We start from the raw sequence: 71,529 nt of genomic DNA on the forward strand, positions 1-71,529 counted from the left end.
CGGGATCATTCACCGATTTCGGACGTGTGGCGGGTCTCGGGTGCCGCTCCCCAGGGAGGCTGGAGGCAGACAAATTCAAAACAATGCGGTGGGCCAATCTAATAAGCATGAAGGCAGTACTTTGCAATTGTTTTAATTTACATTTTTCTAATCAATAGTGTTTGATCATTTTTTTTCAAAAAGCTATAGGTAGCTTTGATTACTTCATCTGAAAACTATTCATTATCTTATGATGATTCATCAAATTGGGGAAATGGCTCATATTTTTACAAATTTCTTATTTTATCATTTGATCTAGTCTGCTTTTTTCCTAGTGCTCTGTGTGTGTGTGTCTCCTTTACCAAGCTGCGCGGCTGTCTGCAAGCCGCCGGCGGCGGCCGGGGTGCGGCCCGGCCCCGCTCCGCCCGGCCCCGCTCCGCCCGGGCCCGCTCCGCCCGGCCCCGCTCCGCCCGGCCCCGCTCCGCCCGGCCCCGCTCCGCCCGGCCCCGCTCCTCCGGCCCCGCTCCTCCGGCCCCGCTCCGCCCGGGCCCGCTCCTCCGGGCCCGGCCCGCTCCTCCGGGCCCGGCCCGCTCCGCCGCCGCTTCCTATCGCTCGGGTCTTGCCAAGCCCGGTGCCTCCTCCTCGGCCCGGTGGGCGCAGCGGCGGCGGCGGAGGCTGCGCAGCCCCCGGGCCCGGAGGAGCGGCCCGGCCGGCGCTGGGCTCCACTGAGGAACTGGGGAAGGGGGTGCAGCGCGGGCGCCGGGGGCTTGGGGGGCGGGAGGAGAGCGGGCCTGCAGGGGGCCGCCGCCGAGGGGCAGCGAGAGGCCGAGGGCTGCGAGGGCGCCTCCGGCCGCTCCGGGCACACGCGGCCACGGGCCGGGCGAGGGCAGCGCCGGCCCCGCCTCCGGGACATTCTTGCCCGCTCCTGGACCCGGCGGGGCGGCAGCTACGGGAGGGGACGCGCCTCAGCCGCCCGCCCTCCTCCCCTCCCCCGCCGCCCCCGCCGCCTTTAGGCTCTCGTCGGCCGCCGTAGAGCCGGCCTGCGCCTGCGCCTGCGCCTGCGCCTGCGCGGGGACTCCGGGGAAGGTTAAGATGGCGGCCCCCGCGGCGCTGGCTCGCGGAGTCCGGTGGCTGGGGACGGCGGCCCGGCGTGTGGCCCCTCTGGGGGCCAGGGCAGGTGGGATGAGGTGGGGGCGGGGCGGAGGAGCGGGGAGCGGGGAGTAGGGCCGGGGGGCGCGGGGGCGGCAGCGGGGGCCCCAAGGCGGCCCCTGACGCCCGGTGTCGGCGCCGCACAGCCTCGGGCATCAGCAAGGACATGCTCCTGGGCCCGTACCCGCGCACCAGAGGAGCACGCACCGCTGCCGCCGCCAAGAAGTACAACCTGCGGCCTGAGGACTACGAGCCCTACCCGGACGAGGGCTTCGGGTAAGGAGCGGGCCGCCCCCGAGGCCGCAGCCCCCTGGTGTGGGGCGCAGCCCCTTCCGGCCTCCACGCGTCCTGTTTGTGGCTGTGCCCCCTCGCCCCCCGCTCCCTGCCCCCTCGCCCCCCGTTCCCTGCCCCCTCTCTCTCCCCTCCCTGCCCCCTCGCCCCCCGCGCCCACAGGCACAGTTCCATCTTCCCCCGGTCCCAACTCCCTCCACGGGGCCTCAGTACTTTCCCCAAAACTAAGGCCTGACGGTATCACCCCCTGTTCGGTAAACCCCAGCGGCCCCACTGACCTTCGGGTCAAACCTAAATTCCTCCGGCATCCGCCTGTTGAGGCAGCTTAAACTCCCCCCCCCCCCCCCCCCGTGTCCAGCAGCCCCGGCCTTGCCGAGTGTCCTCCCCCAATACTACTTCTCTCCGTTGCTTGCCTTTTCATGAACTCTCCCCCTGCCTCCTCCTTTCTTTCTCCCGTGTTCTGTGGCTTCCTTCAGGATTTAGCCTTAAATCCCACCTTTTATAAAAGTCTTGACTGACTTTCCTACTTCCATTGTCTCTTCTCTAAAATGACCTCCCAGTTACACGATCTTTAGCTTATTATGCACATAGCTTTTTCCCCTTTTGGTGTGTGTGTGCAAGACAATCAGGATTAAATGACTTGCTCAAGATCACACAGCTCCTAAGTGTCTGAGGTCACATTTGAACTCAGATCCTCTTGACTCCAAGGCTCTATATACTGCATCACCTAGCTGCCCCAGTATAGTTTTTTTACACCTTGTCTTCCCTATTACTTCGTGAGCTCACTGAGAGAAGCAGGGACTTTCTTTTTTTAAACTAATAAGAATCTCCAACGTTTAGCACAGGGACTGGCTCGTGGTTGATATCACGTGCTAAATTCTGTGCTGTGATAAGCACTATTTCAGCCTCACTGAGAGAAGACTTAATATAAGACCAAAACATAGAGTCGTAGAGCTAAGAGTATTATTCTTAGAAATCATCTAGGTCAACCTCCTCTTTTTACAGGGAAGAAAACTAAGGTCTAAAGACAAGATATTTTTCCAAAGTCATACAGATTAGTAGCAAATCTGGAATTTGAACTCGAGCTTTCTGATTTTAAGTTCAATACTATCTCTTAAATACCCCACTGCCTCCTACACAGAGGTGTATAGATGACTTATGCCTCATGACTTTTACTGTTCTTTGATTTTTCTGTGCTTTTTCAGACTGGGTGGTCTTTCTGTGGTCACTATGACAACTGTTAAATAAGGCAGATGCTGAAATCTTAACCCTACTTGGTTGAGTCAGTTATTCAACGAATATTCATAAAGCACCCATTATATATCAGGTACTCTAATAGTCAATGGAGATACAAAAACAAAACAATCCTTTCCTCCAGGGCATTTAAAATCTGATGGTGTGTAAATGGGGAGGAATACAATATGGGAAAAAACACGAAGCTCCATTTATTCATTTGCCTTGTTTCTCCTATTTTGTTCTGTTAGTGAAGATATTAGTTATATATACCACATCTGTCTTCTCCATTTCATCCTCATCAATTTGATGTCAATATCCAACTTTTTCCTGTTTTCTCCCAATTTTGTATTGTGGTATCAGCTATAGGATTTTGCTTCCCCTCCATTTAATTAGTATATAGATAGTAGTGGACTTGGACGCTCTTCTGTAAGGTTGACTTTATTTGTGAAGACTATGATGTGCATAAATATGTTCTAGCCTGCTGTTTGGGAAAATAGGGTTTTCTTAGGTTGAGGTAGAAAGGATCTCAGAAGCCACTTAGTGCAAACAAGAATCCCTTCAGCATCACTGAGGAGTCAGTCCTCTGGTCTCTTGAAGACATTCTCCTTTGTATAGGCTCTTAGTTAAAAAGTTTAGTTAGTGGGTGGCTAGGTGGCACAGCAGATAGAGTACCAGCCCTAGAGTCAGGAGTACCTGAATTCAATTCCAGCCTCAGACACTTAATAATTACCTAGCTGTGTGGCCTTGGGCAAGCCACTTAACCCCATTGCCTAGCAAAAACTTAAAAAAAAAAGTTTAAACTTTTAAAAGTCCAAAACAAAAATCCAAAGTCCAAAAAAATTTTTTGTAGACTTTTAATATTTGCAAAGCACTTTATATGTATTGTCCTATGGGATAGATGGTTCTATCATAACCAGAAGCCTCTGTTCAAAACTAGTGGTTATAATGAGAAAGAGGAATCTATCTCTAATGATTCCTTTTTTGTTTTCTTTTTTTTTGAATTTGACACTAACTTTGAAAGAAAACTTTGGAAAAGGCAGATAACCTGAGCCTCCATTTTCACAGTCATCAGATGTGATGATCTCTTCTAGCACATGTGCTCTGGGATTCTGTGAGTCTTCCTATGAATTGGAAGAAAGGAGAGAACATGCATTTTTCAAATTTTCATGGGAACAGAGTTAAACTGTAATTTCAGCTTACCCAGCAGTCTCATTCAGTCACTTGAATTCAAGACCTGGGTCTTTGCTCAGTCAATCAATGTTTATTTAGTAAGAGCCTGACATGTACCAGCATTGTGCCAGGCAGGAGGACACAAATACAAAAAATGAGGCCCTCCTGGCTCAGTGCACGCACATTCTCCTGAGGGAAGAAATAAGTAAAGGTGAGAATAAATGCAGCATAATGACAAAGATAGTAAATACCATACATCAAAAAAAAGAACTAGATTCACAGTAGTTTGAAAGGGGGGCACTGACAAAAGCAAATTAGGAAAGTCTTCCTGTTGAAGTGGGTGTTTGAAGGACTCTGAGATAGAGAGGAAGAGAGAATGGATGTCAGGCCTGAGGAATGGCCAGTCCAGAGTCATGGAGATGAAGATGGCATGTCATAGAGAAGAGTTGACTGCATTACAGTATGTATGGAGTAAGTAGGAGGCAAGAGAGTTAGGTTGGGGGCAGATGATAGAGGGCTCTCCGAGTTAGTCAGAGTAGTTTATTATTTGTCCCCAAAATACTGGTAAATCACTGGGGTTAATTGAGTAGCAAAAGCTCTTGACTGAATCCATATGTAAGGAGCATCATTTTATCAGGATGTCCTGAAGTGTAGGGTGTTCATTTTCTTTGTGGCTCAATTTCTCTAATTCTCAGGTGAGGTATCTCCAGCTTCCCCTGGGATTTTTAGGCCTCCACTGAGGACTTGTTATTACATTTCTCAGGTATGGTGACTATCCCAAGCTTCCAGACCGCTCTCAGCATGAACGAGACCCATGGTATGACTGGGACCATTCAGAACTTAGGTTGAACTGGGGTGAACCGGTGAGAAAATAATATTGTTATGACTCTTCCTTTTCTCTTTAAATAAGTCATTCATTCACAGGGCTCCCTATGATACTTAAGGCATCCTTACTCCTCTGCTTGATGAATCTTCCTTTGAACCCAGGTGGCAACCTAATCCTGTAATGGAGAAGCAGAGTATCTAGTTAGCAGTAGGCTTTTTTGTCTCCCCCATGTGGGTACCCCCAAGATCATATGTGGGTCAATTGTCCAGGGATGCTCAAAACATTGTGAATGTGAGCAGTTGAGCTGCCCTTCCTAAGTAGCAGACTGTCAGAGATGCTGACCCCACCTCCTTGCGTGGTCTCCCTTCCCCCTCCAATCCTTGGGTTTGCATTATCATTTGAGAGAGGTACGGTTTCTAAGAATACCAGCCTTCATGAGTGTACTCGACCCTCTGCCAGGCAGTTTACTCAGACCCTTATTCTATGCAGCCTGCCTGTGGCTAAGCTAATGACATCAATCTCTATTATTTGTCACAGATGCACTTTGATTTTGATATGTACACTCGAAATCGTGTGGATACATCCCCCACACCTGTCTCCTGGAACACCATGTGTAAGCATTTCTTTGGCTTCTTGGGCTTCATGATGTTCATGTTCTTCTTAGGAGAGGTCTACCCCAGCTATCAGCCAGTGGTGAGTATCTTGGGAAGGTTATCTTGGGGTCACAGGTAAATTTCAGGGGATCTGTGAAGTTGGATAAGAAAATAATTTTATATTTATTTCAACTAAATTTGTAATTGAAATTTAATATTTCCTTCAGTTATTTAAAAAACATTACTCTGAGAAGGGGCCTGTAGCCTTCACTAGTTTGCCAAAGGGGGTACATAAAAGGATTAGACCTCTTTTTAAAAAAAATTTTATTTAAGGCAATGGGGCTGAGTGACTTGCCCAAGGTCACACAGCTGGGTAGTTAAGTGTGTAAGACCAAATTTGAACTCAGGTCCTCCTGACTCTAGGGCTGGTACTCTATCCACCTAGCTATCCCTATGGATTAGACCTCTTGATGTAGGTGAAACACTTCTTCATTGCATGCTGCTCAAGCCTTGTTTCTTAAGGCATCTGAAACATGAGAGTCCAGTGTTGATATGAAGGGGCAACATCAATGGCTTTTTGGAGGACTCTACCAGGATGCTGAATAGCAGCAACAGGATGATCTATTTACTTCTTTCTTACCTTGACACAGCACCCATGCCTTCAGTAAATTCAGTGAGTACCTGTTAGGTATCATGCAGTGTGATGGATATTGGGAATACAAATTTAAAAACTAAACAGTCTTCGTTCAGTTATTCCCTATTGAGGGAAAATAGCACAGGTAAGTAAACTGATTTTTTCCCTCAGAGCCCCAACAACTGGGGGAATCAGGAAAGAGAGAGGGAGGAAGTATTAGATATTGAAAGGGGTGGGGAGATGGGATGGTCTAGGCAAAGGCACAGAGATGGAAGAATCATCTGCCAGTGTGTTGGCTACCCTGGAATGAAAAAAAGTGAAAAAATAGGGGGAAGCTGTATCAAGAAGAGTATGTGAAATGCCCAACAGGGGAGCACTCTAGACTCTTAGCAGAGGGAAATGCACTTTTAGTAATATACATCTATCAGCTGTTGTCCCAATCACTATAGAAGTCAAACTGATGGTGCTGCAGAGTATGAAGCTATTTTTGTGATGACCCAAGGGGTATGAAGGTGGGGCTACATGTAGTCTTTAGAGAATGAACTACAAAGGGGATCCCAGGTGCCTGGCTGCATCTCAGCAAGTTCCCCAAGGAGCTTACCTTCTCTTTAGTAGAGGATCACATGAACCAGCTGTTGTTTGATAAGCAATTAAATTCACACATCATTTGGAACTCTGGAATGCATAGAGTAGAAAAAAGCCTCTCCACATAAGTAATTTATAGCTAGATTTGGAATACTGTACCTGTAAAAGCTAGAGGAGCTCTCTTATGGTAGTTTAGCAGAGCATTGTGCATCACTCAGGCATCAGGTGTTGTCGGGAAATGATTGGAGATGAACTTTGGAGGAAATTTGAGATTTCCATTGGAGGTGTTGGAATGAGGAAAAGGAAGGCACGAAGGCAGAAAGTGCAGGGGAGGCTAGATGAAGTGGAGGGCATGCGTCGAATCTTCTGAGGTCGGGTGACAAAGGGCCTGGCAGTTCTTGTAGGCAGTGACAAACCCTGTAAGTTTTGAGGCTGGCCAGTCATATGATAGAAGTGGTATTTTTGGTAAGATTAATCTGACAGCCTGAGCAGAATGGATTGGAAGAGGTGGGAGACTGAGGTGGCTGCAGTCAGACACCCCAAGCTGTTTCTGCAGAAATAATCCAAGTCTCTGTGTTAGCTGGGTTGTCTGTGTGCATTGACACAAGTCTTGCTCTTGAGCCCCAGGAGCTCCTGGCTGGAGTGTGTGTACAGGGCCACTGTGAACACTAACTTCATTTCAGGAAACCAGGAAGCACAGAGTATTTTTTGCTTTTTTCAGTTCTGTAAGCACATCACCCTGGTATCCTCCCCTTGAGCTGGGCGCTCTGACAGCTGGCTGTTGGTAAAGCCAGCAGCCCCTAACGCACGTCCCAGCCGAGCCTCCTCTGCGCTTCCCCCACTGCTGCTTCTGCACGCCTCATTTGCTAGGCCACTTTAGTGGGGGAACCATTAGAGGCTGAGTGACTTAAAGGAGATTGAGTCTGCCTCGACCCGAGAGAGAGTGGGATGGATGGATGCTCCGTCTCATTTAGAAAGCTTTGATTCTCTTACAATCAGTGCAAGTAGCACTTCGTTTACAATCTAGGTTCTTTCTCTGCCTTGGGCTCAGCATGAAAGAGGGATGTCTCCTGCCACAGCAGCTTGGACAGGGCTGTGCTGTGTGCTGGCTATGTTGTGGAAGGTAGGGTCACTGCAGATGGGGCATTTACCTGTTTTTTCTGATGTGCTTTCTTCCTCAGGCTCCAAAACAATATCCTTATAACAATCTGTACCTGGAGCGTGGAGGTGAGCCTAATGTAGAGCCAGAGCCTGTGAAACACTATGAAATCTGAAGACCTTGCCTGCAGGACCTGTGACTTCTCCTGGGCAAGCCTATTCAGTCATTAAGATTTAACTTAATGAAATATCTAATGAAACTCAGTGGCCTGCTGTCTGTGCCTCATTTCTCTTGACACGGGGTGTCCCTGTTCCTGAGCTAAGCCTAGTCTAGTCTCCTGCCTTTTGCATGGGCCTCTGCCCTGGGGGCTTCCTGCCTGTATCTGAGATCTTTCTGGAGCTCAAGTCCTGTTCTTCCTAAACATTGTATTTGACCCTCAAGGCAAAATGATTTAGTCCACAAGTATTTAGTGAGCATTGGTCCTTTGTGCTTGGCAGGACAGTGAGAAACAACAGATGACTCAAGCCTAGGGCTCTGAGTCACTCTCTGGACATTCATTTCACTGATTTTACTGGATGTTCCTCAAAGCCTTCAATTGGTCATTAAATACAAATCAACAAACCATCTATTCCAATTCATGATGGTCATTATCTACTGCCCTGCTCCCCTCCCCAGGCCTACCTTCTTCCCCCTCCCCTTCCTCTCCTTAAGAGTTGAAAAACCTGAATTTTAGTTTTTTTAGTTTTTTCTCACCACACCATTATTCTAGGAGACTTTAGCATCTGTGTTGTTCTCACATGTATCCTAAGTTCCCAGTTCCTCATCTCCTCTGATTTATTCCTTCACCCCAAAACACTGCCATACAGAGGATGGTTATACAGTCGATCCTACTGTGGCTCACAAGTATTCCATTCCCGTGTCCATTAACTCTGAATTTCTTTATTCATAACCCATCATACCTTCTTTGCTTTAATTTTAAATCTAGGCTTTGATTTTGCTATCACTTTTGTGGAGGGGGAGGCAATTGGGGTTAAGAGATTTGCCCAAGATCACACTGCAAATAAGTGTCAAGTGTCTGACTACATTTGAATCACTCCCACTTATAATCTTTCCCTCTGATTCTCAATCCTTTACCCCGGGCTGATTTCACTCTTCTCTCCAATCTTTTTTTTTGGGGGGGGGGGGGCTTGCCCAAGGCCACACAGCTGTGTAATTATTAAGCGTCTGAGACCGGATTTGAACCCAGGTCCTCCTGACTCCAGGGCCGCCCCTCCTCTCCAGTCTTGATCCTGTAGCTAGCCAATTAAATTCCATACTGTTCAGAATCCCTTTCCACCTTGTGCTTTCACTTCAGTTGCCTCTGCGAACCCTAATCCCAGTTCCCTGTCCGACGACCGGCCCAGTGCTCGCCCTCCTTACTTCTGCCTCCTTCAGCAGTCAGTTCAGGGTCACCTGTAGGAACCCTTTCCGAAGGCAGCCGAAGCGGAGCCGCGGTTAGGGATGTTGAGCGGGCGCTGAAAGATGGTGAGGGGTCAGGAAGCGCCAGGTGCTCGGGGGCGCCGCTAGTGACCTCAGGAAGCGGGATGCGCTTTTACAAGTGCGAGGAAGTCACTCATTCGTTTTTAAACAGCTGCTACTTCTTGACCTAAAAAATCACTTTCCTTCAAAAAAAATGAATACAGACACATCTCCCCTGTATGATGTCGGTCCCTGGATGGAAGGAGCTCTGGTTTTTAGTCTTCCCCTTCACCGAGGATAAGGGTTTCATCATTGGTTTAACAGAGATACTTGATGATGGACCCCTGGAGCCCCGTGCGGCAAGATAAAGACAAACCCTCGAGGCTCGTTCAGAGCGCGCGATGTGCCCCCAATTAAATGCCGAGTGATCTCGCGGGAGAAAGTGCTAAGCGCCGGGGGCCCCTCCCTGCCGGGGCCGCGCTGCCTCGAGGCGCCTCCGGACGCGACGGAACCCCTCGGGTCGGGAGCTTCCGGTTGCCTAGAGACGTTAGTCCGGGGGCTCGAAGCGCCGCGCCTCCTCCGCCTCCGTGCCGCGGCCCGGGGCTCCGCACACGCGGAAGGGTTAAAGGCGCCGCGGCCGCCGCCTCCACGCATGCGCGGCTCGGGGCACAGGTTTGTCTCCCCGCGGCTTCCGTCGCTCGGCCCCGGGGCTCCCCGGAGGAAGCCGCGGCGGCCCGGCCCGAGTTCGCGCCTGACCTCTGACCCGCTTCCTCCGCTCCCTGACCCATGACCCGCCACCGTCGGGCACAGGTGGGTTTGGGGCCCGAGGGCCCGCCCTCAGCGCACGCCCCCAGTGAGCCCTCCCTCTCAGGACCCCCCTGCCCTGTCCAGCTCCGGCCTTGAGCACCCGACCCCCAGGACCCCCGCAGCCTCCCTGCCCGGCCTTGGCGCCACCCCCCATGGACCCCCCGAGGGTCCCGTCCAGCCCAGCCCGCCCCCTTCACCCGGAGATCCCCCTCGGTCTAGCGCCCGCCCGGCCCCGGAGCCCCCCGCTCCTCTGGCCGGCCTCCCCCGCCCTGGGTCTCCACCCCGCGTCCCTTTCTAGTACGAGGGCTCGGCTCCCTCCAGCCCCCCGGCCTAGGCCCACCCTTCCTCGGGGCCTCGGGGTCCTCGGGGCGGGGCAGCCCGGGCCCAGAGCTGCCACCGCGCAGGCAGCCCTGGCCCTCCCGTGGCCTCTCAGGAACCTGCCCCGTTATTCGTGCTTGCAGGACGGAGCATGAAGCTGAAGGAGCTTGAGAGGCCTGCCGTCCAGGTGTGGAGTCCAGCCAGCCAGTACCCCATCTACCTGGCAGCAGGTGATTCCCTCAGGAATAGGCAGATCCGTGGTTGTTCGGTTTTTGTTTTTTTTTATTTTTTGTTGTTTTTAGTTTTTGCAAGGCAACGGGGTTAAGTGTCTTGCCCAAGGCCACACCGCTAGGTCATTATTAAGCGTCTGAGACCGGATTTGAACTCAGCTACTCCTGACTCCAGGGCCGGTGCTCTATCCACTGCACCACCTAGCCACCCAGGTTGTTTGTTTTTTAAAGGATTCCCAGCATCTCTGATTTTAAGACTTTCTACTAATGATCTGCTCTTTAACTGTTTTCAGTGATAATAGGCCCCTTTCTCTTCCTTGCTTTTATATCAGTGTGTTATACTGTACAGCTTCAATTCTGTAGGAATTTGCCTTCAACTCTCTTTTTTTCCTGAATGTTATTTCATTTTATTTTTTCAATTACATACAAAGATAGTTTTCAACATTCATCTTTTATTAGCATTTGGATTCCACATTTTTCTGCTTTCCTTCCCCATTCCCATAACAGGGAATAAGCTGTCCAAAACATGTACAATCATGTTTAAAATACTTCCACATTAGTCATGTTGTAAAAAAAAGAATCAGAGCTAAAGGGGGAAAAAGCCATGAGAAAAAGAAAAAAAAATATATAAAACAAGGGGTTTTTTGTTTTTTGTTTTTGCAAGGCAGTGGGGTTAAGTGGCTTGCCCAAGGCCACATAGCTAGGTCATTATTAAGTGTCTGAGGTCACATTTGAACTCAGGTACTCTTGACTCCAGGGCCAGTGCTCCATCCATTGCACCACCTAGCCACCCTAAAACAAGTTTTTTAAAAGTGTTTAAAATAGTATGCTTTAGTCTGCATTCAGACTCCAAAGTTTTTTTTTTCCCTCTAGATGCCTCAGCTCACACTTAATCTTTCCTTCCTTTCTTCTCCTCCCTGTGCTTGGTGCCTAGGAACATCTGCCCAACAGCTGGATGCATCCTTCAGCACAAATGCTACCCTGGAAATTTTTGAGGTTGATTTCAGTGACCCTTCCCTGGACCTGAAACATAAAGGAGTACTTTCTGCTTCTAACAGGTATACTAGCCAAGTGATCACCATGGATCTATGTGGAGAGGAATTATCCTAGAAGCTTATTCACACACACACACACATGTGTATGTATGTGTGTCTTTCTATGTGTCTGTATTTGTCTATGTGTGTGATGGATCTCAGAATGGGCATGGAAGGAAAGAAGACACTCAAATGAGATTTGAAGAAGTATTATTAAAAAAAAAAACTTCCTAGAGAAGAGCAGCAGCACTGGCAGCCTGCTTAGAATGGAGACAGACTAATAAAATGTGTATCCATATATTCCTGGTCTCCACCTGGGTCTGGAATCAGCAAGCTCTCAGCCTTTCAGAAATAACATCTCTACACAAAAACCTTCCTTTAACATTTGTCTGTCTTGCCACATTCATTTCCTAGCAGATATTGTTTCAGTTAAATACTATTTGGGGTTTCCTCATTCTTAACTGGACACTGAAGTGAGGTGTGTATGTTGATTTTTTCAAGTGAAGAATTTCAAAATGGTTTTACAATTTTTAAAGATCCTCATGATGTATGAAGGTAGCTAATAACAATCATTTGCATTTATATAGTGTTTTAAGGTTGGGAAAAAACTTTCAATTAGTGATTATGATGCTTCAGGTAAACCTCATTGGCCTTGCTATTACCTCTGCACAAAGCTTAACAAAGCATTTTGTCTTAAGTCTTATAAGGGAGCTATCACAAGCCTTATTATCCATTCCATGTCTGAGAAAACTGAGGGAAAGAGAGAGCCAGCAGTGGAAGGGGACAATGTATTTGTAGTTAGAAGACCTGGGTTCATATTCCAGTCATGCTACTTACAACTTGTGTTGCCTTGGCCAATAATTTCCCTTTATTGAACCTTAGTTTCCTCATGGAAAATGAAGGGATTAAGCTAGATGATCTCTACCATCTTTTCTGGCCCTGAGTTCTGTGATCCAATGACTTTTCCAGTTATTCAGCTTTTAAGGAGGCAGAGCTGTATTCAAAATCAGATCCTTCTGACTTCACATCCATTATTCTGTCTAGCACACTCAGTAAACCTAATGGAACACAGACCAGCACTTTAACCCTGAATTGGCAGAAGGGCCATCTGAAGCTCTTCAGTGCTTCTTGTCCCCACCTCTCACTAAGGCCTTCACACATCTGTCTGTACCCATAGACTTACTCAAACAGCTGAAGAACTATTTATCTTGTGGCCAGTCAAGAGGGATTCTTTTTTAAATGTGGGTGAAGGAACTTTCTCTGCTGTCTCTGGCATCAACTGTTTTATTTTGAGGGGACCATTCTTTAGTACAGTCAGCAATACTTTCTCACCCTTTTTCTTCTACATTATATTCTTGGGTTCCTCCATCCCAAGACACCATGGTGATCTGTCAGATCTGTCAGAGGTGGTCCTCCCTCCTAGCACATGTATACACTCCACTGCTAATTTCCCCATCCTCCTTGATGGCTCCCAGGGACCTTTGAAGATAACTTACTTGATGTTTCTCAAACTCAGTGATGAATCTTCTCATACCTAGAGTGCATTCCTTTCCCTCTCCTTATTAGAATCCTTAACTTAAAGGATTAGCTCAGGTTCTGTAGAAACCTGTCCTGAGTCATCCTCCTATCCTTCCCACCCTTGGTGTTCCCTGCTTCCTCAGATTATCTATCTTTGTATTTACTTCTCTGTGGATCTGTTTTCCTGGAGTATCCTTCCAGGAGGATAGACTGAAGGGACCCCCTAGGTGGTACAATGGATAGAACATCAGCCCTAGAATCAGGAGGACCCAAGTTCAAATCCATCCACAGACACTTACTGCTGTATGACCCTGGGCAAGTAATTAACCCTGATTTGCCTTAAAAAAAGAAAACAAAAGCTGTTTTTTAACATTTGAATTCTTAGGACCTTGCACAGTACTTGGCACGGTCAATACTTAATAAATGTTGGAAATGCATCAAAATAATACCTCAAGGTCATCTAGTCATTTAGACAGTCATCACTAGGCAGTGGCTGGAGATATAAAGAAAGGAACAAGCACAAGCCTGTTTCCAGGGAGCTAACATTCTGGAGGTGGAGACAACATATAAAAATGAGGTCCATAGAAGATATAGACACAATAGATAGATTAAATCTGATTTCGGATCAGAGAGCCCCCTGGAGATGGTCAGACCTGAGCTAAGTCTTGAACAAAACTAGAAAAATCAAGAAGTGGAGATGAGGGCAGAGAATATTGAAGGCATAGGGAACAGAGTAAGGAACTGCAAGTAATCAGCATTCCTGGACCACAGATTGGGGATGATTAAAATGTTAGGAGTTTGGGAAGGTAGTAAGGAGCCAGGTTATGAAGTTTAAAATACCAAACTGAGGATTTTATCCTTGATCCTAGAAGTAATAAGGAGCCACTGGAATTCACTGAGTAGAAGGCACCATGAGGAATGAAATTGTTATGCTTTAGAAAAATCACCTTTAGGGCTCACCTGGACCAGGGAAAGATTTGAGGCAGGGAGATAAAACAGAATTCTATTATGGTAGTTTGGATTTGAGATGATGAGGGCCTGACCTGGGGTTGTAGCTGAGTGAGTGTAGAAAAAGAAATGAAAAGGAGAGACATTAGTAAAGATAAAAATGACAAGATTTGACAGTGGATTAAATATGTTGGATAAGTATGAAATAAGAGTTGAGGATGAAACATTGAGTATGGAACAGAATGAGAATGTGATGGTAGGCTTGGAAGCAGTAGGTAAGTTCAGAAGAAAGGATGTTTGGAGGTGAAGATAATGAGTTCTATTTTGGGCATACTGAGTTTGAAATGGCAGTGTGACATCTAATTAAAGTTGTTTAAAAAACAGTTAATGATATATGACTAGCTCAAGAGAGAGACCAGAGGCAGATATAAAAATCTGGGCATCATCTCCATAAAGATGATGAATCAAATTGTGGGAGCTGATCAGATCACCAAGGGAGATAGTATAGAGCAAAAAAGAGAAAAAAGAAGACATAGGAAATAACCTTGGTTAAAGGGTATGCTACAGATGAAGAGCCAGCAGGAAAGATTTTAGAGGTTAGGTAGATGGGAGGAGAAAAACCAGGAGAGGGAGGGAGGGAGGGAGAGAAACAGAGATAAGGATCAGGGAGTGACCCAGTGAGGGGTAGGGGATATGAGTCACAAAAATTTATCCATCTAGTTTCCCTTCTATAGAAGACTTTTGTAAGATTATATTAAGGGATTCTCACTGAGGATATTCATATGAATCCAGTCAATCTTTTTGCAAGTGATACCTTTATCATCATACAATTGACTGAAAAATGTAGAGAATACATTGTGCATATTGTCTATTATTTTTAAAGTATTTGAATTGGTCAAGTAAAATGCTACCTTAAAAGTTCTCTTCTAAATGTCTCCCATCCATCCATTAAAATTAATAAAGGTCCCTTGAAAGGTAGAACAATAGAGAAATAAATTTGTTCTGAAACCCTCATCACAAATACCAAATGAGACATAAAACAAGGAGACCTTGCCACCATCATAGGCATGGAAAGAAAAGAGAAAAAGCATGTATTTATATAGCTTCATATGTTATAGGCACTATGCTAAGTGCTTTACAAAGATTATCTCATTTTATCCTCACAACCACCCTGGGAAGAAAGTGCATATAGTTATCATTCTCATTTTACAGTTGGGTAAACTGAGGCAAACAGCTTAAGTGATTTGTACAGAGTCATTTAACTAGGAAGTAGATTTTTTTGTTGTTTTCTTTTTTAGGTTTTTGCAAGGCAAATGGAGTTAAGTAACTTGCCCAAGGCCACACAGCTAGGTACTTATTAAGTGTCTGAGGCCATATTTCAACTCAGGTACTCCTGACTCCAGGGCCAATGCTCTATCCATTGCACCACCTAGCTGCCCCAACTAGGAAGTGTTTGAGATAACCCTGCACACTCTTTAAGAGGGATTCATTGAGATCCTACAGATGTTGCTTTGATGATTGTCTAGTGGTGATTTCTGGTGATTTCTAATACTTTTAAGTATTAATAATGCAGTTTAAACTTAGAAGTGTATTATATGCAATTTTTTTTTCTTAGAGAGCTTGTCATTTTAACATTTGGCAGCACAGTAAATCAAAATGTGGTCCACAGGATATATGTGGTTTAAAGGCCTTGTTTCTTTTTGAGTTTAATACCACTGTTATAGAGCTTCCTGAAGAGATCTGTAACCACTCAAGCATCTGCCCTTATCATGTACATAGGAAAAACCAAGTGGATGAAGAATGTCTACTGCTGAGATTATGACATGTAGTTAGGTTTATAGCCTACAGAGCTTGTCCATCTGGAACAGACAGTGCAAATGGATGATGAATTAGACCTAGAATTAAACAGGAGGAGGAGGAGGAGGAGAATAGCTTTGATGGCCTGGCACATAATAGTCATTTAATAAGTTTTTCTTGGTTGATTGATTGATTGTAGCCAGGAAATTGCAGAGCTCCTTTAATGACTTCATGTTCCTCCTAGAAACAAAGGTTTATCTTTTTTTTTTTTTACCATATATATATTCTTCTGAATGACTTTAGAACTCTATATTGTCACTTAAGAATTCAAAATGAGTCAAAATGTCAAAATCAGACAGAGGGCTTTGGAAAGGTACATGTTGAATAGGAGCAGACTAACATATAAAAAATAAGAAATGTGAAGAATTATAATAAAGTATGTCATCAGGGACATGTATCATCAGAAAAAAAGATGTGCTGGTTCCAAAGAAAGAATGAAGAATAATAGGTAGATAGTCAAAGTGTGCTGATGTGATCTTCGTGAAGTCAGGAAAAAATAGGGAGGCCCCTCTGCATGCTGAACAGATCCCTTTGAGTTGAATTTATGAGTGGACATCTAGCAAGGAGGGTCTCTTTTTTCATCATTGTGATCCATACTGAAGGTACTGCTGTCCCTCAGATTAGCAGTCATTTAGAAGTGAGATTAGTGACTGTTTAGGGTCTTAGATAAGTCCTTTGGGGGCAGAACTCAATGTGCTTTTAAAAAAAATGTGTATTCTCAACTCCTAGCTGCCTGGTACATATTGTATACTAAATAAAGAAAAACATAATTGTTGCATTAGTAAAATCTCTCTTCCTGATAAACTGGACTTGGGCCTGTGTTTCCTTCCCTGTGATCCTTGATCAAGCAGGTTCTTTCATTATTTCCAACTTTTCATTGTAGTTAACCTCTATGTTATTTTTTTTTTGTGAGGTTGCTGGTTTCTTCTGTCATCATTGGTGTGAAATTTGGCACATTCTTGTATTAATGAAGCCTCCTTAAATGACTTCAGTGATTTAACATTAGCTTCCTGGGGCTAAGCCTTCTGGCCTCTCTCCTTGATTGGGAGAGCTATACCCTGCTGGTTCTTTAAGAAGTTTAGGTACAATTTAATTCAATTCAATAAGCAGTTATTAAATGTCTCTTAAATGTAAATTTTGCTTGATATTAGGGATACTAAACAGAAAACAAACTATTTCTGCTTCAAGGAAAATACTTCCTTGCAGAAGGGCTATGGCAAATAAACAAGTAAATCAATAAAGTACAGTAAATCAACAAATATATAGCTAAATCAGGAAAATATGCAAATAAAGCAATACAACATAATCTAAACAAATCTCAAAGAAGAGAGAATGCTAATAATTTAGGGAATCAGGGAAGGCTTTGTTATCAGGTTAGGACTTGAGTTATATTTTGAAGAATTCTGTGAAGTAGAGATGAGGAGGGAGTGCATTCCTCTTTTGGAGAGACATTTGTATAAAGATGTGAAGGTGAGAGATGGAATATAGCGTATTGAAATAACAAGGAGGCCAGTTTGCCCAAAACAACTGATGTAATATGAGATTAACAGGAAAGGTTTGTAGTGTTAACCATAATTTTCTTAGGTTAAAAATAAAATACCAAAGTTAGTTTTATAAATGAAGTTTTATCCTCTAGGATCTTACCAAAAACTCATGGGTGGATGTCATGCTTACAAACACCAAACCCAATATAAAATTTGGGGGCATTTTATTTAGAAAGGACAAAGAATCATAAAACTGAGTCGGGTAACCAATGAGATTTCACATAGTTTTACAATATGACCCTTTCATATCTTATACTACTTGCTTCAAATTCCTATTGATAAGAATCCCACTTAGACTGGAGAGGGAATGTTTGCATAGTCAAAGGATTTCCTCTCTCTTCATCCAGGATGTCTCTTATCTTGTGGTTTGTTGATGCAGGTTAAGGAAATTTAAGGTACTATCACTGAGCTTTCAAGGTGATATTGACACAAGCCTCCTATAGGAGACAGGTCTTCACATAGCAGACTAACATTTTTGCACAGACAACATTCAGGTTTACAACTATTAGTTAGAAGCCAAGAGACTAATTTTTTTTTTATCAGAAATACAGAATTAAAGAATAACAGACCTAGACAATAGCTAATCAGCAAAAAACTTTTACTCCTGTGGAAACAGCAGTAATTATTGGAGCAGAGAATCCATTTGTGCAAAGTTAAAGGACAGCTGTCTGTTCTGTGTTTTATCCTATGACAATGGGAAACTTAAATAGTTTTATTAGAATAATGTTTTAAGAATATCATCAAACTCAGCATTTTTGATTCCCTAATTTCTGCTGCCATCAACCCCTGATCCTAGTGTCTTCAGCAACCATCCAGAGTCATTCACAGTTTGTTTTCTGCTTCCTAAGAGCCATTCTAGAACATTGACTTCATCCTCTTTATCCGGAGTTTACCTGAAGCTTATATCTTCATGGAAACTTGAAAATAATAAATGGCACAATGCATCAGACATAGATACAGATTTTCAGTCTTGTGCTTTCTGGGGGGAGAATGCTATCCTTCTATGTCATACAACTTAGAAGGGATGAGACATATTTCAGACAACACCACTGTTTTTTAAGGACTTAGGAATGTCTTTTAAAAAAAATATATATATATATATATATATATTTTCTAATTACATATAAAGACAATTTTAAGAAGTATTTTTTTTTTAAATTTGAGTTTAGAACACATTTTTCCTCCCTGAATTTCCCTAAACACTATTGTGTCACCTCTTGGCATACTTGGGTGCTTTTAGATCATGAATCTCATTAATGTGAGGACTCCTTCCAGTATATAGGTAGCAGTCCATCTCTGCCTCATTTATACAGTCTTTCACCATATTTCCCTTAATTCTTTGGATTTCTACTCAGTGTGTTACAAGAGTTCCTCGGGATTTTTTTTCTGGAGTTAGTGTCTTCCTCCTCGAGATTATATTGTATCCATTTTATATTCATTTTTGTATACCATGTTGTCTCCCAAATGGATTATAATTTCTGGAAAGCAGAACTGTTTCACTTTTGTCTTTATATCTCCAGTGCCTAACATAGAGCCTCTCATACAATAGACCCTTCATAAATACTTGTTGATTCATTGATAAAAGTACTGTACCAGTGTGTCATGGGTGACTTAGAACTCTTCTTATTCAATGTTGACTCTTCTCAATGTCTGTCTAGTATCTGTCAGGGATATGTGTACTAATGACCTGCTCCATCATTTGTCCATCCTACTGCATATCATAATCTGGGCAATGCCCATTCTTCATTCTCTTGGCTTTTCCTTTGTAGATGATTGGGTGGGACCCTTCTGAGTAATTATTTATCTCATTTTGGAGACCCTGTGCTGTACCAGGGTTTGTTGTAGTCAGTACAATATCACCTGCAATTAAAAGCATCTGAAAGACTTTACTATCTGTAGGGAATTTTCCTTCATTTGGATTATGTACTGCCACCATGACAGGGGCATGCCTTTGGCAAGGTTTTGTCTCTTGTTTTAAGTTTTCCTTAATTGATACTAATAATTCCAGGATCTTTGAACAAAGTTACCTCTACCTTTACATCTTTGCAGGTGTTGAATATGATTTTGACCTGTGTGGAAGACAACCTGCCATAGGAGAGGCTTAATGTGATGTTTTGTTCTGCTAAATCAAATGTTTTATATAGTTAGCAGTGATCTTTACCATCTATCTTTTGTATCCCCATGAAGATGTGGTCTGTTGTAGAATTTCATTTGTCAAAGCCTACCTGTTCTCTTTTCAGACCTTTAGCAAGTATCCTTTGATATGTGTTTAGATTATTCTCATAAAGATTTTATAGATGTGAGAAAGTAGGATAGGGCCATAGTTATTGATATTTTCTGTCTTCTATTTTTGGTAATTATAAAGACCAAAATTTTTTCCACCCAAGTGTTTGATACCCTTCTGTCTTTCATAAATCTTGATATATCAAAATTGTTTCACCTTCTACATGAAGCTCCCCATCATTTTCCATATTTTTTATTATTGCTTGCTCCTTCCATCAATTTCTTTTTTACTCCCCATATTTTTAAAAATGCTTTTCTACTTGTAACACAGCAGGGATTGTGATGCTAACAGTCAAGATAATGTCTGCCCACTCTCCTCTTGATAAAAGAATTAGCAGAATTCTTCAAAGATATTTTCCATTTTTTAGTCCCTTTTTTTTTGCCCCCTATGGGACAGTAATCTGTCTTAAATGCCCTGATAGTACTGATAAGCTGATAGTACTTAGTGGTGTCTCTCACCAGGTTTTCTTAGAGTTTGTCTTTCCCTCTGCTCTTTCTCATTGTTTTCTGAAGTGATGCTTTTTTATTCCTCCCGCCATTCTTGTTGGTAAGATTTTACTCATGGGATAGTGTTACACTTGACTGTTAGATCCTTCTGTTGGCAAAGATCAAGGTAATTTCTAGGTTCTTATCACTTAAACTTGGAAAATGGCAAGTTTGTGTCATTGTCTTATCTTTTATGTAAATTCTGACTTATAGGCACCAACAACTTATTTAAATAGATCAGTCTGCATGGAGTTGCTTTAACTGACAAATCTTGCTGTATCTTCTCATTTTTATATTTTCCTTTATTCCAATAATATTTTATCTCTCTGTCAATTATACCACTTTTTCAAATAATGTTTAAAAATTTTGCTTTTTGCTAAGAAAAATATCACTTCCTCTTATTTGTCATTGTGAGTTTTGCTTTAAATTTAGTACATTTCCTAGGGTAAGGTGATAAACTTGATTTACCTTGAAGTATTTCAAGTTATGTTTTCTAATTATGTTTCTCTCTCTACTACTTCACCCAAGATCTGTAGAACAACCATGGATTTTTCTATTGATTCTACTTTTTGATTAAATAATTTTAAACAGCTAATATTATACAATAAGATAAGTAATCTTGTAGAGATAATATTTAAAAAAATAAAAATCCATTTGGTAATATAATAGCTAACATATCATTTACAAAAGGGTATCTGTTTATCTATCTACCTACCTTTTTATCTATTGGCAGCTAGGTAGCACAGTGAATAGAGCACTGGCCTTGGAGTCAGGAGAATCTGAGTTCAAATATGACCTCAGACACTTAATACTTACTAGCTGTGTGACTTTGGACAAGTCACTTAATCCTGATTGCCTCCGATCCAGAGCCATCTCTAGTCATCATGATTCACATATAGCCAGATGTAACTCTAGAGGAGAAAGCGAGGCTGGTGACTTAGCACTGCACCCCCTCACTCAAATCCAGCTCACTTGTATGTCATGGCATCACCACCCTGATGTCTGATCTTCTTTGAGAACAAAGGACAAACATTAGCATATATCTATATCTATATCTATCTATCTATCTATCTATCTATCTATCTATCTATGTTATCTCACTTTCCCTCACAAGTGCTCTGGGAGGTAGGTGCTATCAGTAATTTCCTTGGGCAAAAAAAAGAAACTGAAGCTGACAGAGGTTGTAACTTGGCCAGGATCACACAACTAGTAATTGTCTGAGGTAGAATTTGAACTCAGATCTTCATGACTTCTGATCCAGTGCTCTCTCTGCTACACTGTCTAGTTGCCTTGTATAGTGCTTTATTTAGTACTTAAGGCTTACAAAGATCTTTTTGTATTTAAAGTAGTTAATTTGAGCCTTACAACAACATTGTGAGGTACTCTGTTTCTTCCTGTGAAAGAAACTAACTTCAATTTAATAAACATAGTTTTCAACATTGATATTTTTGCAAGCTTTTGAATTCCACATTTTTCTACCTCCCTCCCTCCCCCCCATGATATAAGTTGTACATATACAGTCATATTTAACATATTTCCTATTAGAAATTGGATGCAATTCAGTCAACATTAAAGTCATTATGCTAGACTCTGGCATATAGAGACAAAAAGAAAACTAATCCCCACCTTTCAAGGAAGGATCTTGATGTTGCTATAATAAAAGAGGCTGAGACTGTTTGATCCATATAGGCAAGACAAGAATCAGAAGAAAGCATATCATGAAAACAAAGAGGGAAGTTATTCAGGAAGCAGTGTGGTCAATCTCATGGAAGTCAATAAGGAGGGAGACTGAGAAAAGACCATTAGTTTTTTGGGGGGGGCTTTTTTCTATTTAAAATTAATTTAAATAAATTTGATTTTAAAAACTACATTTTATTTTTATATAAAGATATGCCTTCTCTATATTCTCTCAACCCTCTTCCCCCCCACATACCTTTGAGAAAGCAAGAAAAACATAACCCCATGTTACAACATGCAAAGCCAAGCAAAACAAATTTCCACATTGGCCATGCTAAAAAAAATTATATCTCATTCTGCACTATGAATCCATCACTTTTCTTTTAGGAGGTGAGTAACATGTTGCATCTTGAGACCTCTGGAATCATATCTCTTAACTGTGTTCATCAGTTTCTAAGCCTTTCAAAGTTATTTTCTTGTTATATTGTTGTTCATGTCTTGTTCTCTTGGTTCTGCTTGCCTTACTCGGTATCAGTTCTTACATGTCTTCCCTATTCTGAAACCATCTTCTTCATCATTTCTTATAGCCCAGTAGTACTCATCATATTCATAAATCATAACTTGTTCAGTTATTCTTTGCCAGCACACAAAAAAGTTATGAATATTTTTGTCCATGTGATTCCTGAGAAAAGATCGTTGTATTTGGCAGTTAGGAAACCATTGGTAAACAAGTCAGTAAAGAGCTTGGGCAAGAAACCAGATTGAAATGTGATTTAGAAGAAGGTACACTCTCTGCCTGTAGTCAAGAAGACTTGAATTCAAATTCACTCACCCATTTATTAGCTGTGTGATCCTGGGCAAATTATTCCACCTATTTGCCTTAGTTAATTCAACTGTAAAATGAGACAGTAATAGTACCTACCTCCCAGATTGACTGTGAGGATCATTCAAAGTGCTTAGCACAGAATCTGCAAACAGGAGATGCTGTATCAATGGTAGCCATGGTGATTAAGAAGATGAAATGTAAGCAGAAGGAAGGAAATGGAGACATTGACTATAAAAGATAGAAAAGTATAGTGTTAGAGGCTGGTGAGGTTTAGGGAAGGCTTATTAAGAAAAAGAAAACTGTTTGTAAACAGCTAGGAAGGAACCAGGAGTTAAGGTGACCTGAGGGTGAATCTTATAAATTCTTAACTTCTCAATTGGTTTGTAATCTAACTGGAGTCTTACTTCCAGTTATAGAATAGAAGTGAATGGAATAGTTGGTTGACCTGAAAGGCAATCTGTCTAATCCAAACTTCTCATTTTATAGATAAGGAACCTGAGACCCTGAGATATGAAAGTTTTCTCAAGGTCATACAGTGAGTAAAGTATCAGCAGAGCTGGGAGTAGATCCCATGTCTCATTACAACATGTTGTCTGTTTTTTCCACTGATCTTTTAGAAAAAGAGAATGTGCTCTAGGGTATCTCACTAAAGAGGGCTAGGCATTTTTCCCTTGTACAGGTCCTGAGAGTCCTGATCAGAAGGGTCCTTAGAAGTCAGTATTCTTTTCAAAATGGTCATATTGTGGCTGTCTCTGAGACTCCCAGAAAAGATTATAGAAACTAGCTTTTGGGGGTAGGTACACAGCCACATGTGAGTAGAGGCTTTGGACAAATGGAGCAGCTTCTCTCCCATAGATAGGTCCTTCCTTTGAAAAGAGGAGTATTTTGAGTGGCTAGATGGTGTAGTGGATAAAGCACTGGCCCTGGAGTCAGTAGTACCTGGGTTCAAATCCGGTCTCAGACACTTAATAATTACCTAGCTGTGTGGCCTTGGGCAAGCCACTTAACCCTGTTTGCCTTGCAAAAAAAAAAAAAAACCTAAAAAAAAAAGAAAAGAGGAGTATTTTTACGTAGACTGGAATGTCCACCCGGGTCCTAGGGCACCAATTTTGGATTTAGAAGACTAGAGATTAAATAAATCTTAGCCCTGATATGTCTAGGATCATAAGATTGAGATTTGGATAAGACAAAGATCATTTACAGATGAGGAAACAGAGGTTCGTAGGGTTAAAGTGACAATGAGAATCACATGACTAGTATTTACCTGTGTGTCTCTGAGACAGGTAATCATCTCTTAGGAATCAAATTCTTTATAAAATGTGGGTAATACTTGTGCCACCTTCCCTTGAAGAGTTATTGTGGGGAAAGCACTTTACAAATCTCAGTGCTACATAAATATAGCTGATGATGATGACAGTGCCCTGGATTGGAAAGGAGAACTTGGTTGTCCTTGTATGGAACTAACCCTTTCCTTTTTTTTTTTTTTGGTTTTGCAAGGCAATGGGGTTAAGTAACTTGAGGCTAAGTGACACAGCTAGGTAATTGTCTGAGGCTGGATTTGAACTCAGGCCCTCCTGACTCCAGGGCTAGTGCTCTATCCCACTGTGCCACCTAGCTGCTCCCAAACCCTTTTCTTTCAATGAACAGAAAATGTTTAAAACTTATCATGACAATTACCTAGCTGCGTGGCCTTGGGCAAGCCACTTAACCCCACTGCCTTGCAAAAACGAAAAATAAATAAATAAAGGAGGTGGCTAGGTGGTGCAGTGGATAGAGCACTGGCCCTGGAGTCAGGAGTACCTGAGTTCAAATTTGGCCTCAGACAATAATTACCTAGCTGTGTGGCTTTGGGCAAGCCACTTAACCCCATTGCCTTGTAAAAAGAAATAAAAGTAAAACTTATCATGCCCCAGGCAATCTGGAGAAAAGCTAAAATCTTCTTCTGACCCCGAGAAGATAGGGTCTGAGGTCATGATCCTCTATGTCCTCCAATGGTAAAAAGGTGGCTAAGTATCTTTTTGATGCCAAGAAGAGGCTGATCATATTGGCAGGACTGTACACAAGTTAGAACCCTCTGACTGGCTGGAGTATGAGTCTAACAATACCTATGAATGGTGATTGATGCTTTGTTCTGGCTGCTGCTTACCAGACCCTGTGACCCTGCCCTTATACCAGTATGACCAATCCTCTCTTTTTAGGTTTCACAAGCTGATCTGGGGGAACTTTAACAGTGGATCTGAAGGTTCAGGGGTCATTGCAGGCGGAGGGGACAATGGCATCCTCACACTGTACAGTGTTTCCCAAATCCTGACTTTGGGGAAGGAACCACTCATTGCTCAGAAGGAGAAGCACACAGGTGCTGTCAGAGCTCTGGACTTCAATCCTTTCCAGGTAGGCCTATAGCCATTTGCTGTTGAAACTTCATTATATAATGTCCTCTCTAGTATGTGACTGAGGCGGGGCATTTTCTGCTGAGTGTTCCCAGGCAGACTGTGACCACCCTCAGTATGGTCAGCCCTCTGTTGAGGCCCAGATTTGTCTTCTCTGGGAATGGGGAAGCCACTGTATTTCTGTTTTTCACATAGAGCAACCTCTTGGCTTCAGGAGCAAATGATTCTGAAATCTACATTTGGGATTTGAATAACTTCAGTGTGCCGATGACTCCAGGATCCAAGTCCCAGGTGAGATTTCAATATGTCCAATGTGTAGATGGGTCCTTGGGAGAAGCTGGGAGCCAGGTTGCTCCTGGTTAAGCCACCGGAGGGCACTGAGGTTCCATAAACTAAGAAATAATGGTCAGTAAAATGATGGCAGCTGAGAGGTGAGGGGGCTTGGGGGAGAGGGCAGATCTGCTGCCAGATGGTGTTCCATAGAAGGAAGCAGGGAGCCTTCTTTCTTGGGGGCATTTATTAACCATCTTAAGGGAAAGAGTCTTTGGAAGGAGGAGGAGAGAAAGGGCTGGGGTCAGGAAGTCAGTCAAAAGCTAACTCTCTCCATCCCAGGAAAGAATTCTTTAGGATAGGGAGACTCCTAGCCTTGCCTTAGGCATGGAGGGAGCATGAATGTTCCTGGTAGGAGTTTACAGCTTATCTGGGGATAGGGCAATTCAGCTTTTCTATCCAGAAATATCTTTTTGCCCACTTGCCTGTGTCTGCCTGAGTCTGCCTGTCAGTCTGTAATGATCTTCTCTTTGCTTTCTGGCCCCTCCCTGCCTTGTGCTCACAGTATCGGGAGGTAAGTTGGGTTTGAACTCAGTAGTGTCAGCCAGCTGTTTTCTAGCTTGATTTTCTTTTTCTTTTTTTTTTTACGGCAATGGGGTTAAGAGTGAGTTGCCCAAAGTCACACAACTAGGCAATTATTAAGTGTCTAAGGTCAAATTTGAACTCGGGTCCTCCTGACTCCAAGGTGATACTCTATCCACTGTGTCATCTAGCTGCCCCTTGAGTTTCTTCTTGAATGTTTCCCATGCTTTTCTCTCTTTTCATTTCTTTGTGGGGTCAAGATTGGCCATGGGGCCCTTATCCACCCCTCCCCTTCAGGCATGATCAGAAGCCCTGAGGAAACCTTTCTGTCTTGGGCCCTGGGTTTCCCTGACTTATTGTCAGGCAGTTAATGGTCAGTGATACATTAAGATGGAGCCAGTGTGGCCACAAGGCACAAGCCTAACATACCCCTTCCCCTCAGCCCTCCCCAGTCTAGAAGGCTTCTCCTAGAAGCCCAGTCTTCTTATCCAGAATAACAGACACCCCCTAACCTGGGGGGAGGAGGCTGGACCCTGCAACTGGGTGTTTCTGCTTCAGCAGCCTCCAGAGGATGTTAGTGCCCTGTCTTGGAATCAACAAGTCCAGCACATTTTGTCCTCTGCTCATCCCAGTGGCAAGGCTGTGGTGTGGGACCTCCGAAAGAATGAGCCCATCATCAAGGTCAGCGATCACAGCAACAGGGTAAGTGATGGAGACCAGGTAGCTAGTAGGGCTTCAGGTCGCCTTCCAGCCCCCCAAATGTCCTTTCCCTGTATTCTCTGGTCTCTTCCTTAATCTTAAATGTAAAATGCATGTCCACAAAGGTTCCTTACTGGCCCCTTACTGTATCTACACCTTGTTCTTTATAATATCATTGACTCTGATTTTAGTTATCATAGGTAAAGAAACTATGTCACAGAGAATGTAGAAGATTTGCCCATAGACAAGGGACTAGGCAGATGACTTCTGAGCACTTGCTGGCACCTCAAACTCAGCATATCACTTTTTTTCTCTCTTTTTTTGGGGGGGGGCAAGGTAACGGGGTTAAGTGGTTTGCCCAAGGCCACACAGCTAGGTAATTATTAAGTATCTGAGGTCAGATTTGAACTCAGGCACTCCTGACTCTAGAGCTGGTGCTCTATCCACTGTACCACCTAACCGCCCCCAAACTCAGCATATCAAAACCAGCTCTTCAGCTCAAAAAATCCACCCTTTCCCCTTTACTTATAAATAGCAGGCTTCTTTCTGCCCTTCTCCCCTCACCGCTACATTTTAAGTTCCCTTGGAATAGTTTCTATATCTTAAACTTTGTTACTTTTCTTTTTTTTTTTTTAAGGTTTTTTGCAGGGCAAATGGGGTTAAGTGGCTTGCCCAAGGCCACACAGCTAGGTAATTATTAAGTGTCTGAGACCGGATTTGAACCCAGGTACTCCTGACTCTAGGGCCGGTGCTTTATCCACTATGCCACCTAGCTGCCCCAAATTTTTTTACTCTTTTAACACTACTAGCTTTTCTTTCTTTCTTTTTTTCTTTTTTCTTTTTTTCTTTGTTTGGCTTTTGCAGGACAGTGGGGTTAAGTGACTTGCTCAAGGTCACACAACTTTCATTTTCTTTCATTTTCTTTCATTTACTTCCCACTCTCCTCTCCTCCTCTCCTACCCCCTTAACTGCTCCTGAAACTCTTCTTCAAGGGAATCTGCCCTTGGATTCCCCTGATAGTTATTACAGGATTAATTAATGGTCAGTGGTGCATTGAGGTGGAGCCAGAATGGCAAAAGCCTAACAGACTCCCTTTCCCATTTCCAGCAGTCCTACAACCCCAGAGGACTCTTGCAGAAGGCTAACCATTCTTGTTTCCTTTGACTGTTCTAGGGACTGGTCCTCCAACTCACACTTTCTTTTGCTCATTTTAGACACTTAGTATTTGAATTGAATGTCCTGGTTCCTGCAGCCCCTTCTCTACCCTGTATTTCTGCTCTCTCCTGTCCTTTCACCATTACACCTTCCTTTTTATTCGTTGGAATTGTGGGCCTGCCAGTATCTTCAGCTTACTTAATGAGGACTCAAAGCTGAATTAAGGCTGATCAAACACCTGTGCATGGGCATCCCCCAGGTGGCCCACCTCCTTGCTTGGTACTCAGCCTGTGCCCTCCTTCAGCGTGAACCAACAAGACTTTCCTAATGGCTAGCATATGGTTCGCACCAGGTGTCTCTCTATGGAGGACACAAAAGAAGCAACGTACTCACTTTATAGAGCTCACAGTCTGTCTGGGGTTAAACAAGGTTCTCACGTGGAATATTTGGACAGAGTGTAAGGTGTGGACCTATTTGGTCCACAGATGCACTGCTCGGGTCTGGCTTGGCATCCAGAAGTGGCTACCCAGCTGGTGTTGTGCTCTGAGGATGATCGCCTCCCAGTGATCCATATGTGGGACCTACGATTTGCCTCATCCCCCCTCAAAGTGCTGGACAGCCATAGCAGGTAGTGCCAGACTTGCTATCTTGGGTGTTGGGAGGTGGATGAATTAGGGTTCTTAGCTCTCCTGTGTCTCTTAAACCATAGGACCCCAAGAGATAGATGTGGACCCCTGGGTTATAGCAAACAGCCTGAGACTACAGCCATTTACTTTCTCTCCTCATAATTTTCTGATTTTCATAGGACATGATTTTATGAAGGCATTAGCTGTTAGCCTGGCCTGGCCTCTAAATGCAGGCAGGGGGGTTGGGGGTGATTCTCTCAGACTTCATCATTGCCAGCACTCTAGACATCAAGATTATTTCACCAAGATCTTTAGCTGAAGTTTAGATCTCAGCACCCCCTCCTCCAACAGCAACTGGTACCTTCCTGACAGCTGTTCTCATATTTGGCAGTTGAGCCTTCTTACATGGGACAAGTCCTTATTGCTCTTCTGGTATTAGAAAGTAACAGACTCCCTTCTAGGACCTCATTCTAATTAGATACTGCTTGCTTAGGCAGGTTTAATTTGTACTTTTACACTGGCATTAATCCTTCAGGATGGAAACAGATACCTTCCTGGAGTGATTTCTGATTTCTGGACTTTTTAGGGGAGTGCTTTCAGTATCATGGAGCCAGGCTGACCCAGAGTTGCTTCTCAGTAGTGCCAAAGACAACCAGATCCTGTGCTGGAACCTAGGAAGTGGAGAGGTGGGCAAGGGCTAGTGGGGGCAAGAGAGGGAAGTTGGGAGGAGCAAGAAGGTGATGCCCCAGGAACTTTAGAGGTCTGTAAGACCTTGGTTTTGGGGAGGGAGTAAGGGCAATCTGGGATGCAATGGTAGAGGACAGGAGTAGTATCTCTGATTTTAAGCATGTGCTTAGAACTGTGTTGCTGGGGACCAGGCCCTGTTGACCATGTTTCCCTGTATCAGGTGGTATATAAGCTGCCCACACAGAATCGATGGTGCTTTGACGTCCAGTGGTGCCCCCGGAATCCCCCAGTGTTCTCAGCTGCCTCCTTCAATGGTTGGATTAGTTTGTACTCAGTAATGGGAGGGAATTGGGAAGCCCAGCAGAAGACCCAGGCTGACAAGGTAAAGATGAAGGGCAGGGGTGGCAGGCTCTGGGGACTCTGGGACTGGAGCTGTCAGAGAGGGTACAGGGTACAACAGTGAGTTCTCTGATGTACCCCACTTGAAGAGACAAGCACCATGTCAGTTGTCATGGTTTCTATAACTTGAGCTTGTTTCAGAAGTGCTCTGAGGGGCAGGCAGCACCATAAGAACAGCACACACCAAGAGGCAAGATCCTGGGTGATTTTGGGGGCTTTCATGGCCTCTTAGGGCCTTCATTTTCTCCTTTATAAGAGAAAGAATAATATTTCTAATACCTATCCCTGTAATAGCTATTATTATTCCTTACCTCAAAGGGCTATTTTGCACAAGTGTTTTTGCAACCCTAAAGCACCCAGTGAGTGTGAGTTGCTGCTGTTCTTATGTTTATAGAGAGCCTGGTAGATGCTAATCTTCCCTTTCTTGAAGCCTGTTAAAGCAGTGAAGACTGTAACCTCACACCTTTGCCCTCAGGAAGCATCTTATGGGTCAGATCCTGGAGTGGTCTCTGACATGCATTGGACTCCCTGTCCTGCTCCATCTTTCAGCTGCATATTATAGAAGCAAAACTCTTTAGGGCAACTCAGTTGCCATGGGTTTGCCTATATGGGACTGATCTTTGACACATGCACACTTCTGCTTTCAGATCTCATCCTCTTTCAGTAGCCTTGATCCATTTGGTACTGGTCATCCTCTTCCTCCACTGGAGGTACCAGAGCAGGTGGCTTATACCAACTTAATCCCACCACTGAAGAAGCCCCCAAAATGGATTCGAAGACCAACAGGTGCCTCCTTTGCAGTAAGTTCTGTTCCCTTCTTACTAAGAGGGAGAGAAAAAAGCCACATGAATAAATTAAGAGCTTCATAGGTGTGATCCTAGCAAATCACTTTTTTATTACCTCACTTTCCTGCTTGTTAAAATGAACAAGTTTACTTTTTCCATCAGTTGTATGTTTTCAAAGAAATCTGTGTTGGGGGCTTTGGAGGACATCAAGAAGTCTACATAATTACTCTCTCCAAAGACCTTGCATTAGAAATGATATGGTCTAGTGAATGGAGCACTATTTTGAGAGTCAGGAGATCTAGATTTGAAGAGAACCTGGCTCTCCCAAGTGCTAGTTGTGTGACCTTAGACAAGTTACTTCACCTCACTAAGCCAGTTTCCACATCTGTAAAATATAAATAGTAATTCCTATTCTACTAATTTCAGGAAGTCCTGGAATCATAGATTTTGAGCTAGAAGAGATTGTTGAGGTTTTCCAGTTCAACTTCCTTATTTTGCAGATGAGGAAATGGGACCTAAATATATTCAATGACTTGCTTCAGATATAATAGATCCAGGTTCTCTAATTTCATCTAACACTCTTTCCACTGTACTGGAGTGTCATATGAGGATAAAATGAAGGATTGTCTTTTAAAATATTTTGTAATTCATAATAAGAATAATGTAAATGTATTCCTTTTTAGCCTATGCTGGAATCCAAATTGATTCAAACTAAAGTCCCAGGGGAGTTCAGAGCAAGGGGTTCATTCTAAGCTAAACTCGACTAAGGAAGGCATATTCTGTAGGGTTATAACAGTGACCTGAACTCTGTTCAGGTCCGTTTGTCCAAGCATATTAGCCAACCCATTACTCTGGTTGACATGTGATTCCTTCCCTGATGCTCCCAATCAAGGAGGACTTCATGAAGATGATCCTTAATATGAGTCTTAAAAGATGGGTAGAGTTTGAATGGTCTAGAAGAACAGAGAGCATTCTTTGTGGGGAAAGTCAACCCATAGTAAGCACAGGAGACCTGGTAAGCCAAGTCATGGGAAACTGAAAAAGGAAAGTGACACAAGAATATGGAGGTCTTTGATTGCTGGGCAGAGTAGTTTGGCTTTCCTTCTTTAGGCAGTAAGAAAGAGTAGTAGCAGATCTAAGTATAATTTAGGCATGTTAATTTGACATTGTGAAAGACAGCTTGACTTAGGTGGAAACTGGTAGCAGAGCAACCTCTTAGGAGACTCTTGCAATATCTAGGAGTGAGGTGATGAGGACCAAAATTATTGGTGGTATTAGAGATCAAGGGTGGAAAAAGCTGCAAAAGATCTCCTAAAAGAATTACCAGAACTTCATCTATGTCAGTGTGAAAAAGGGGATAGAGAAGAAAGAAGAGTCAAGTGATATCAAGTGATATCAAAGTTTCCAGCCAGGATGGCTAGTAGAGTTTGTATTTACAGAACATAAATGTCTACAGTGAAGTCCAGACTAGGGAACTACAGTTTAGAAGTACCCACCCTTCTCAGTTCCTCTATCTGGGGAGCTCAGGTTGAGGAAAGTGTGTTCCCTAGGGATCTCTCAGCAGCCTGAAAACAGAGAAAACTATTCAGGTCAATTTGTCCAATGTCTTAGCCAGCCCATCACTCTGACTAGCATGTGATTCCTTTTCTGATGGTCTCAGGCTCCCATCAGTATCTGGTTTCTCTTTGGCCAGGGTAAGTGAGCCTGACTGATACTTCTTACTCATAAAGTCATGAGATTTCAGAGGTGGAAGCAAATCTATAAGACTGTCCAATCCTTCATTTTAAAGGTGTGGAATCTCAGGCCTAGAAAGGTAAAGTGACTGATCTAGAGTCACAAAAAGGGCAAGGTTGGAATTCAGATCTAGGATGACACCACCAGTGGTCTTTTCCCTCCCTATGATGCTGCTTTCTTTAGTGGCAACGGGAAGTGGGGGGGGGAACAAAGATCATGTTCTTTTCTGTGACACATAGATTGAATAGGTGTGATCTTTTTTCTTTTTACAGTTTGGGGGAAAACTGGTTACCTTTGGTCTTCCCAGCCCTCCAGCTCAGCAGGTGCCACAGCCTGGTTCCCACTTCATCTTCATCAGTCAAGTTACTACAGAGTCTGAGCTGTTGGCACGGTCCAAAGAACTGCAGGAAGCTTTAGGGTCAGGTAGTCTCCTGAATTACTGTCAAAACAAAATTCAACGAGCTTCATCACCATCTGAGAAGGACATCTGGCAGTTCTTAAAGGTATGAGGCTCCATGGATCCTATAGAGGCTATACCCCTAGACTAACCCCCTAATCATGTACTGGGGTAATAGTAATTCTATAGTAATTATATGGAAGCCTTAGGCTATTGAATATTAAGCCTTTGTTGAAGGCTTGAGCAGAGAGGAACAAGGAATGAAGAAAGAAAAGGAGAGGTGAGTTGTAGAGGACTTGTCTAGCTTGCAGGGTGATAAGAAAGACCTCTGGGAATGAGGACCTGCTAGATTGACTCTAAGGGAAATAGGGTGGGGTCAGGGAGAGTCTGGAAAGGTAAAAGGCAAAGCAGGGAATCTGAAAAGGACACTAGATCTTTCCTTCAGACATGGGATGTTCTTTACACAGTACTTTGATGACTGAAAAATTGAAAAGGTAGAGAGACCATAGATAAGAAATGACTGATGTTAAATTGAGGCTCAGAGGGTGGATTCTGGGGAGGAAACATGGGATAAAGAAACTCATCAGTAGACATTTGTTTACTTCCTACTATGTGTAAAGTGCTAGGGTCACAAAAAAGGTCCAAATCAGTCCCTGCCCTTTAAGAGCTCACAGTCCAGTGGGGGAGACAATGAGCTAACAACTATGTACAAAACAAGCCACACACAACACACTTGATAAATAGAGAACAATCCACAGGTGGAATACACTTGAATTAAGAGGTATTAGAGAAGACTTCCAGTAAAAGAAGGGACTTTAGCTGGAAGTTAAAGAAAACAAGAGAGATCAGTAGTCAGAGCAGAGGAAGAACATCAAAAGCATGGAGAAGAGCCAGAGCCAAGAGGTGGAGGATCTGGTTTCTGGGACAGGAGGACAGTGTAGGAAGACTGGCAAGGCAGGAGGGGGCTAGATGGTGAAGGACTTTGAAGGGCAAATGCTTCTGGAGATTGGAGAGAGCCAGTGGAATTTGTTGAGAAAGGGAATGATATGACTGGATCACATGAGAATGAAGAATGGATTGAAGTGAGGAGAGAGACATGAGGCAGACAGACCCATCAGCAAATAGTCCAGGCTTGAGGAGATGAGGGAGCAGTGTCAGGTGAGAAGGGGATCAAGAGATGCTGCAAAGGTGAAATTGACAGGCCTTGACAACACATTGATATAGGCGATAAGAGATAGTGAGGACTCTAGGATGCTTACTATGTTATGAACTTGAGAGACTGGGAGGATAGAATTGCCCTCTTTAAAATTAGGAGGAGGAGGTGGGAAAGGTTTAAGGAAGCAAAATAAGGAGTTTTGTTTCAGGCAGTCGAATTTAAAATGTATATTTGAATCTCTTTTGAGATGTCTCAAAGGCGGTTGGAAATGTGAGATTGGAAGTCAGTAGAGAGTCTGGGTCATATTAGGTAGATTTGAGAATCATTGGTGTAGAGATAGATGGAAATTAAATCCATGGAAGCTTATAAAATCACCAAGCGACATGGTATAGAGGGAGAAGAGAAGAGGACAGTACCCTGAGGGACACTTATGATTTAAGAGCATAATCTGGAAAAGGATCCAGCAAAGGAGACAGAGAAGTAGCATTCAGTGGGAGGCTAGGTGGCGTAGTGGATAAAGCACCGACCTTGGAGTCAGGAGTACCTGGGTTCAAATCCGGTCTCAGACACTTAATAATTACCTAGCTGTGTGGCCTTGGGCAAGCCACTTAACCCCATTTGCCTTGCAAAAACCAAAATAAAAAAAAAAGAAGTAGCATTCAGAGAGGCTAGGAGATGGGAAGAGGGAGAAGTAGCCTGAAAACCTCTAGGGAAGAGAGTATCAAGACAGAGAAAGTGATCAACAGTGTCAGACTACAGAGAGGTCAAGGAGAATAAGGATTGAGAAAAGGCTATTGGATTTGGCAACTAAGAAATCACTGATAACTTTGGAGAGAGCAGTTTCAGTATCCTGATTGGAGGTCCGCAACCAGATTGTAAGGGAGGAAAAGAAAATGGAAGCATCCTCACTTTTTTTTAAGATACAAAAGGCATAAGAGCTAGAGGATATTGGTTAGCAGGGATGGAAGGGTCAAGTGAAGGTTCTTTCAAGATAGGGGAAACATGGGTGTTCTTTTAGGCAGTAGGGAAGGAACCAGTAGACAAAGGAGCTTGAAAATAAGTAAAAGAATGGGAATGACACAGGGGAATCTGTTGGAGGAGAGGGGATGGAATGGGACTGTTTGAGCATGTAAAGGGGTTAAATTTGGTAAGGAGTAATGCCACTTCATCTTGTGAAACAAAAATGAAGGAGGAGAAAAATAGCAGAAGGTACAGAGTAATAGGAAACAAGAGGGAAGAAGAAGGAGCTCACAGTCAATAGCTTTACTTTTTTCAGTAAAAATTGGGACACTGCCACTTTGGGGTCACCTGAGAGAGCAGAAATTGGTCAGGGTGATGAATGATCATTTGCCATCAATCTAGATTGTAACTGAAGCTGTATTAGTATTTCTAGGGGGCATAGGAGGGGGATGGGTGGGACTCAGGTCATGGTCCTGATAAGGAAAAGCAGAACCATCAAACAAGATGCAAAGTCCCAAGTTAGGAAGATGGAGAAAGGTTGGAATGTGCCTCGATTGGAAAGAACCCAAGGCAGTTTGGCTTCCATCCTAGGACTATGGAAAAGTGTTAGTTCCCTCCTATGGGATGTGCATTAGGTCTGAAGAATCAGGGAGTTTGATGAGAAGGAGAGCAGAACAAAATGCGGTGATGAGTCAAGCTCAGAAAGTTAACTCCTGTGCATTCAGAGCAGAACATTTAAGTTGGAAGAGTCTTTGTCTTTGCTCAACTTAGTCTCTGGAGACCTCAGCCCAAGCCATTTCAGGAACATGAAGAACCTTGACTTTTTGGAACAGCCTCTGCCAAGTGTGGTTCAGGAGAGGTCCAATCACTCACTGACTGACTTTACTTCTGTGTCCCATGATTCCCTAGGTGACCTTGGAACAGGAATCCCGGACCAAATTCCTCAAGCTGTTAGGATATAGTAAGGAGGAACTTTATGAGAAGGTGAGCTGATCTCCAGTTCAGACTCCTTGTGTCTGTTGAGAAATACACAGAAAACAAGTTCCTTCCTTGGCATTGTACCCATAATTCTACCTGGGCTTAGATCCTTTTCCTCCCTGAGACTTCAGAAGGAGATGACCAAAGGTTCCCAGACAAGACTCTCAAACAGATTATGCTCTTAAAATGCTCTCAAAACATTTATAGAGCTTTGATGGTCAAAGCAAGGCCTTGAGGCAATGTAATGTGAACCCATCCGAGAACATTACATGCCCCATTGTTTCCTCCAGCAAACACAATCAGTGCATATCATGATCCTCCTTGTTCTATGTCTTTGTATGAAGTAGAGGACCCCCAACCCAGACTGAGGGAGGGCAGACTGAGGGTCATTCTGAGAGGATGCTCACAGCCCTCTTCCTGCAGATGGCCACACATCTAGGAAGTGGTTTGGAAGTAAGGGAGAGTCCTCACCCCAAAGGAGGTGACCTCCGCTGGAACAGACAAGCCTTCTGCAGGCAGGTGTGGCGGGAGCCCTTCCTGGACATTCTCACATTTGGGAGGGCAGACTTGGAACTTTGGGCTCCCTTCCCTGTCAGAGTTCTCACTTCCATTGTAGCTCCTTGGGGTGGGGTTGGGCCTTAGCTCATTTTATCCTTTCCAGCCCTTCACTTCATCTCCACCCTTGCTCTTGAGGAGACAAATGAGGGAATAGACTCACAAAGAGATGCCCAAACTAGCCAATAGGCTATTCTTGAGTACAGACCCTAAGTTGTCATCTCTCTTCTCCCCCTCCTGGTACAGGGCTCCAGACACTCTTCCGAAGAATCTGCTGCATCTTCTGCCTTCTTTGATGAACTTGTCCCTCAGAATATGGCCCCATTGGAGATCCCTGTCACAGAAGGTGCCCCCACCTACTTGTGCAAACTCAAGCAATAATGCTCCATAAAGAACACTTTGTCTCCCGCTTTGCCTCCCTTTCTGAGCTTTTTCTTTGACATGATTTTCAGGGGTGACTCTATCCTGTTGTCTATTAGGAAAGGCTTAATAATAGATGCTGTGCATCAGCCCTGCATGGTATCTCCTTTCTCAGTCCCACCTTTCTGCCTGAAAGACAAAGAGAATCCCACACCGGCTAAATGCTTGCCTCCACCAAATACAGTTTTCATGGTTTCCAGCTTGGAATGGTCCTGGGCAAATCCCCTGGGGAGGGAGACCTAAGAGTGGAGGCCTGGATAGAAGTAGGGCAGAGGGTTAAGTAAGGGGATTTTGAGGACCGCCATTTCCATAGCTGAGGAAGGGATTGGGGATAAGAGTCTTTGGTATATATTTGGGGAAATGATGGTAGGATCGGGGTGAGGGTGGGAGGTGTTCTGAATATAGTTGTTCAGGGTATGGGTTCCAGGTCCTATGTTTGTGAAGGGGTTTGGTCTGTGATTTGACTGATGGAAGTGAGGGCCCTCTCCTTGCAGACACTGATGGACTGCTAAGCCAGGCTCTGCTGCTGGGAGAACTAGGTCATGCTGTGGAACTGTGCCTGCAAGAGCAGAGGTTTGCGGATGCTATCATCTTGGCCGGAGCTGGTGGGGAGAAATTGTTGCGGAAAACTCAGCAGCGCTACTTTGCCCAGAAGAAATCCAGGATTGCTTCAGTATGTGCCAGTCCTTGGGGAGGAGAGGGCTTATTGCTTCAAATAGACCTGGGAATTGTGATGCAGTGCATGCTTAGAGCACAACCATGCAGTGTGGTCTTTCCCAGCCATCATATTGGTGGGGAGCCTTCCATTTTGCCTCCCCTATGCCCTCAGCCTGCGGGCTGACAGCCTTTTCCTGCACCCTCTGCAGCTTCTGGCCTGCATAGTAGAGCAGAAGTGGAGGAATGTGGCATGTTCATGCAATCTGACAAGCTGGAAAGAAGCTCTGGCTCTCCTGCTGACACACTGTGGCCACCAAGACTTCCCGAAGCTCTGTGGTGGGTATGCCCAGCCCCTCTTCCCTGAATCTCTTCCTTTTCACTTCATCATCCTGGTCAAATGAGAAAGACTGTTATCATTGACCAACTGCCTTGCTACAATTCAGGTTCCATTGCCACTGAACTGAGCCAGCCTGCCCCAACATGAAGCCAATACCACCTGGCTGCCAGCCATTCTTCTGGAAGAGAGGCACAAGGAGCAATCTTTCTCATGTTAGCAAAATTTCCTTCTCTCTGCAGATATGCTGGGAACCCGCTTAGAGCAGGAGGGTGGAGGAAAACTGTCTGTGGAAGCCTGCCTCTGTTACATATGCTCAGGAAACGTGGAGCGACTGGTGGAATGTTGGGTGAAAATCCACCAGACATCTTCACCCATGGCTCTACAGGTATGAAAATCATTTGTATACTGAGATAGGCACTGAAGTCTGCTGCCACAGGACTAGAAAAATGAGCATCAGAGACTTTGGGATCTAGTGAGGTTCCTTAGAGTTGGGGGTCTTCTTTGAGGATACCTGGGTTGGAATGAGGGAAAAGCTGACCTGGTTTGGGGTAGATCTGAGCAAGTTGAACAGAAAGGAAGATGGGGGTTGGGACAGAGTAAGCTACCTTTTTCTGAGGGGTAATTTCCTTCACTGACCCTGAGTTTTGATCAGAAGGCTTCCCTACCCCCCACCATCTACCCTGGGAATCTCAAGCTAATCAGGTTGGAGTCTTCTCACCTGTCTTTTTCTTTTTCCCTATTACCAAAGGACCTGATAGAGAAGATAATGGTTCTTAATAGGAGTCCAGAGCTATTCCATCACCCTGACGGGGCAGTCCCTGGCCCTGCTACAGCTCGCAGTATTACTCAGTATGCCGGCCTGCTGGCAGCCCAGGGAAGCCTTACCACCGCCATGAGCTATCTCCCCAAGCACTGTGCTCAAGTGAGTAAGCCCCTGGCAGAAGGAGGGCTAAGGTTGGGGCAGGAGAAAGAAGGGATGAACCTTATTGGGGTCAGGCCAGCATGGGTCCTTTGTTCCATTTCTCCATGTTGTTGTTGTTATTGCAGCCCCCTGTCCAGCAGCTGAGAGATCGCCTCTTCCATGCCCAAGGGTCTATGCTCCTGGACCAGCAACCTCCTCCTTTCCCTTTTCCCCGGATCCAAGTGGGATCCTCTCCCCAGCCTAGAGGCCCTGGAGCCCATCCCCAGGCTACAGGGTTCCGGCCTCTTCAGCAAGTGAGTCCCCACCTTGCAATGATATGGAAAGCGCAGAGAAACATGTCTGGCATGTTCACATATATGGAAAGGGCATTGCATTTTGGAACAGAAGAGCAGGGTTAGCATCTCAGTTCTGTCTCCTGTCTTCCTGTGACCCCCAGGAAAATCATTTCAACTCTCTAGGCCTCAATTTTCTCATTTATGAAGTAAAAGATGAGATCAGTCTGAAAATCCCTTTGAGCTCTAAATCCCGCAAATGATGGATCTCAGATCTTGAGGTTGAGAGTATCAGGGACATGCTGAGAACTCCCACATGAGCTGACCCCTTCTCTTTTGCTCCTTTAGAATATCCTTCCCCTCCCAAGGCTAGATAGATTCATAGTCAACTTCTGACTGGTCTTGTAACATCAATAGATCATTTCTACCAGTAGTACACAGAAAGTTGTTCCCTTCAGTATACCCCTCCCTGGTTTCTGTCACACACTCATAGATTCCCTTCTCTCCATAGGTCTCAGCTCCACCCCCAGGACCAGGGGTCTTCATGCCTCCATCCTCAGCGATGATACCCATCACCCACCCAAGTACCTATCCAGGCCCCAGAACCCAAACCACAAGGGACCCTAGGGCAGCAGGTGCTCAGCTGGTTCCACCTCCCCCACCAGGGCCTAGAGTAAATTCAGGTGAGCAAGTGGCTAGGAGTAAATGAGTAACCAAGAGAAGTTGCCTGAGTTCTGGCCTAGTCATGCCAGGTGCCATTCTCCTATTTTCCTCGGATCAATTCCTGGACTTCTGTCCTAATTCTCTTATTTATGAGTCAGGGAAATAAGGGTCACCAACAGCTTTTTCATTTCCATTTCAGCTCTGCCTCAAGCCCAGCTTCTGGGAGTGCAGTCAACTCAAGCGCCTGGTCCTATGAGCTTCCCTGGCACCCAGGCCTTCCCTAGGCCACCTCCACCAATGGTTCCCCAGATAGTATCATTTCCTGGCTCCACTTTCCTAGCAGGCCCATCTACTTCACTTCCAACCTGGGCCCCTAGTCCTGGTCTGCCACCTCCCATCAGCTCTCAACCTCCAGTCCCTCCCGTCAGTTTCCCTGTGACATGCTGTCCTCCTGGTGGGCCTGGTGCTCCAGTTTCTAGACCTTTGCCAGTCACTGGCATTCTGGATCCCCACTCAGGTCAGTTTCTTTTTTTCTCCCTTCTGTCTCCTTCTCAAAGGGGGTCCCTCCAAAAACTCCCTTCTGATTCTTAGTCTTTCAAACTTCTGTTACCATCTGGGCCTTCATAGGGTTAGAAAATGTCCAGTTGAGAAAATGCATTTGCTTCAACTGGAAGGGGGCAAAGGGGTGAGATTCCTGTTCCCCTTGTTGCACAGACCTCCATCCTTGGGAGACATAGCCCTTTATGCTTCTTTCTGTCCATCCCTCTGAATCTCACAGGACCCCGAGAACCCTGCAGAGATACCTCAGCTTCCAAGGGAGGCCTCCAAAGAACAAAGGTTAACCCCTGCCCCCATACCACTCTTGCCCACCCCCTCTCTATTCATTCAGCCCCATCACAATGCCATTTATCTTGGTCCCCACCCCCATGCTCACTCTTGCTCTTCAGTCTTCCATAAGAACCCAAGGAAGTTCCCAATTGGATCTGTGACCCTTTATCATTCTTCATTTTAGCTGCCTGAGATGTTTATTCCACCAGCCCCCATCACTACTCCTATTGGGAACCTGCTTCCTTATCCTCAAGAAGCCTGCTCCCCTGGCCCTCCCATCACTGGCATGAGTCAGGCCCCCCCAGGAGCTCCAGGAGAGCTCAGTCTGCAAGTAAGATGAATGAAGGGGTGAGAGGCTTTTTCCCCCAATTACACCCCACCCCCCAAAGAGACCCTCTCTGGTATACTATGCAGAGTAAGAGCTAGATCAGACCAGAGGCCTCCTTTTCTCAAGAGAGATTAAGGTGACACTTTTTGGGATCATAGAGACATCCTCAGGGAATGAGAAAAACAAAAACTTCAAAAAACAAAACCAACTTGTCTTTTTATCCAGTCTGGTCTGTGTATCTTGCTATTCTGTCTGGATTGACCTGACCTTCTGGCTGACCTGTCTGTCTCATTTATCATCTCATTTATCAGCAGCTACAGCAGCTGCCATCTGAGCAAGTGAAGAAGAAGGAGATGCCCCTGGAACATCAACCCTTGAAGACCAGTTTTGAAGCCCTTCTGCAACGCTGTGCCCTGTCAGCTTCTGACCCTGTGCGTATAACTTTGAGGTGGGAGACCCTGCCCTCCACCCCCTCCCCAAAGGACAGACTCCAAGTTATCCTCATCCTTAGCAGCAGGTCCTTGCTCCCTGATCAATCTTCTGATTTTCTCTGTCCCCACTCTGTTAACTGTTTGGATTTAATGCTCTGGAAAGATTACTTCCTGAGGGTAAGAGAAGGTGGGTTGTTCATAGGGTGGGACCTCCCCCCTCCCTCTGACCTGTGGGGAGGGTCTGGAGTGGGGCAGCAGGGATGACTTCCTTCTCAGGCCCTTGGACTAGCCTATTAACCCACCCCCTCCTCCAATTGACCATGTCAGGGTGAAGGAAAGTGCTATCTAATACTGCTCCCTGACTAGGGACATTCCCATAGATCTTTTTCCTCTTCAGAAAACAAAACGGAAGCTAGAGGAGGTAGCCCTAAGACTGGAATGTCTATATGAGAAACTGCAGGAGGGAATGGTAGGTAACCATTCCTTTTTCCTTTCTGTATCCTCTTGCCATAGTGGTAGTACTGGTGTTACATGGATCTTTCCCTTAAAAATTCAATGACCTAGGGGCGGCTAGGTGGCATAGTGGATAAAGCATCAGCCCTGGAGTCAGGAGTACCTGGGTTCAAATCCAGTCTCAGACACTTAATAATTATCTAGCTGTGTGGCCTTGGGCAAGCCACTTTAACCCCGTTTGCCTCGCAAAAAAAAAAAAAAAAAAAATTCAATGACCCGGGACATTTCCTTGCTTTTTATACCCTCACAGCTTTCTTCCAACGTCCTGGCCGGGCTCCATGAGGTCTCTCGATGTGTGGACACTGGCAGCTATGAGCAGGCTTTGGCAGTACACACCCAGGTGGTGGGCAGCAGCAGCTTCAGTGAGGTGTCTGGCTTCATGCCTGCCTTGAAGACCATCCTCACCATTGCCCACAAGCTTCAAGGACAGTGAGACAGGTCATCTTGTCCTCTCCCTTTGTGCCTCTCTCCCACGGACTTGATGATGGGAGACCAAAGTCACTGAGATAGATAGGGATGAATGGTTAGATGCCATAGACCCCTCCCTTCCCACTCCCACCCCCAGAATTAAGTCTTGGGAATGAGGACAGCAAATATAATCTCCTTTCCTCTCCCATGTCTCCACTGGCCCTCAGTCCTAGACCTGCTGCTGTGGACTCAGCTTGGTTTCCACTGAGTTTTGGCCCTCCCCCCAGCCTGTGTGGGAGCTCTCCTGGTTTGACTATGTGCTGCAAAGGTGAATCCTCAGCCTGTCCTTTACCTTCCCCACTTGGTTTGTCTCTTTCAGCCCATCCCAGGTTTCTTTAGACTCTATCATCACCTACCTTCTTCCCCTCAACAGTCTTGAAAGAGAAAGGATTCTGCTCTTCCTCCCTATTTTCACCAGTATTCTGGATACTTATGATGAGCATTCTTTTCTCCTTTTTTGTGGCCCTCTTCTACCCCTCCTTAGACCTGTCTCCTGTTCCATTGGAGTTGGACAAGATCTGGCTAGTACTTGGTCTAGCTCCCTGGTCCCTGGGGAGGGAGAAGGGGAAGACACCAGGCTAGGAAGAAAAATGGAGAATAGGACCACCTCTGTTAAGTCCACTCAGCTGTTGGGCTGACCAAGTTGCCTTTTCCTAATGTGGGTGGAATGCGTGAATGTGGGTTTGCCCAGGAACTCAAGAGCTCAGTCCACACTGCCTCTTTTCCCCATTCTGGGTAGATGGCTTGTGATGTAGTCCTAAATGATCATCAGAATGTGAATCCTGTGGTCCAAGTGGTGGCTAGATGTTCCATGCTATGGTCACAGGTGCTCTGGGACAGGGGGAGTAAGTGAGTGAACAGAGGACTTCTCCTGGACTTCCCCTGCTCTGTCCTCCATGGGTTAGTGCCCAGGAGAGTAGAGCAAGGATGGGGAGTTTTTAATCCCCTCTGGCTCCCCCTCCTCCTCCAAGCTCCTCACCATGTGCCTCAGACCTTCTTCTTTGGCTGCCTCTCACCCTTTGGATTCTGCTGTTTGATGCACTGAAATACTTGAGGATAAAATAAAGCTGCTTTGATTGTAATTCCTTAGTGTCATTCATTCTTTGTCATTCTGGAGCCTCCCTCATCCCCTCCCATATTAGTAATAAGCCCTTCCTGAGTGTTTGCCCTCATCCCCATGTGGCCTCTGCTGTCCAGTAAGCTTGGTGTTGTTAAAGTTATAGAACTAATGTAAGATAATGATGGTGCACATAGGTCACAGTCACACAGTCACAGTTGGTATCAGTTGGTACGAGAGGAGTTCACATTGTTGGGGAGGACTTTCTTAAACAGACTAGACTTATTTGGGGTTGGGAGCAAAATGCATCCACCCCTGAAGGGCTCACTATTCCACAAGAAGAAAATTGGGGGCTGCAAGGCAGAGATTTCCAAAGTTTATTTGTGGGAGCCATTGCCACTAAGGAGAGACTTATGTCAGGGCCCTGACAACCTGAGAAGCAGTCATTCCTCTCAGCATCCCACCCCTAGAAGCCCAGCATCCTGCTCAGTCTTCCCAATAGGAAGATAAACTTACTCATGGACCCAGGGAAGGAGGGGAAATCAGGGAAGCCTTCAGACTGCAAAGGATCTTTAGTGCTGTAGTCTCCAACTTTGGTAGCATTTTAAAGTTCACAAGTTACTTTCCTTGCAGGGTGAAATGGAAACCAACACTAATTGTTAAAGCTTTCTATTTTGTAAGCAAGGAAATGTAAACAAGAGATTTGAAATCACTTGACAATGGGTAAGCAAATACTAAAGTAGCCAGTGGCAATCATCTTTGACTTTCTTATGTCTTATCTCCTAGAGCAGGGATGAGAAACCTCTGGCCTGTGGGCTAAAGCAACTAAAGGCAGGACTCGAAATTCAATAACTCTAGCAACTTTTTAGGAGGGAATTAATGAAATATTTGATCACATATAGTCCATAAATGATATAAATATTGAGGTGCCTTTGGGAAAACCCCTGTCCTAGAAGATAGGTAAGATTTTGATAAATAGGATGATTCCAGTATATGATTGCATAGCCAACAGTGGGACAGCTCTACTCCCACACTACCCAGGACATCCAGGATATATCCTTTCATGCTTAAGAATGAACTAGCTACTTTTTTTTAGCCAATGGGGGGGAGCAAAGCCTAGGCACTTCCAAAAAGAGCCAAGTAAGAAAGTAACTTAAGTGGTTAGAATTTCTAGTATGCCTATTTATGCCTTATGAGTTAATTGTTAATCTAAAAAAAATCAATTGTTTTTTTAAAGAAAGATTTTATTTATTTTGAATTTTATAATTTTTTCCCCTAATCTTGCTCCCCCCCCAACAAAAGGCAATCTGTTAGTCTTTACATTGTTTCCATGTTATACATTGATCTAAGTTGAATGTGATGAGAGAAAACCTATCCTTAAGGAAGAAAGATAAAGTATAAGAGATAGAAAAATTACATAATAAAATAAGTTTTTTTTTTAAATTAAAGGTAATAGTCTTTGATCTTTGTTCAAACTCCACAATTCTTTCTCAGGATACAGATGGCATTCTCTTTCGCTGATATCCCAAAATTGGGCCTGATTGTCACACTGATGGAATGAGCAAGTCCGTCAAGGTTGATCATCATCCCCATGTTGCTGTTAGGATGTACAATGTTTTTCTGGTTCTGCTCATCTCGCTCAGCATCAGTTCATGCAAATCCTCCAGGTTTCCCTGAATTCTCATCCCTCCTGGTTTCTAATAGAACAATAGTGTTCCATCACATACATATACCACAGTTTGTTAAGCCATTTCCCCAATTGAAGGACATTCACTTAATTTCCAATTCTTTGCCACTACAAACAGGGCTGCTATGAATATTTTTGTACAAGTAATGTTTTTCCCTTTTTCATAATCTCTTCAGGGTATAGACCCAGTAGTGGTATTACTGGATCAAAGGGTATGCATATTGTTGCCCTTTGGGTGTAATTCCAAATTGCTCTCCAGAAAGCTTGGATGAGTTCACAGTTCCACCAACAATGTATTGGTGTCCCAGATTTCCCACATCCCTTCCAACACTGGTCATTGTCCTTTCTGGTCATATTAATGAATTGTTTTATCTCTTTCTTTCTCTATATTGGGGTTCAAAATCAACCACAAAAATATGTAGTCCAGGTTGTTAATGATGTAATGACTTAGTAGGAGGGATTCAAAAGTGGACTCTATGAGTAGAATTTGAAGGCATAAATTTGACAATACTTGAATTATTTTTGTGATAGAAATCTCCAAATTCTTCCCTTTTCTTTTATAGAGGTGAAGTCCACAACTCAGGGTAATAGGAGTTCATTTTTTAAAAAAACTGATTTTTGTCTGTACATCAACTTTACTTCTAAATATATCTATCCTTCCCTCATCATCTATTCTGAGAATTATCCTTTGTTAAAAAACAAAGGCAAAAATAGTTTAGCATAGTTAACCAATATATCAAATGAGCCTGATGGTAAATGCAATGTTTCCCATCCATAGTTTCCTACCTCTTTTTAATTATGATACAGTAACCAGTTTCAGATTGTTTTGTTCTTTCCATCACAATGTTATAATCACTTGAGTATATTACTTTCCTGATTTAGTTTACTGTTCCCTACATCAGTTCATATGTCTTCCCATTCTTCTCTGAATTCTTCATAGTTATCATTTCTTAAACTATAACTATATTCCATCATATTACTTTATTGAAATTTGTTTAGCTTTTCCTTGATTAGCAAGTATCTTTTTTTGTTTGAAGTTCCTTGATACCATAAAAAATGTTGCTGTTAATATATTGGTATTTCTCTTTCTATCTATTGGCCTTTGTTCTCCTAGTGGTATATGGCTAACAGTGGGATCTCTGAGAGGAGGGAAGGAAGGAAGGAAGAAAGGAAGGTAGGTCTGATTTAGAAAGCAAGAAGTAAAGATTAGGGCTGGGAGTAAAGTGCCAAAATATTGTCAAAATAAAATTAAAAAATAAAATAATGAAGATGGTATCAGTGAAACATTTTTTAAAAATAAATAATGGATAGATGATAACAAAAGATAGTTCAGAGACAGACAAACAGGACAGCTTTGAAACTAATATTGTTGAATTTATTAAATATTTTAAAACCTATATATAATAGTAATTTGCAGTTACATATACAAATTTGTTTCTATATTTCTTTGCACATGAAAATGTTTGCTTTTTGGTGATTGTATAGTTTAGAATTACAAAAATTAAAAAAGCATGCAAAAGAGGGATAGGTTCTTTAAGACTGGATCTTTTTACCTCATTCAGTCAAGAAATGCATAGAACTGATCCCAGCACCGAGAAACTATTTGATATAGGGCTTTGTATACTTTGACCTTTGAATTTAGGCTAATTTTTACCCATTCATAAGCAACTTAGTGGTCCCTACAATCCCTGAGACTCCCTATTTTAAGGCCAAACTTGGTATGATTGCTGGATTAGTTATAGCACACTGCAGCTCAGAATTCTTTTTTTCTTTTTTCTTTTTTACTTTCTTTTATCTTTTTTCAATTAAATGCAAAGGTAGTTTTCAACATTCATCCATTTGAACTTATGAGTCCACATTTTTCTACCACTTCTTTCTCTCCTCCTCATGGTAGTGAACAATCTGATATAGATTGTACATGTACAATCATGTTTAACATATTTCCATATTAGTCATGTTATGAAAGAGAATTTTAGAACAAAGGGGGAAAAAGCATGAGAAAGAAAAAGCAACATAAAAGAAGGTTTAAAAAGTGAATATATAGGGGGCAGCTAGGTGGCATAGTGGATAAAGCACCGGCCCCGGAGTCAGGAGTACCTGGGTTCAAATCCAGTCTCAGACACTTAGTAATTATCTAGCTGTGTGGCCTTGGGCAAGCCACTTAACCCCGTTTGCCTTGCAAAAATCTTAAAAAAAAAAGTGAATATAGGATGCTTTGCTCTTCATTCAGACTCCAATAGTATTTTCCATAATACATCTCTCAGGATTGTCCTTGATTACTGAACTGCTGAAAGGAATTGCATTCATCATAGTTGAACATCTCAGAATGTTGCTGTTAGTGTGTACAATGTTCTTCTGGTCTTGTTCATTTCACTCAGCATCAGTTCATTAAGTCTTTCCAGGCTTTTCTAAACTCTGACCACTTATGATTTATTTATTTATTTTTTTGGTATGGCAATGATGTTAAGTGACTTGCCCAAGGCCACACAGCTAGGTAATTATTAAGTGTCTGAGGTCGGATTTGAACCCAGGTACTCCTGACTCCAGGGCTGGTGCTCTATCTACTGTGCCACCTAGATGTCCCCTACTCATGATTTCTTACAAAACAATAGCACTTCATTATTTTCAGATACCATAACATGTTTAGCCATTCCCCAGTTGATGAACATCCTCCCAATTTCCAATTCTTTGATACCCCAAAAAGAGCTGCTATGAATATTTTTGTACCTGTGGGTGTTTTCCCCTTTTTTATGATCTCTTTGGGATTTAGACCTAATAGAGGTATGCAGCTAAGAATTCTTGAGTTCAAGCCTCTAACCTCAGCCTCCCTGTTAGGTAGAATTAAAGATGTGTGCCACTATATTGACCTTAGTTATGTTTTAGAGGAGATTCTTTTGCAGATATAGATTAAACTAAATGGTAACTAAGATTTTTGCAACTAAAAAATGCTGTGATTCTGTGTTTCCTATTAGAACTGGCCAAAAGTAGTATGGGAAGCCTTGGAAAGTGGTGACTTTCCATCACTATAGAGTTTTTTTTAAATTTTAAGTGATATGTTCTTTATTTCATATCACCATGGTTATCCCATATATTGCTTCTCCTCCTTCTCCTCTTCCTCTTTCTCTCCAAGAGCCTTTCTATAGGACAAATAGTAATTTTTTAGAGAGGAAAAAAAAAGTCAGCAAACTGATCAGTATCCTGGAAGAGTGTGAAAGCATGTGTAATGTGTAATAGCTGTGAATCTCTGACCTCCATGAAGAGGTAAGTTGGATTTTTCTTCCATATCTCTTCATGTGAGTTCTGCTTGATTTTATAATTTTATTACATTTATTTTTGATTTGTATGTCATTCTTTCCATTTACATTGTTGTAGTTACTGTGTATATTTTCTTGGTTCTGCTTACTTCATTCTGCTTCAGTTCATAAAGATCTTTGCATTTTTCTCAGTATTCATTACACAAGTCATTTCTTTTTTTACTGGGGAAATTGGTTTCTTTTTTATTTTCCAATTACATGTTATGAAAGTTTTTCAATTAATTTTTCAATTAATACATAATAAGTTACACAATTTTCTTCCATCCTTCCTTCCCAACCCCCTCCCCTTAGCAGTGACTAGTCTAGTGAACATTGTATATGTACATTTGTGTTTAATATGTTTACATATTAGTCATTTTCTGTGTGAGGAATTAGGACTAAAGGAAAAGAAAGAAAATCATGAGATATGAAGGAAAAACAAAGAATTTTTAAAAAGTGAACATAGTGTTTATTCAGATTCTATAGTATGTTTTTTTGGTTGGGTTATTTTATTTTGTTTTTCTTCATTTGAATGTGGATGGCATTGTCCATAACAGTTCTCCTAAGGTTGTTCCCGCTCTCTGACCTGCTAAGAGTTGCTGCATCCATCAAAGTTGATTATCTCACAATGTTGTTGTTAATGTATAAAATGATCTATTGATTCTGTTTCCCTTGCTCAGCATCAGTTCCTGTAATTCTTTCCATCATTCATGGTTTCTTATAGAACAATAGTACTCCATAACATTCATATACTATAACTTGTTCAGCCATTCCCCACTCGATGGAATTTCCTTCAATTTCCAATGCTTTGCCACTAAAAAGAAAAAGAGCTGCTATGAATATTTTGGAACATATGGGAAGTTTCCCATTTTTATGATTTCTTCTAAATATAGGCCTAGTATTGGTATTGCTGGGTCAGAGGATATGATCAATTTTATTTCCAGAATGGTTTTATTAGTTCACAACTCTACCAACAGTGCATTTATGTTTTGATTCTCCCACAACCTCTCCAATATTGATTGTTTTCACTTTTTGTCAAATTAGCCAATCTCTTAGTGGTGCTACCTCATAGTTGTTTTAATTTCTCTAATCAATAATGATTTGGAGCATTTTTCATATGATTATATATAGCTGCGAATCTCTGACCTCCATGAAGAGGTAGATTGGATATTTCTTTTCATATCTCTTCATTTGATTTTGTAATTTTATTACATTCACTTTTGATTTGTATGTCATTCTTTCCATTTAATTTCTTTGTTTGAAAACTGCCTGTTCATATCTTTTGACCTTTTGTCAGTTGGGGAATGACTTGTAACCTTATAAATTTAACTGCATTAGTTTTATTAGTGGAAAAACTTTAATATAGTCAAAATCATCCATTTTGTGATTTATAATAATCTCTATTTCTTATTTGCTCATACATTCCTCCCCTTTCTATAAATCTAACAGTGTTTCTTGATCTGTTAATTTGTCTATGATACACAAGACATTTCTTATAGCACAGTGTTTCCAATTGCTAGTTATCACAAAAAGTGCTGCTATAAATATTTTGGATATGGGAACTTTCTTTTTATTAATGACTTCTTTGGTGTGTAAGCTCCAAAAATACAGTCTCCAATTCAAAGGGTCTGGTTATTTTAGTCACTTTATTTGCATAATTCAAATTGCTTTCCAGAATGGTTATTCCATCATTCTCTCCCTAACTAAAAAGGAAATTCATTAAAGAAGGAACTTTTCATGAACAATAATACACCAAAATATAATGAAACTTGAAGAAGATAATTTATTTGTACTTAGGTGAAAAATTATAATCCACAGCATCTGAGGAAAATAGATTGTATGGAACCAAGTGAGAGGTGGGGGAAAAATACAATAAACTTGGAGCTAGGGATAAAGGTAATTCCATCCAATAATGCTGTTCTTTCTTTTCCAGGTCTCAAGGAATTTCTTCTTTCCTTTTTTGACATAGGAGAGAAATCCAAAGATTTTAAACTGAAGCACTATTAAATTCACACTTCTGAACAGGATTTGATTTCTTCACAATATAAAGAACACAGTTCTTCGTGTCAAAAAAAATCTATAAAGTTTTCCCTGTCGAATACATTAGGAATTAGGTGGCTTTGGGAAAGAAAAAGCAAGAAAGAAAAGAAACTGGTTAGAATCTTCTTTGAGTCACTTCTTCCATGAAGCCCTCCCTGATTACCCCATCTTTTTGGAGATTAGTTTGCTTCCTCACCTTGTAAATTATCAGTCTCTTCCATAATAAAAAGATGAACTTCATTAGATTCTTTGAGCTTGGGGATTTGCTTTAAAATAACTTTCTAACATTTCTTCCTAGGTGATGGGTGCTATAATGGGAGAGGCTTTGGACCCTCTTCCTCTTGAGGCCAACAAGTGACCCTTGAATATGGGTTTTGGTTCTTTGCCTCAATATTTGTTCTTTCATTTTAGGTGAAGAAAATTGGAGGCTATGACCCTGTAAGTGTTAAAAGATCATAACACGCAAAGTATCTGGAAGTGTAATCTATGCCAGATTTTACAGCCAGTCTAACATTAATCTGTGCAATTGTAAGCTCCAGGAGGGCAGGGACTGTCTTTTAGTCTTTTTTCTGTATCACTAGGGCATAAGCACAGTAGCTGGCTCTTAATAGACATTTAATAATAAATATTTATTGAGTAGGAACTTTTGGGACCCGGAGAAACTGAGACAGGGACTCATACAGTGACAATTCCACATTGTAACATGAACATGATGAGAACCAGACTTAGTTGATAGTGAAGTCTGAGCCCACTGTCCCTAAAGGTCAAAATGTGTCCCTGAGGTATGGAGGGAAGATTTTGTATTTTTGTAATTGCTATATCTTTGAAGTAAATATCCTTTTGTCAAAGGTAATGTATGTTAAATGGTTAGGTAGACCTTGGATGCTAGACAAGGGCAGTCAACAGTGAGGCTAACATACCTGGAATGGGGGGACTAGAGCTGATAGAAAGAAGTGACATCCTAACCATATAGAGATTCCCCTAGAATTCTGAGATGAAGAAGTAGCTCAGATACAATGAGGGACTAGAGTACACACTACACATAGGAAAACTAAAATATTCACAGCAGCCCTTTTCTGTGGTTAGGAGCAAGCTGGAAATAAAATGGGTGAGTAATGTTTGAGCAATGGCTGAGCAAATTGTGATACATAAATGTAATGGAATATTGTTGCACCATAAGAAACAATGAGTTAGAAGGAATTCAGAGAAACATTGGAAGATTTTTATGAATTGATGCACACTGAAGTAAGCAGAAGAATCTAGACTAAAATCAGACAAACTGATAAATTGTAATTACTAGTCTTGGCTTTGGAGAATAAACAGAAACATACTTCTCTCTTTGGGGAAAGGTAGTGGAATGGAAATGCAGACACAGAATGTTCTATTCACTGTTAGCAATGTTAGTTGGTTCTATTTGTTTTTGAATGTTACAAGGAAGGGTTTGATATATGTATGTGTGCAGTATGGTGGCTATTGAGATTTGTATGTCACATAAAAACAAAGTAATCAATAAAACCTTGTTAAAAATAGTAAGTTTTTGGCCAGAGTAGTCTAGTGAACAGATGTAGATGTCGCTAAGCATAATTGTCCCAACTAGACTCAGTTGTTCTTCATAGGAAATGTTTCTTATTTGGAACTATGCCCAAAGGGCAACAAAAATGAGTATACCCTTTGACCCAGCAATACCACTAGTGGGTCTATACCCTGAAGAGATGATGAAAAAGGGTAAAAACTTCACTTGTACAAAAATATTTATAGCAGCCCTGTTTGTGGTGGCAAAGAATTGGAAATCAAGTAAATGTCCTTTAATTGGGGAATGGCTTAGCAAACTGTGGTATATGTATGTCATGGAACACTATTGTTCTATTAGAAACTGGGAGGGATAGGAATTCTGGGAAGCCTGGAGGGATTTGAATGAACTGATGCTGAGTGAGATGAGCAGAACCAGAAGAACACTATACACCCTAACAGCAACATGGGGGTGATGTTCAACCTTGAAGGACTCACTCAGTCCATTAGTGCAACAATCAGGAACAATTTTGGGCTGTCTGCAAAGGAGAGTGCCATCTGTCTCCAGATAAAGAGCTGTGGAGTTTGAACAAAGTGCAAGGACTATTCTCTTTAATTTAGGGAAAAAAAACAGATATCTTATTTTCTGATCTTGTTACGTCTTAGACTTCTTGTCTCTTAAGGATATGATTTCTCTCTCATCACACTCAATTTGGATCAATGTACAACATGGAAACAAGGTAAAGACTGACAGATTGCTTTCCATGGGGGATGGGGGGCAGGGAAGTAAGATTGGGGGTGGGAAATTGTAAAACTCAGATAATATCTTTAAATAAAAAAAGGAAATGTTTCTTACAAGGTGCTCTAGATCATTGCATTTGGCTAACAATGTCACACAACTCTGCCTCATTTAAATATGATTCATGAGCAAATCAAGATAGCCCCTCACCATTTGGCGGACAAAGGATGAACAGTTTGGTATGGGAAGGGGAGGAATACTCCTCTCCTAACTTTCTCTTCTCCATTTAAAAAACTGCTGAGTGGACAAAGCTAAATGAAGCCTCTGCACAGACATTAAAGCTACAGATCCCACCAAAAAAAAGGTAAGATCCAAAGAAGTTTTCAGGGTTAGATATCTTGGAGGATCTTCAGTGAAGGTCTGTCTTTTTGTGGGAAAAGGGGAAGTAAAGCTCAACTAGGCAGAGAGCAGCTGGAGACTTTTAGACAACAGCACAAGTCCTGGCAGCTTTATAGCAGGCAAAAGATAGGACTGGGTTATGAACAAATCTCTGCAAAGAGAGAACCTGGACATAAAGGAGGAAACAAACCTGTGCAAAGGCAAGGCCTGGACTGCATAGGCAACATCTTCGCCAATGACAAGCCAGGGATCAGGCCCCAACCCCAGCATAAAAGCTTGGGTCTATGCTCCCTATATGCCAGGATTAGAGCTCAGACAATCAAGATGAGCAAAAAAAAAAAAAAAAAAAAAGCTAAAAGAGGGCTCACTATAGAAAGCTACTATGCAGATAAAGATGATAATGACATCTCAGAAGAAGAAAACAGTGAAATATTATCTACAAGAGAAGTCTCAAAAAAATCTATGAATTGTACTCAAATTCAAAATAGAAGGGCTGAAAAAAGAATTTCAAAACCAAAGAAGGGAGGAAAAAGAAAAATGGAAAAAAAAGAAATGAGAGTCATGCAGGAAAATCATGAAAAATTGACCAAAGAAATCAACTCCTTTAAAAGTAAAAATAAAATCTACCAACTGGAAAAGGAATGCAACTCAGCAAAGAGTAAAATTAACCAACTGGAAAAGAAAAAAAAGCTAACTATAGAAAATAAAACACAAAATTAGAATTGGACAAATAGAAACAAATGAATTTATGAGACTGTAAGATTCCATCAAGTAAAGTAAAAAGGCAGAAAAAATTGAAGAAAACAAAGTGCCTTTTAGGAAAAAAACCAAACAATCTGGAAAATAGATCCAGAAGAGATAATTTACAAATTTTCAAACTACCAGAAAGCCTAGATCAAAATAATAAAAAAGAATCTCCTAAACATCTTTCAGGAAATTATCAGGGAAAAACTGTCAAAATTTGCTAGAGCAAGAAGACAAAGTAGCTGTTGAAAGAATACAGAACTCCATAACAAGATCCCAGGATAAAAACTCCAAGGGCGATCATAGTCAAATTCCAGAATTCTCAAATAAAGAAGAAAATTACTGCAAGCAGCAAAAGAAGCACTTTAAATATAAAGGAAATACAATCAGATATACACAAGACTTATTAGCTTCAGCACTGAAGGATCAGAGGACCTGGAATATCATATATTGGAGGGCAAAGAACCTTGGATTACAACCAAGAATTTACTACCCTGCAAAATTCGGCATATTCTGTCAGGGGAAAAGATGGATGTTCAACAAAATAGAGGACTTCCAAAATTTCTTGATAAAAAGACCAGAACTGAACAGAGAATTCAATCTTCAAATACAAGACTCAAGAGGTACATAGAAAGGGAAATGAAAAGGGAAAAAATTATTAATCAAGAACATCAAATAGTATACAGCCCTATATGGGAAGTTACTCTTGTAAGCCTTGAGAATTGTATTTCTTTTAGGATAGTTAAAGGATTGAATATAATTGAAGAGATTGGATTTAGACGATATGGGTATGTTGGTTCTTGTCTTTCCATTGAAAAGGACCGTGATGGCATCACTATGTTTCAGACAAAAAGCCCAGATGAAAAACTGGGATGTTTACTCTAAACTTATGTGTCTCAGTTTCCTTTGACAGAATTTAATTCTGTCTTGCTCATAAAACTTAGTACTTTCTCTGATAAGGGTATCCTTTGCTGGGCTTTTAGAGTCAGTGTTTCCCATTCCTTACCATCAATTGTAAAGTTCTTAAGAGACACCTACAGAGTGTTCCAGTACTTAGAACATTTAGAGAATTTAAATCACAATTGACTTTAGGGCCAGAGGGTGGGAACCCACTCAATCCATATTTCATTTAACAAGGGTTTAAGTACTATGGTTGGAGAGCTAAGGGGGCAGGGGAGTGTGAGAGAGAGTCTACTTGAGGGGGGGTACAAATAGTTCATGAAATGATTTGGCTTTGCATAGTGCTTTGGTTCATGAGGATTGTGTATCCTTGGAGGGTACTTAAAAGAAAGTAAGGTATAAAATGATTATAATTTGATGTTTAAAAAAAAGATTGTTGAATGGGTGTTTCTTATTGGATAAATCACCAATTAATTATTTTTGGTTTAGCCTTATCACCATCCTCATATACAAGAGTGATCAATAAGAATTATTCTGATGTCCTAAAGTGCTGGTTCTCCTACGCTAAGTCAGAACACAGGAGGCAGTGCCCACAGTACCAGTTCCACAGAGAGTGCTCCATCCAACAGACCAGGAAGTTTTCCTGATCATTCCTGTTATATTTGTGTTACCCTGCATCACAAGCAGCATGGAGATGGAAATTTCCACAGAATCATCAGTACCATAGCTATGGACCTGAGGGAGGATGGGAGAATTTTCAAGTGACTGTGACTGAGAGTTTGGAATTCACTTTCAATTTTGGGAAACCTGTGCCTGAGCTTCTTACATTTTTAAGCCTCAGCAATACAGAGACAGAGACAAAAATAGAGACTCAGAAAGAGACAGAGACAGAGACTCACAGACTTTTAGGGAAAATATTGCTACAAAGGTTGACTGTGTTGATTAGATCTGGTTTTATTGAGATGACTATCCCTTAAGATAATTTTCTCCTTCTTTGTTTCTTAATATGGAAAAGATGGGGTTAGAGGGAGCAGACACTTGCTATTTGTTGTGCCTACTCCTCCAGAGTTTTTGACTCAGCTATTTTTTGTGAGTAAAAGGAGTTAAAGCAGGAAAGCTACAGTTTCTATGAAACTGGAACTGGTTATGCCTAGTCAGCATACACCCACAGCTGTTGACCATGTCTCTGAACCTCCTATTTTTTGCTTTTTCTTATTCTCATTATTATATAAAGAAATTATTGACTATCTTATCTTGTCTATTCAATGTTATTCTAGCTGATAATAGATTTTGAGGAAGAGTAGCCTGGATAAAAGTACTAAGACACATCCAGAAGAACCTAGCATGAGATAAGTGACGGATATAACAATAATAGTTAATAATGGTTCAATCTATAAAGCACATAAGTGTCAGATGCTGTGCTAAGTGTTTTACAATTATTATCTCATTTAATTAGGTGAGGTAAGGTGCTGTTATATCCCCATTTTGCAGTTGAGAAAACTAAGGCAAATAGGGTAAAGTGACTCACCCAAGGTCACACAGTAAGTGTCTAAGGCTAGATTTGAACTCAGAAAGATGAGTTAGCTGATTTCAGGTTGGGCACTTTGTGCACTATGATGCCACCTAGCTGCTAGATACCAAAGTCTGAAGAAACACACTCATACCATTGATTAAATTGAAAACTGAGGTTGCAGCTTTTTTTTTGTAATGAAACACTATTTTTACTTGAAAGAATGACATAAAGGATGGTTATTCAGACTTAGGTATCTTTTAGACATTTTCTCAAAAATGGGTTATGTAAACCTATTACTTCAAGGAAAAGACTTGATGGTATTTGTTGCCAATGATAAGATATAAGCTTTTGAATGAAAATGAGAATTTTGAAAAACAACTACTGAAACTTGATAACATTTCAATATTTAAAGTCTTTTCTGATGAGATTAGTGGTGATATTTAACCAATGTGATTTTTTGATATTGTAACATGAAATGTAGCAACAATTGGAAGACCTGCGTTGGTCCAACTTAGTGAATCATTATTTTCCAAAGGACCAATGCATGATATTAAAAAAATCCATACAAGATACAAGATAAACAATGGATTTTAATGTGACAGAACATGAAAAGGTCACGAGTTAGGTTCAGATTCTACATTACAACTAATCTTTAAGCAACTACCACTGGTTGAGTTTGGATTTATTGTCAAAGACTATCCACAATTTTCTGAGAAAAGACATTAAAATACTCCTTCCTTTTCTAACTAGATTTTTGTCAAATACTGCAAACAAAATAAAACATATCTCAATAAATTCAATAGAGAAGCAGTTAGGAGAATCAAACTATCTTTTACTTAGAAATTAAAGAGAGTTACAAAAAATATGCAAAATAGGGGCAGCTAGGTGGGACAGTGGATAGAGCACCAGCCCTGGAATCAGGAGTACTTGAGTTCAAATCTGGCCTCAGACACTTAATAATTACGTAGCTGTGTGGCCTTGGGCAAGCCACTTAACCTCATTGCCTTGCAAAAACTAAAAAAAAAAAAAAAAAATGCAAAATAATGCCATTCTTCTTAACATTTTTGTTTTGGAAAATAACTATTTTCATAAAAACATATACGTTAACATTAGAACAGGTTTATCATTTTTAAAAATTTTTTAACATTTTTATTTAAAGTTTTGAATTCCAAATCCTATTTTTTCCCCTTCCTCCTTTTCTCCCCCCACCCTGAGACAATAAGCAATCAGATATAGTCATACATGTGCAATTACATAAAACATTTCGATATTAGTCATTTTGTACAAGAAGACTCATTAAAAAAAGGAAAACTTGAAAAATAGCATGCTTCCATTTATATTCTGTCAATAACAGCTCTTTCTCTGGAGGCGAATAGTATGCTTCATCATTAGTTCTTTGGAATTTTGTTGAATCATTGTATTACTGAGAATAGTTAAATTGTTGTGGCTTGCTTCCTTGGGGCCCACAGTAGTGACCTCCTTTCCGGAGGGGAGCTGAGAATAAGGAGTCAAACCACTACTGCCTTATGCCTCCAGCTCAATTTTATTACTGCTTAGCTATTACATATATACTGTTAGGTCTCCTGGGGTAGAACAAAGAAAATGAGGTAATGGGAGGTAAACAAGCGGTGTTTACTTGCAGCGCCTTGGGTTACAGGATAAGGGGGTACGTAAGGGGGGAGGTGGTAAAACATAGCTGTCTAGTGCCCTTGGTCTGTGGGGCAGAATGTCCAGCTCCCAAGGACTCCGGCACACCTTATCTCTCAGGGTGGCAAGCTAGCTCCTGAGACTGTCCAGGTGGCAGTTTACTTGGAAATGATTTGTGTCATGGCTGTAGAATAGCCTGTGTACCCACATTAAATCATTCACAATTTTTCAACAAACAATATTGCTGTTACTGTGGTCAACATTCTCCTGGTTCTGTTCACTTCCTATGCATCAGTTTATCTAAGTATTTTCTTTTTTTTTTTAATTTAATATTTATTCTCATTTTGTACAAATAATGTTTTTTTACATTAATAAAATATTCTTGTTTAAGAGTAAACGAAATACCCCCTCCCCCCCATAAATATAGACTTGCTTGGGCGATAAAGTAAAGGGGAGAGAAAAAAATTAAAATTAAAAAAAATTAGTAATAATTGTAGGTATGGCCAGGTGGCACAATGGATGAAGCACCAGCCCTGGAGCCACAAGCACCCGAGCCCACATCCAGCCCCGTAGACCCAACAATCACCCAGCTGTGTGACATGCAAGCCACCCAATCCCCACTGCCCTGCAAAAACCAAAAAGAAGGGAAAAAAAAGATCCAAAATAAATAAAATAGTAATAATAGTAGGGGTGGCTGGGTGGCAGACAGAGCATTGGCCCTTGAGCCAGGAGCACCTGGGTCCAAATCCGGCCTCAGACACCCAATGATCACCCTGCTATGTGGCCCCAGGCAGGCCACCCAGCCCCATTTGCCCTGTACCCCCCACCAAATAATAATAATAATAGAAAATGTGCCTGAGTCTTTGTTCCAACACCAACAGCTCTGTCATGGGTGGATCATATTCTTTATGATAAGTCCATGGCAAAAGTTACTTTCATATTTTTCACCCTTGCCATTTCTGATTGCAACTCCCTCCTTTCGTATTTCTCTACTACCATGTACTATATTTTCTCTCTCCTTTCACTCTGACTCTGCTGTAGGGTCCCTGAGTGGCACAGCAGACAGATCCCTGGTCCTGAGGCCAAGAGGCCCTGAGCCCCCATACCATCCCTTAGGCCCAGCATCCACCTGGCCCTATGGTCTCAGACAGGCCATCCAATCCCAGCCCCTTGCAAGAAGTTAAAAAGAAAATGTGTTATATCTGACCAGTCTCCCCCCATGGTCCATCCTCTCCTCCTTCATTCACATCTCCATCTCTTCCCCCTGTCCCCCCCCCTCCTTCTTACTCCAGATGTCTATACTCCATTGAGTATATATGCTGTTTCCTCTCCTAACCACCTCTGATGAGAGCATAGATTCCCTCATTCCCCTTTGCCTTCCCCCCTTCCATATCATTACAATAGCTCATGGTAATAAAGAAACATCTTATTATATGAAATATCTTGGCCTATTCCCCCTCTCCGTTTTCTTTCTCCCATTACATTTCCCTTTTTTTCCTATACTGACTCCATTTTTATACCATATTTTATCTTCAAATTCAGCTTTCTCCTGTGCTTTAACTATAAAAGATCCCTCTACCTGCTCTATTAACTGAGAAGGTTCATATGAATATTTATCAGTGTCATTTTTCTATACAGGAATACATGCAGTCCATCATCAAGTCTGTCATATTTTCCCCTTCTCCTCCAATCTCTATGCTTCATCTGAGTCCTGTATCTGAAGATCAAACCTTCTTCTGTTCAGCTCTGGACATTCTAACAGGAACATTTGAAATTCCCCTGATTCATTGAAAGTCCATCTTTTTCCCTGGAAGAGGACATTCAGCCTTGCTGGGTAGTTGATTCTCGGTTGCATTCTAAGCTCTTTTGCCTTCCGGTATATTATATTCCAAGCCCTACGAGCTTCCGATGTAGTTGCTGCTAAGTCCTGTGTGATCCTGACTGCAGTTCCACGGTATTTGAATTGTGTCCTTCTGGCTGCTTGTAATATTTTCTCTTTGACTTGGGAGTTCTGGCTATAATATTCCTAGGGGTTGGTTTTTTGGGATCTCTTTCTCAGGGGGGGATCTGTGGATTCTCTACATTTCTATTTTGCCCTCTGCTTCTAGGATATCAGGGCAATTTTCCTGTAGTAATTCTTTGAAAATGATGTCAAGGCTCTTTTCCTGATCATGACTTTCAGGTATTCCAGTAATTTTTAAATTATCTTTCCTAAGTCCGTTTTCCATATAAGTTGTTTTTTTCAATGAGATATTTCACATTTTCTTCTAATTTTTCATTTTTTTGGTTTTGATTCCTGATTTCTGGTAAATTCATCAGTCTCCCTGAATTCTATTCTTTGTCTGAAGGATTTGTTCTCCTCAGAGAGTTTTCTTATCTCTTTTTCCATCTGGCCAATTTTGCTTTTTAAAGCATTCTTCTCCTCAATAACTTTTTGAACTGTTTTATCCATTTGACCTAAGCTGGTTTTTAGCATGCTATTTTCTTCAGCATTTTTTTGGATTTCCTTGACTAAGCTGCTGACTTCATTTTCATGTTTTTCCTGCATCTTTCTCATTTCTTTTCCCAGTTTTTCCTTCTAACTCCCTCATTTGATTTTCAAAGTCTTTTTTGAGCTCTGTCATAGCCTGAGACCAATTTCTGTTTTTTCTTGGAGTCATTAGATGCAGGAGCTTGTGCTTCCTCATCTTCAGACTGAGTGTTTTGATCCTTCTTGGGTTCATATGCAAAATATTTCTCAATGGTGTTCCTCTTATTTCTCTGCTTGCTCATTTTCCCAGCCTGGGCCTGGTTTTGGGGTGCTTCCTGAGCTTTTGGGACACTCCCACAAGGGTCTCAGTGTGTGAGGCTCTGTCCTCTCTCCTGGTCTGTGAATGACCATATGCGCCCCCCTCTGCCATGGGGCTGAGGTGGGGGGGCCCTGCTGTTCTATGGGGGGGCCTAGACTGAGATCAGGATCTGAATGTGGTCAGACCCCAGGGACAGAGGACAGAGCTCTGCAGTCTCTCTCTCTTCACTCTCCTCCCTAGGTTCAATGGGCTCATGCCCTGGGGGCTCCTGCTTACTGGCTCCGCCTGCTTCTCTGTTTCCTGGATCTGGGCTGCCACAAGACCATGTTGCTGTGTGTGTCCTGAGGGCTGGGCTTCACGTGCTTGCTCTGGCAGAGGTCCCCCCACTGTTCCCCCACTTTGTGCCCGGTGCTCCCAGGGGCGTAGCTCAGGAAACTCCTTTTTTCTAAAATTTTTTTTAGGTTTTTTTTTTTTTGCAAGGCAATGGGGTTAAGTGGCTTGCCCAAAGCCATACAGCTAGGTCATTATTAAGTGTTTGAGTCCAGATTTGAACTCAAGTACTCCTGATTCCAGGGCCAGTTCTCTATCCACTGCACCACCTATCAGCCCCCAGTCAGTATTTATTAAGCTTTTTAATTGTTACTCCCTGTGCTAGTAATTGGAGCAAAGACAGAATATCTTTGCCCTCAAAGAACTTACACTCTTGCTTGATAGGAATGGAAAAACATTGCATGAAATATTACATATAATAAGATAAAAAGCTGACCCCTAAGATGAATTATAAAGAGGGAGATGTGCTTAACTCCAGTATATACCCCACTGGGTATATACTGGGGGATAAACTTGAAAATATCAGAAGATGGAGGCTAGGGTCACTTTCTCTCATTCCAACATTTGTCCCCACTTGAGGAGCCCAGAATCACAGCCTGTCTCTTTAATCTGCCTTGACCATTAGGTGCTACAAGAATTTGTAGCTTCTCTCCTGACTCTCTTTTCACTCATTAAAAGGGATAAAGGTGGATTGACCAGAAGCAATCAGCTGAGCACCCACAAAGTAGCTCTAGACATGAGCTATTGATTTGATTATACAAGATAATGTATGCAGTTATGGCATGGATTATCTATGTAATAATGAATATAGAGAATCATTCATAAAAAAGGGAGACCAGAAATCAAGAAAGTTTGCTTGAAACTAGAGATACAAGATTTTCCTATTTTTAGTAAGATTATAAAAAATTTTACATTGTATTTTCTAGATCTATGCAGAGCCAATTCCTATGAAATTTGTCAGTGAGAGGAAAAATTATTTAAAGAGTTTGAGCAATAGTGGGGGGGTTATTACTTCTTTCCCTAGGAGACTATAAACATTTTTTGTTTGCTTTGGTATTTCTTAGCCAGTTCAGACTGACTAAGAAATAATAGATAGAGGAATATGTACATATATATATATATATATATATATATATATATATGTCTGTGTGTGTGTGTGTGTGTGTGTGTGTGTGTGTGTAAAAATATACAAGAATTTCAAGGAGAAATCCATCCTGTGTGAACTGAATCCCTTCTAACAGAACCATTTAGATAGTAGTAAGAAGCCTTAGGATAGCATTGCCTTATAACAGGGACTGTCTTCACATTTGTACTTGTATTCTCAGTGCTTACCACAGTAGATACTTAATAAATGATTATTGAATGATTATTTCTAGTTAACCTCATAATTGATTAAGGGGCATCCTAGGCTGGTACATATGTACACATATATATAAAATTGTTGCTCAACTATACTGGAATATGAAGCTAAACTGCATATAAAATACTATGTTATTTTCCTTTTTTCATAATTCTGCCCTGAAATTGTCTTGGGGAGAAAAGTCATGTATGAAAGCATGGAGGGAACTATATACACCTCTGTTTCTCTCCAAGTCAGAAATGGTTTGGATATTAGTTAATGGAAAATTGAGTAAAATCATTTCAGGCAGTATGATTTTAATATTTTTAATTTGACCATTACCTAAAACTTCAGGATCTTTTACAATGCTTTTTAGATGCCCTCTAGAAGTCCCATTTATTCCCATATTAATCCCCAGAGTTTCATAGTAGACATTTGTCTTGAGGAGTCTTAGGAGATATTCTATCAGACATTGGATACATGCTCGAGGAAGACAAGAGATTTCTTTATGATTGTTATGAGGTCAAAATATTGTTTGCCTTGATACTTTCTCAGGAAGTAATCACCATATACCAATCTTGATTATTCCTCAATTCTTACTTGATACTTTGTCCCCCAACAGCACTTATGGATAAGGCCATTGTTCCTTAGAAAAGAAGCAGTTATTGGCTCCTCAGAGATTCTAATTTCTTCCTTTTTTAGGAAGAGTTTCATATCTATTATTTAACTCCAAATGTTCTCTTCTTTCTGTGATATTAATATCACATTCGTCCTTCTTTATATCACATTCATTTACACTGAACCTCTTTAAATATGTCTGTATATCTTGGCCTTTTCAGATTTGTTTTTCCCTTTGGGCAGATAGGGACACAAACTTGATAGAGTGCTGAGTGGAGTTAAGAAGACCTGAATTCAAATCCAACCACAGATACTTACTAGCTCAGTTTTCTCAAATATAAAATGGAGATTATAATAATTCCTACCTCATAGGGTTGTTGTAAGAACCAAATGCTTAGAATACTGTTTGGAACATAACAGACATTTCCTTCCTTCCTGTCCTTTCCTTCCCTCTCCTTTGTTTTCATGTTGAAGGCTTTTTCAGTATTTAAAAGGAACACTTCATTTCCATGAAAACATTAAGAGGTGCTTTTATACTTTGGCCATAGATAACAATTCCCTGACCATAATGAGAATATAAGCATGGCACACTCTGCAGGTCATTGTAAAATTCTTCCTTACTCTCCATACATTACTGGGAATGCCATCTTTATTCCTTTGAAATTATCTCAAAGTACTCCATCAGCTTCAAAAATCATAAACATGCCATGTCTGCCTTCATCAAAGTCATTGATAAATATGCTAAATACCATAGTACTAAGGACAGATCCTTATAACACTCTATAAGATACCTCCCATCAAACTGACATTGAGCTATTAATTTAAGTGGTTTAGTCATTCACCCAACTTTGAAAGCACATGACAGTAGTCATCTAGCCCATATTTTTTTTTCCCTCTTGTCCACAAGGATAGCACGAGTGACTTTATCAAATGCTTTAATGAAATCTAGGTGACACAGAGGTGATAAATATCATAGGAACACCAATTCAGACATGAAAAAGGCCTTAGATTGTCTGGTCTAATCTTGTCATTTTACAGATATGTGAAGTGAGATCCATTGAGGTAAACTGATTTGCTTAAGGTCTCTTAGGTAGTAAGAGAAAGAAATGGAATTTGCAGGTAAGACTCAAATTTCATTTCCATTGGAGTAAGTAACCTCAACCTAATCAAGCTAGGTAGATAGAAGGAATGAATGTGAGAGGTATTTCAAAGGAAGAACTGTTAGTGACTAACAATTAGACATGGTAGAGGGAGGGAGAGAGAGAAGAGTTAAAGATATCACTGAAGTTTGAATGTCTTCAATTAAGAAACAATCTCCTAATTGTCTAGGAGAATGATGGTACCATGAACAGAAATTGGGAGAGAGGGCAGGTCTGGTTGGTGGGGCAGGGAAGGTGATGGACTTGTTGAGTTTGAAAGTCTGTGTCTGATCTTTACCCTTTGACTTCCCCAGAACATGGCTAAAACAATCTTTTTTTACAATCATTAGCAGTTTTCTCAAGACCCAAATTCTGGACTTTAGTCTTTGTTATATAGCCCTGATCATATTTTCTATATACATCCTTACAAAATCTCCTTTTCTTCCTCTTCAGGATCATTTGCAAATGGATCATCAAAATTGTGTTCTGTAGAAATTCCCGTTCTTCTTGAGTCATCTTCCCTTTGAATTCCTCAGGTTAATTCCTACTATTAATTTTCCTTCTACTTCAAAACTTTTTTATCCTGGACTTTTCAAAATCTACTTCCTTAATAATTAGGTTTATCTTTATAAAGTATGAAAAGGTTTTTTCAGCTACTCAGATCCAAATAGAAAGTAGTCATTTTGGAGAGCATCATTTTTGCATGCAAAGGACATTATAAAGACAGGGGCATGCAAGGACAACATTATAAAGACAGGGGCATGCAGTTGAAGGAACACTGGACTTGGAGTTATAAGATAAGAGTTCAAGTCCTCACTCCCATATTTACAAGCCATGTGACCTTGGGCAAGTCACTTACCAGTTTTCTCATCTGTAAATTGAAGATTATAAACCTTGTATCTCTTACTTCTCAGGATTTTTTTGTGGATGTCAAATGAGACATTGGATTTGACTCTTAAGTAGTCTACATAAGCAAGAAACTACATGAATGTTATTATTATTATTATTACAAAATATGTAATCTTTGTTTACTCTACTACAGAGTTGACCACTTTCTTATATATTAAAGTAGATTATCCAAAAATACTTCTAATTTGATCTTGAGATATATTCTATGGTATTTTCAGCAATAGTACACCCTAATTTTGTTTTGTTTTCCATTGATTTTTTTTTTTTTTAGGATTTTGCAAGGCAAATGGGCCACATAGCTAGGTAATTATGAAGTGTCTGAGCCCGGATTTGAACCCAGGTAGTCCTGACTCCAGGGCCAGTGCTTTATCCACTGCGCCACCTAGCTGCCCCATTTTTCATTGATATTAAAACACTTTCCTTAAGAAAATTCCTTAAGAAAATACCAGGAAGTATATTAAATTGCTTACTGTCTCAGGGAAGGAGGAAGTAAGAAAGGTGGGGAGAAAATTAGAAACTCAAAAAAAAAATGAATGTTACATGTAATTGAGGAAAAATAAAATATTATTTTAAAAAAGAAAATACTAGGAAAACAGACAAGAAACATGTCAGATATCAGGAGGAAGTTAATTTAGGATTCCATATTTGCTACCATTAATCATCATAATGGCTGGTGCACACATAGCTCTCTCAGGGAGGCAGCATAGTGTGCTGAAAATGGTTTTGTACTTAGAATCAGAAGTCCCGAGTTCTAGTTCTGTCTCTTATCCTTGCTAACTTTGTGACCCCAGGCAAGTTAAACACTCAGAGTTAATGTGTGATATAAATGTGAGCTATAATTACTCATAGGAAAATTGTCAATGAAAGAAGATTCATTGAACTGAGGACTCTTTATTATTTTGCCATAAAAAATGGCAAATTATAATCAATAACTGAGATCTTTCTGCTCAGAGTAGTTCTGGTGGACTGGAACTTACCTGAGACAGAAAGTCATATGTTTATTGAAGCACAAACAATCTTGACAGTCTTTAATCTACCACCTTCTCCCTTGCTCATAGAACTTGTCATCCATAAGGCATCCTAAATATACAACTGTCAAACAGTTTTTACCAAAAAGATGGAGAAGAATTACTTTAACAACAAATTACTCAGCTACTTAAAATGGATTTTGCTTTCCCTAAATGGTCTTTTTGAGCACATTTATGGCCAAAAAATAAACTGAAGTAGGAAATTAAAGCAAGAGAATGGGCATCTATTTGTTATTATATATGGTATATGCCAAGATTATTGTTTCATTTGTACAAATAAAGTCATGATTAGTAGGAATTCTGACATCTGAGAAGAGGGAGAATGGAATGGGAACGAATCTGGGGCAAGACTATATAAAACTAGGCATGGAAAGACAGCATGGTGAGGCCCTACTGCAGTAGAGAGGAATTGACCAGGGACTCTGGAAGGCTTTGGGATCTTGGGGTTTTATAAGTTTATAATTTTTTTTAATTTTTAAAATTTTGCATGCAATTATTCTTTTTCCATATGGCCTCTCCCCTATCCATTGTGATACCCATTCTCCATGTGAAGTCAAGCAAAACACATTTCTACATTAGCCATTTTACAAAAAAAAAAATCCTCCCAAAACCCAGTATGCTTCAATTTGTACTCAGAAGTCATCAGTTCTCTCTCTGGAGGTGGATATCATTTTTCCATTTTTAAGCCCTCTAGAATTTCCTTGAATCATTGTCAGAGGAGCTAAATCTTTCACACTTGATCATTGTTACAATATTGGTATTATATGTAAACGTTTCCCTGGTTCTACTCACTTCATTTTGTATCAGTTCACAGAAGTCTTCCCATGTTTTTATTGAAAGAAATTACTATATTGATAATCCATTATTCATTAAAGTCCAGGCTTTTTTATGTTCTCCTTCAGGGACTAGCCCCTGTAGGTCAGTTAGCCAGACTTTGAAGGCAATGTTTCTTAGAGGAGATTGCCCAAAACCTCACTCAACTAGGAGACCTTACTTCTGTTTGGAGTTTAAATAGAATCAAATCTAGGTGAATCCTTGCCCTGAAAGAATAAACCCATATGCTTGTATCCTTCCACCAGAATTTAGATTGACAGCCCATGAAGGAGAAAATCAACCAAAATGATCTGGGTGGAAATGAACTCCTTTGTTTAGATTGCTGGAGGTGGCTAACTCATGATCTAGTCACATTCTCAGCAGCAGGAATTGAAGACTCTAATCTATCTAATTATTTACCAATCAGGATTGATTTTCACCTATCAAGGGATACTCTCTTTTACAAAGGTATTTAAATCATTCACTGTCTCCATGATTTTATTTTTGGTTATTAAAACCACCAGCATAAAGAATAAGAGGATTATTAATTACCCAGAAACTGTCAAGTGTCTGAGGTCAGATTTGAACTGAGGTCCTCCTGACTCCAGGGCCAGTGCTCTACCCAAAGCAGAGAGAGTACTGACCTGGAGTCAGGAGGATGGTAGTTTGAATCTAGCCTTAGACATTTACTTAGCTATGTGACCTTGAGCAAGTCACTTAACCCTGATTGCCTTGAATCCAGGGTCATCTCCAGTCGTCCTGATTCATATCTGGCCACTGGATCCAGTTGACTGAAGAGGAGAAGGTGAAGCTAGTGACTTAGCACAGCACCCTCTCCACTCAAATCCAATTCATATACCTATCATGGCATCCACCTCCCTTATGTAGTTGTCTTCTTGGAGAATGAAAGACAAACATTTTTATAATAGTCCTTCACAATTACATAATACAAACATGGAACCAATGTAAAGACTAACAGAATGCCTTCTGTGGCGGGGGTGAGAGAAGTAAGAATGAGGGAAAATTTTCAAAACTCAAAATAAATAAAATTTTTCTTAAAAAATAAAAATTAAAAATTAAAAAAATTAAATAACCAATTATATAATACATTTTGTTTAGCCATTCCCCAGTTGATGGGCATCACTTCAATTTTCAATTCTTTGCCACCACAAAAAGTTACTATAAATATTTTTCTATATTTGGACCCTTTCTCTTTTTCTTTAATTTCTTTGGGATACTTATCTGATCTTATTGCATAGTCAATATTTACCCAAGAAAAAGAATGAGATCTCCTGGGGAAATTTAGCACTATCTCTCTTAGCTCAAATGTTGACTCATACATCTTGGAATATATGGAGACCATGTAGCAGACACAGAGACTAATGGGTAGATGCGTATCAGGACTCAAAGAAAGTCCTGAAAATCAGCTGTGGGAAGACCCAGGCAAGGGAGTAGGGAGGGATAGTTGTTATATATGCAGGACCATTGATGGCACAGCTGGCAGAAGCTAGAATGATGGATCTCAAGTCCTCAGCCCCTCACTTTTTCCTTTGGAAACCCTCGAGCCCTTTGAATACTCCCTCCTTAATGTGCTATTGTATCTGAACTCTTTTTTTTTTTTTAAGATTTTTTGCAAGGCAAATGGAGTTAAGTGGCTTGCCCAAGGCCACACAGCTAGGTAATTATTAAGTGTCTGAGACTGAATTTGAACCCAGGTACTCCTGACTTCAAGGCTTTATCCACAACGCCACCTAGCCGCCCCATTTGAACTCTTCTTGAGGAGCTCTTGGGCAAATTGCCAAAACTAAAGCTTTTGAAACTATTCTGGAAGGAAGTAAGATTGCGGGAAAATTTGTAAAACTCAAAATAAATAAAATCTTTAATAAGAAAAAAAAGAAACTATTCTGGAAATCATTCCCTGTACTTGTTTTGGAAGTTTTTGACTAGAAGGACTGTTATTATTGATATCTTTTGTTTTGACATTGCATTCACTTCTACCACATTTTACATTTTGCATCACATTCATTGTCCAGCTCTATAAAAGTAAAGGAAATAAATTGTCCTATGACAATCACAGGCTAGGTCACTCTCATAGTAATTTCTTATAAGATTTTTGCCAGAGTCCAATCCTTCACCTTGAAGACAGTCATCTGCATGAGAGCCAGTATGGCTTCAGAAAGGGCTGAAGAATGATCACCACAGTATTTGCTCCTCACAACTCCAGAAGAAATTCCAGGGCCAGAACAAGAGGTCTGTATACAACAATTGTTGACCTGACCAAAGCCTTTGTTACTTTCAGTCATGAGGGCTTTGGGAAAATGATGGCAAAATGTGGGGTCCTGAAAAAGTTCATAGGGGTGGCTAGAGGATAGAGCACAGGCCCTTGAGTCAGGAGTACCTGAGCTCAAATCCGACCTCCGACACTTAATAATTACCTAGCTGTGTGGCCTTGGCCAAGTCACTTAACCCCATTAGCCTTGCAAAAACCTAAAAGAACAAAAGTTCATAAGTATTGTGTTATTTTCAGATGGGATGCTTACATGAATTCTATATAACAGATGATGCTCTTGCACTTTTTCAATGATCAGTGAAGTAAAAAACAAGGTTGTGTGCTTGCTCCCATGCTTTTAAGTGTGTTCTTTTCAGCAATGTTGATGAAAACAGCATCAAGGTCAGCTAACTCACTGATGGTAGATTGTTTAACTTGAAAAACTTACAAGCCTAGTTCCCAGATGATTATGTACTTAGTGCAATCTCTGAGGCTGGGTTGCAAAAAAGTATGGATTGATACTTGGCTGCTTATGCTAATTTTGGCCTAACAATTCACACCAAGAAGCACAGGTCCTTCACCAGCCAGCACCACATCATTCATTTGTGGAACCATCAGTTATAGCAAATGAAGAAATATTGAATGTTGTGGATAAGTTCACTTACTTTGACAGTACTTTCCTGGGATGTCCATATAGATGATGAGATGAACATATATATTACCTGAGCTAGCTCAGTGTTTGGGAGACTCCAAAAGAAAAGTGTGGGAAAGAAAAGGTATTAGACTGATTACCAAATTGAAGACCTACAAAGCCATTATACTGTTATTGTTATATGCCTGTGAAACCTAGAGTCTACCAGCATCATGCCAGAAAACTAAATCACTTACATTTGAATTATTTTAGAAAGCTTGTGAAGATCACCTGGCAAGATGAGGTACTAGAGTTAAACTCTAAGTATCCAAACTCTACTACAGAGAACTCAGCTCTGATGTGCAGGCTACACTGTTTGAAAGTTGAATGTACTTTTGCCTAAAAGATTATTTTATGGAAAACTCATACAAGGCAAGTATATAAGGCAATCAGAAGAAGTGATACAAGGACATTCTCAAGATGTCTCTGAAGAACTTTGGAATCAATTGTATCACACAGCAGACTCTGATAAAGGATCAGTCAGTATAGCATGCCTGGATCAAAGAAGGTGCTGTACTCTATGAGCAAAGCAGAATTGTAGTAGCTCAAAAAAAAAAAAAAGAAAAAAGGTGACCTGCACTAGTGACATCTCCACTCCAAATGTTCATGTAATCTATCTGTGCCTGACCTATGGTAGAGCATTTTGAGCTCATATTGGTCTGACTGGTCATAATTGGACACACTGCATCTTGACTCCGTTGAATACACTATCTTGAATCATAGCGATGTTATTTTGGACCTTTTGGAAGAATGAAGGATAACAGTCAACCAACATTCATTTCCAAATATATCCTTCTCTTTCCCTCTCTCTAGAGTGCTATCCCTAGTAACAAAGAATTACTTTTTTAAGTTCAAAAAAATTAAACAACACTCCGAAGGAATCTGATACACAGATTCTACACCCCAACTCCACAAAGAAGGGAGGGAGATACATTTTCTTATCTCCTCTCTTGGGCCAAACTTGATCATTATAATTACACAATATTCAGGGTTTTAAATTTTGTTTTTATTTTTCTTTTCATTTAGATTTTCATAGTCATTATGCATGTTGTTCCTAGTTCTTACTTAATTCTACATTAGTTCATAGGAATATAAGATTTAGAATTGGGAAGAACTTTAGAAGCCATCTAGTCCAACCTCCTCATTTTACAAATGAGAGAACTGAGGCACAGAGAGATTGAGTGATTTGTCCAAGGTCACACAGATCATAAGCAGAACTTGGATTTGAACTTAAGTCCTTTGACTCAAAATCCATCTCAGCTTCCATTGCATCCTTCCAGTTTCTCTAAGTTTTTCTCTTCTTATATGAATTCTTCACATTCATTGTTTTTTGTTTGTTTGTTTTTTTTAGTTTTTACAAGGCAATGGGGTTAAGTGGCTTGCCCAAGGCCACACAGCCAGGTAATTATTAAGTGTCTGAGGCCGGATTTGAACTTAAGGTACTCCTGACTCCAGGGCCAGTGCTCTATTCATTGTGCCACCTAGCCACCCCCACATTCATTGTTTCTTGTAGTAATATTTACCCTATCTCACATTCCACAATTTGTATTGCCATTACCCAATCAATGGGCATCTACTTTGTATTCAGTTCTTTGCTACTATAAGAATGCTATTATACAATGAATATTTGGGAGGTATATAGGATTTTTATTTCTGCTTTCTATCTCTTCAGTGTATATTCCTAGTAGTGGAATCACTGAATCAAAAGATATGACATTTTTGTTACTTTTTTAGTAAAATTCCAAATCATTTTCCAGAATGACTGGACCAATTCAAAGCTTCACCAACAGGATATTAATGTGCCTGTATCTCCAAAGCCCCTCCAATACTGGCTATTTACAAATTTTATCATCTTTGCTAATTTTCTGGGCATGAGAGAAAACTTCAGTATTATTTTGATTTGTATTTCCTATTGTTAATAATTTGGAGCAGTCCTTCATACGGTTGTTAATAGTTTGCAATTCTATTTTGAGATTATTCTTTGACTATCCATTGGGGAATGGTAGTGGTCTTATATATTTATTTTAAATCTCCATGCATTGGATATCAGATCCTTATCAGAGATATTTGAGAATAATTTTTTTCAGTTAACATAAAAGGAATAATTTTAACAATAGATGTGCCCTTCTCAGCCTTTCCAGAAGCTATGCTTATATAGATGATATTGATGATTATTTAACTTGAAAAACTAGCAAAAGTTTCTCATATCTTGGTCAATTCATTTGCTATGGCATAGATAATAAAGCAAATGGAACAATAAACTTTGAAGCAAAATCATGAGAAAAGTTACTGGTAATGTAAATGTATTGTAGAAAA

The 71,529-nt window shown here is 41.4% G+C and overlaps 2 protein-coding genes across 7 annotated transcripts; both read left to right on the forward strand.

Annotated features, from left to right (window-relative positions):
- Nucleotides 1-1,031: 1,031 nt before the first annotated feature.
- Nucleotides 1,032-7,825, forward strand: NDUFB8 (NADH:ubiquinone oxidoreductase subunit B8). The gene is made up of 5 exons (XM_074233911.1): nt 1,032-1,156; nt 1,275-1,404; nt 4,589-4,688; nt 5,189-5,344; nt 7,645-7,825. Exons 1-5 carry the CDS (start codon nt 1,072-1,074, stop codon nt 7,735-7,737), a joined length of 564 nt encoding a protein of 187 aa, XP_074090012.1. The 5' UTR covers nt 1,032-1,071; the 3' UTR covers nt 7,738-7,825.
- Nucleotides 7,826-9,679: 1,854 nt separating this feature from the next.
- SEC31B (SEC31 homolog B, COPII coat complex component) lies at nt 9,680-44,208 on the forward strand. Of its 6 annotated transcripts, none has more exons than XM_074233912.1 (26): nt 9,681-9,830; nt 10,289-10,375; nt 11,310-11,433; nt 24,747-24,939; nt 25,134-25,229; nt 26,349-26,492; nt 28,130-28,272; nt 28,857-28,956; nt 29,178-29,339; nt 30,004-30,156; nt 32,148-32,378; nt 35,298-35,372; nt 35,790-35,885; nt 36,168-36,267; nt 36,836-37,014; nt 37,208-37,334; nt 37,575-37,720; nt 38,084-38,257; nt 38,383-38,550; nt 39,041-39,212; nt 39,392-39,709; nt 39,971-40,029; nt 40,205-40,351; nt 40,660-40,779; nt 41,177-41,248; nt 41,543-44,205. In XM_074233912.1, the coding sequence occupies exons 2-26, from the start codon at nt 10,297-10,299 to the stop codon at nt 41,723-41,725; spliced, it is 3,561 nt and encodes a 1,186-aa protein (XP_074090013.1). In that variant the 5' UTR covers nt 9,681-9,830; nt 10,289-10,296; the 3' UTR covers nt 41,726-44,205. The 6 variants fall into 6 exon arrangements, with proteins under 6 accessions (XP_074090016.1, XP_074090013.1, XP_074090015.1 ...); XM_074233914.1 differs by having other exon boundaries at nt 26,352-26,492; nt 41,543-44,203; XM_074233913.1 differs by lacking the exon at nt 9,681-9,830 and adding an exon at nt 9,852-9,873 and having other exon boundaries at nt 41,543-44,206.
- Nucleotides 44,209-71,529: the final 27,321 nt, after the last annotated feature.

The sequence above is a fragment of the Macrotis lagotis genome, chromosome 4 (assembly GCF_037893015.1).
Source record: "Macrotis lagotis isolate mMagLag1 chromosome 4, bilby.v1.9.chrom.fasta, whole genome shotgun sequence".
NCBI classification, from domain to species: domain Eukaryota; kingdom Metazoa; phylum Chordata; class Mammalia; order Peramelemorphia; family Peramelidae; genus Macrotis; species Macrotis lagotis.

Coding starts and splice junctions, on each gene's coding strand:
- NDUFB8 (XM_074233911.1), top strand. CDS start 1,072: ATGGCGGCCCCCGCGGCGCTGGCTCGCGGAGTCCGGTGGCTGGGGACG. Junction 4,689..5,188: donor GGTTGAACTGGGGTGAACCG/GTGAGAAAATAA, acceptor TATTTGTCACAG/ATGCACTTTGATTTTGATAT. Junction 5,345..7,644: donor ACCCCAGCTATCAGCCAGTG/GTGAGTATCTTG, acceptor TTTCTTCCTCAG/GCTCCAAAACAATATCCTTA.
- SEC31B (XM_074233912.1), top strand. CDS start 10,297: ATGAAGCTGAAGGAGCTTGAGAGGCCTGCCGTCCAGGTGTGGAGTCCA. Junction 37,015..37,207: donor AGAAATCCAGGATTGCTTCA/GTATGTGCCAGT, acceptor CACCCTCTGCAG/CTTCTGGCCTGCATAGTAGA. Junction 38,258..38,382: donor TCCCCAAGCACTGTGCTCAA/GTGAGTAAGCCC, acceptor TTGTTATTGCAG/CCCCCTGTCCAGCAGCTGAG.